Source organism: Coffea arabica, chromosome 1e (assembly GCF_036785885.1).
Source record: "Coffea arabica cultivar ET-39 chromosome 1e, Coffea Arabica ET-39 HiFi, whole genome shotgun sequence".
In the NCBI taxonomy this organism is placed as follows: Eukaryota; Viridiplantae; Streptophyta; class Magnoliopsida; order Gentianales; family Rubiaceae; genus Coffea; species Coffea arabica.
Window position 1 is genome coordinate 6070621 of NC_092311.1, and position 60590 is coordinate 6131210.

A 60590-nucleotide genomic window follows, 5' to 3' on the forward strand; every position below is an offset into this window, starting at 1 on the left:
GTGTATCGATTACCGAAAGCTGAATGCCGTCACGAAAAAAGACCATTTCCCCCTCCCTTTCATTGACCAGATGGTGGAGCGATTAGCATGTCGAGCTTACTATTGTTTCTTGGATGGATTTTTAGGTTATTTTCAAATTGCCATCGCACCCGAGGACCAAGAGAAGACTACTTTCACCTGCCCATTTGGAACATTTGCATACCGAAGGATGCCATTTGGATTGTGTAATGCACCTGCTACCTTTCAAAGATGCATGGTAAGTATCTTTTCAGAATATGTTGAGAAGATTATTGAGGTTTTCATGGACGATTTTAGTGTATATGGTGAAAGTTTTGAAAACTGTCTAGATAACCTGAAATTGATCTTAGTAAGGTGTATAGAAACTAATCTCGTGCTTAATTGGGAAAAATGTCATTTTATGGTTGAACACGGGATAGTTTTGGGTCATGTTGTATCATCTACAGGTATTGAGGTTGATAAGGCAAAAATAGATGTTATATCTACTTTACCTTACCCCGCGAGTGTGCGGGAAGTTCGTTCCTTCTTGGGTCACGCAGGTTTCTATAGAAGGTTCATCAAGGATTTCTCGAAAATTGGAGCACCCTTATTCCAACTTTTACAAAAAGATGTATCCTTCGAATTCGATGAAACATGTAAGGGGGCATTTGATAAGTTAAAGGAGTTATTGACCTCCTTACCTATTATCCAACCCCCTGACTGGAACCTCCCATTTGAGATCATGTGCGACGCCAGTGACTATGCAGTTGGTGCGGTATTGGGTCAAAGAGTGGGAAAGGCAGCCCATGCTATCTACTACGCATCTCGAGCCTTGAATGGAGCTCAATTGAACTATTCAACCACCGAAAAGGAGCTTTTAGCGGTTGTTTTTGCTTTAGAAAAATTTCGGTCTTATTTACTTGGTGCTAAAGTTATTATTTTTTCTGATCATGCAGCTTTACGGTATTTATTGACCAAGAAAGAGGCAAAACCGCGATTGATACGGTGGATATTGTTGTTACAAGAGTTCAACCTGGAGATCCGAGATAAGAAAGGGGCGGAGAATCTGGTAGCAGATCACTTGAGTCGAGTACAAGTCGTCGAAGATGACATCCCATTGAGAGAAGCATTCCCCGAGGAGCATTTATTTTCTATTAACTCATCTTTGCCTTGGTATGCAGATATTGTTAATTTTCTAGTCACTGACAAATTTCCTACAGGATGGCCTAAGGCAAAGAGAGACAAGTTGAGGAGCGATGCAAAGTTCTACATTTGGGATGATCCTTACCTCTGGAAGCGGGGTGCTGATCAAATCATCCGTAGATGTGTAAGTGAAGTTGAATTTCAATCTATTCTAGCCTATTGTCACTCTTTTGCATGTGGAGGTCACTTTGGACCGAAGAGAACGGCTCGTAAGGTGCTAGAGAGTGGATTCTATTGGCCAACTCTATTCAAGGATGCCTACTCATTTTGTAAGTCATGTGATAAGTGTCAAAGAGTGGGTAATATCTCTCGTAGGGATCAAATGACTCAAACACCAATGATTTTTGTTGAAATTTTTGACGTTTGGGGCATTGATTTTATGGGTCCTTTTCCTTCGTCCTTTGGTTTTTTGTATATATTGCTTGCTGTAGATTATGTTTCGAAGTGGGTAGAAGCAAAGGCTACCCGCACTAATGATTCCAAAGTGGTTACAGAATTCGTTAAGTCTAATATTTTTGTTCGCTTTGGGATGCCGCGAGCAATTGTAAGTGATCGGGGTACTCATTTCTGCAACAAAACGATCGCTGCAATTTTTAGGAGATACGGTGTCTTGCACAAAGTCTCTACATCCTACCATCCTCAAACAAATGGTCAGGCGGAAGCATCGAACCGAGAGATCAAATCAATTCTAGAAAAGATGGTCCGACCCGATAGGAAGGATTGGAGTGTGAGACTAGATGATGCACTATGGGCATATAGGACGGCATATAAAACACCCATTGGCATGTCCCCTTACCGATTGGTATTTGGAAAGCCATGTCATCTCCCGGTCGAGTTTGAGCATAGAGCATTTTGGGCGGTCAAACAATGCAACATGGATATCGAGGAAGGCGGAATTCAAAGAAAGTTACAATTACTAGAGTTGGAAGAAATCCGAAATGAAGCATACGAGAATGCAGTGATCTATAAGGAGAAGAATCGGATCTTTCATGACCAACAGATCTCTAGGAAGACATTCGTCTGCGGGCAAAAAGTTTTACTATACCACTCCAAATTGAAACTATTTCCAGGTAAATTATGTTCTCGTTGGATTGGCCCTTTTGTTGTGACTAATGTCTTTCATTATGGTGCAGTAGAGATTCAAAGTTTGAAAACGGAGAAGAAATTTGTGGTGAATGGTCATCGTCTCAAGCCGTATTATGAAGGATTTCCAATTGAACGGGTGGAGATGATGCAACTGGAAGACCCGATTTGCTTAGTTTAAGCAAATTCTGGACTCCGTCTAGCCAAAGACGTTAAAGAAAGGCGCTTTTGGGAGGCAACCCAATTTTTGATTTTGTTGGTTTTTGTTGTGCGATTCGTTAAATATGTCGTTTCTCATCTGGGTATTGCTTAAATTTGATATTTTTCTCTACTATGATCAGGACAGGTGATCATGGCGTGCCCATGCGAAAAGGGCACGCATTAAAGTTCCAACTTCAAGGTTTTGGAAAAGTGACCAAATGAGGCAAAAAAGGCGAAATTTGATCAAAGATTTCAATACCTCAAATTCAGTAATTGTGATTTTTGATGCATTAAAGAGGTTTAGAATGCATGTTTAGATCATTTTACATGTGCGTGAATGGTTTATTTTGACATAGAAATGATCTATGATGCATTTTGGGAAATTGGGGTATCATTTGTAATTATTCCAAAGTTGAATTTCTGCTAAATTTTGCAGCAGAAAACGCATTTTTTTAATGAAACGCGCCACTGAATCGCGTTTTCATAGAATCGCGTTTTCAAATCTGCGCCTATAATTAAGAAAACGCGCCTTAAAAACGCGACAGGAAGTCGCGTTTTCTACCAAGTCGCGTTTTCCAGCCTGTTCAGAAACCAAAAACGCGTCTTCAAATACGCGACTTAAAGTCGTGTTTTCTCACGTAGTCGCGTTTTCAATGCTGCAAATTTGGTGAAGAAACGCGACTTCACAAAACGCACCTTGAGGCGCGTTTTCTTGAGCCGCGTTTTCTGAGCACAATGATCTGACCTCGGATCCTTTCAAAAACGACCTCGGATCCTTTTAAAAAGGACGGCTTGGATCACTTTTCAACTCTACTTTTCTTCATGTTGGCTTGTTTTTAGTAACTTTTAGTTCTTCGATTAATGTTTTTGTGTGTTTTGTAGGTGGTAATGGCAAGAGTTCATGCAAATGATCTCAATTGCAAGGGTGTTTATATTAAAGCAAAAAGGGAGTTTTCATGTTCAATTGCTGCATTTCATGCATTTAAAGTGTTTCATGTTTAAGTTATATTCATGCATGATCATGTTAAATTTGAATTTTATTCAAAGAACATGAAGTAGGTTGAATGTGGAAGGTTGGCCAAGCAAATTTGGAGGTTAAACTGCAGAAAACAGCTTTTTCTGCAGCAAATCCGGCCATAAATCTGGCCGGATTGTAAAAAAAAAAAAAAAAAAAAAAAAAAGTGTTTTCTCTCTTTCTTTTTCTTTTCTTTCTTTCCTTTCTTTCTTTCTTATTCTTCCCCCGCTGCCTGCTTCTTCTTCTTCCTCGCGAGCTCCGCAAGCCGCTGTTCTTTTTTCTTTCTTCTTCGGCTGCGAACCTCACCCAACCGCCGTCCACCCCAGCTCTTCTCGCCGCTGCCTCGGCTCTCCTCCGAAGCCCCGAAAGCCGAGCACCACCAGATCCAGCTGCCGCAAACTCTTCTCTCTCACAGCCACCACCTTCATCGCACTATTGGCTTCGTATGCACGCGCCTGCCTCAATCTCTTTCTATTATTTTTTTTATTTTCTTATTTTATTATTGCAGTATGTTTTTATTATTTTTATTACAGTACGTTTTTGAAAATTTTGCGTGTTTGGACTACCTGACATTTCTATTCCTCCTTAGTTGGGTACTTCTGTGTTACTTTGCTTGTTTCTTTTTACTTTGCTTGATTTTTATTTATTTAGTAGATTGTCTTGTGAATTGAATGTCCAATCGTTAATCATTATATATATATATATATTTTAGGTCGAATTGTGTTTAATCTGCTGTACTTTGTGTCTAACTGTGGGTAATTTGCTACAGTTGTTTGTTCAATTGGGAGGTGCTTTTACATTTGGCTAAGTTTGGAACCACGAGTGTTTATTGATTGCATTTGTTATAAGTATTGAGATATCTGTATAACTTGCGAGTGAATGCAGTGTGCATTTTGTTCATTGAATTGATTTTTCATTTGTTAGTGCTTTGAATTTCTTGTTTCCATTATTCGTTAGCAACTGTTGTCTATTGTGGTTTGGAGTGCAATTTGGAAAGAATGGTGAAACCACGATCCCGATCCTTTGACCTCCGCTTCGCCTCCTCCAACTACAGGTGCTAATAGCTGGCACCAGCTTCAGGGGAGTTTCGTTGTCCTTCTTCTTATTTTTACTGTTTCATTATCACATTGAGGGCAATGTGTGATTTAAGTGTGGGGGGGATTTGGATTTGATTGGAGTTTCTTTAAATTGTTGTTTTTTTTTATTGTTGTTGTCTTGATGAATAAATGTGGCAACTCACTCTTCTATTGCTGGTTGTGATTTATCCTATGAATTTTGGTTAGATGGCAAGTAAAAGCATATTATCTTGGTGAATATTATGAGTTTAATGACTTGGTGCAAATTGTGGTTAAATTGTTTAGGCAATATAAATATTTTATTAGCAATTGTTGTGTGGATTGGGCAATTGTTGATCTTAGTTCTCCATATTAGGAGATGACGTGGGCCATGATCTTTAATTATCTGATATTTTGGTGCTTTAATTATGGTTAATAAATGGCTTTACTCCGCTAGTGTCATCACCCAGTAACCGGGAGTCTTCACCACAAGTGTCGATTCTCGCGTCAAAAAGTGGCGATATCTATGAGTAGGTAGTCCTGAAGCTGTGAAGAGTTGAGTAACTGGGCTCTTTCATCTAAAAATGTCAGAGTTCACGTCAAAAGACTTGAATAGCTTGGGACTGAGCATTTATAAAAAAAAAAAAAAAAAAAAAAAAAAAAAAAAAAAAAAAAAAAATTTGTGTGCAAACTTATGATCATGTTGGCCTGCCGATCCTTGTTCTTCAATGTTGAGATTTTGGTTTTCAGTTGACCCAATTGCTAACTTTTGCTAGTTTAATATTTTGATTTCTTAGACGAGTTAGCTATGAATTGGACGAGTCTATGATTTCAGGAGCTAACCGGGAGAAATATGTCTTGACACTTAGCCACTAAAACTTGATTTTGGGATAAGCGTAGCTTGGCAGTAAATGAAATGAGAGTTAGCCATTGTTGAGTTTAGTTGTTCCCATGCTTGAGGACAAGCATGATTTAAGTGTGGGGGGAATTGATAGGGTGTTAATTGTTAGTAATTTTATTGTTAATTTTCCTCTTTATCCTTGCCAAATATTGTTTTAATTGTCAATATATATTTATATTTGGTATTTGGATATAATTTCAGAAAGTGGAGCAGAAAAGTGCTAAAAGGGGACCTTCTTGAGAAGATTTCTCTACGCGTGAAAGCTTCTAAAAGCTTTCCACCATCAGCCCAAATTGTGCAAACCAACGGAATTGCTGATGAAGAATTGAATTGATATGATGAAATCCACTAGCAATAAGAAATCAAAGCGGGGACCACGTAGAAAGTTTGTTCTTATTGTGGGAGATATACTCATTAGCCATAGGTGGACTTTGATGATGAAAGTAGCTTTTCTATTTGCTTCCTACGTAACTAGTTCTCTTATAAAACTAGTGGAGAGGAGAATGAGAAGATAGCTGGAGAAGCTATTAGTTTTGTTTTGGAGTTTTCTCTCAAAATAAGCTCCGTAGGAGGATAGAGGAGTTTTTAGTTTTCTCTCCGAGGGATGTTCCAGAGGAGAGGATAGGGAGTTGTTTTGGTTTGTTGAATTTTAGTGTGTAATTTTCTTATTCTCTTCCGAGAGCTTTGTTATTCACTCTCTCAATTATCGAAGAAAGATGATGTCTTTAAATTCAATTGAATTGTGTGAAGATTTTCTTATGAGGCGTGGCTAATTTTCTCCTCTAGTCAAGGATCAACGCGAAGACGCAGTCCCAAATATCTGTGAGATCTAATTAATTTTACGTGTTCCTTAATTTGTTAATATTTGCATGTTTTCTATTTTAATTTCCATGGGATTATTTTGTTAATTGGATATCAAGGGCCCGATGTGCAATTTGACTTATTAATCTCCTGTCAAATTAATCAATTAAATCCGTAATTGTTTAGTTGGTTAATATTAGTGACAACTAGTATTTTCACATACTAGGAGAACATGCAATCTGATTTAAATAACCCTCGTAGCGTGTTATTAATTTGGGTTAGGCTTTTCTAGTTTTTAATGCAATTAGGAAATTAATTCCTACGGTCGTACCTAGGAGTATTTCCTGGTTAGAAGTAATCAACGGTCGTACCTTGGTTATCAATAAATTAAGGAAAAGCTGGTCGTTAGAGTTTATCGGCGACTATAACTAGCCTATTAATAAAATTAAGTGAACCTTCTTTGCATCAATGATCGGATGAATGGACTGTGTCTGCGTAGTTGTATCCTTGGCTAGAATTTATTTATCATTTATTTAATTGCTATTTACAATTGTATTAATTAATTATTTATTTTTGGTTAAATTATTTAATTATTTTTAGTTTATTTCTGATAAAAATCCCCCGTGTCCCGAACTTGAAAGGAATCAAATTTTTCCCAGTCCCTGTGGATTCGATCCTACTCACTACTATACACAGAAAATTTATTTTTCTCGAGTAGGTATTTATTATTGCACAGGCTCGACTCCTGTCAGTAAGGAATTTACCTAGGAATCTTAATAACAGAGCTGAATTTTTTTTTCCCTTTCTGTGACTTCAATACCACCAATGTTCTCTGCTATTAAGTGAATCAAGTCATCTGCCTTATAGTTCAGTCCCTTGGTTTTTTTCTGTACCTTGGTTTCGGGGAGGCAGTGACAAGAGTTTAGAAGATGTTAGAGGACTCTATACATCGACAACAGTAGAACTTTATGGTAGATTAAATTTTGCTCCTATGTTGTTGTCTTGGAAGATATGACTCAGCGAGGATACTACTCATAAATCCATTTGACGGTTTAAAATGGTTATTGTTAGCTTACTAATCCTTGAATGTTGGCGTTGATAGTTATCTCACAGGGAACAACTTCACAGGAACCATTCCTGGTTGGATGCTCGATACGGGAGAATATGTGTAAGTTCATCCTACATTGACAAATGCTTTAGCTAATTAATCCTTTGCTGGGATCAAAATTTCAGTTCAACGGCACCAAAAAATAAAAAAGATTGACGAAATAACTTAAATTTATATGATGCTGAACTGTTTGCATCTTCTTACTGGAAAAAAATAAAATTACTCTTTAGTGTACATTAGATGTTGTCATTGCTGAGTTTTTTTAGTTTTATCCAGAGACCTTTCCTACAACAATTTTTCTCTAGCAAATTCAGGATCCACGAGATGCCAAGCCGGAAACTTGTGAGATTACATTTGCTTTATCAATAATGTATTCAATGTCTTTTAAGCATTCTGCATTTAAGTGACAAGTGCAATAAATCTGTTTCAGGAACTTGTTTGCAAGCTTTTCAAAGAACAATAAATCGTAAGTTTTCACAATATGTATTTACTAAATACGCATCCTGATTAACTCAATTCTGAAGTTCCACAACCTCCATATGATGCTGATAGTTCCCAACACTCTATCGTTTTTCAGGAGCACCTTTTCATGCTTGCAGAGTTTCCGCTGCCAGCAAAGTAAGCTAATCTTCGTTTCAAATCGTTTGGATCATCTGGATAGGCACTTATGAACCATTTACTTTGTTTAGTATCATCTAGAAGTTCCCACTAGAGCATTAAGAGACATGGTCCTAATATAACATACTTTACCAAATTTAATTGAGAATCAATTGCTACCTTCCATGTCACTAGTTCTCGAAAAGTAAACATAGAAGTGAAACAGTGGATAGTCTCTTACATGATTGTTGAGTCATTGTGAGCTGGGAGTAAAAGTAAGCTACTATTATGGCTTAAATGGTTGTCCAAGAAACTACAAGTGTATTCAATGAACCAAGAAGTAGTTGCTTCTCTTAGGCTTCCGTCATGCTCTTTCATGCCTCTGCTATATTTCTATTTGATTTTCTTGTTATTTTGGTTGCTGTCTCCAGACTGGTCCTCTTTACATATAAATTGTGGTGGAAAGGGAGTAAAAATTGGTGACACAAACTACGATGATGATACACAACCTGGAGGGCCATCAAAGTTGTACCAGAGTGGAACAAATTGGGCATTCAGTACCACTGGTCACTTTGCCGATGATAATCACAATGTGGACTCGTATATTAATAGTAGTGATTCTGGAATTTTTGGGAATGAAATGCAATTATACTCGGATGCTCGACTATCTCCTCTTTCATTGACGTATTATGGGTTCTGTCTGGTAAATGGAAACTACACAGTGAAACTTCACTTTGCTGAAATTATGTTTACTGATGACAGAACATATAGCAGCCTTGGAAGGCGCGTATTTGATATATACATGCAGGTATTCATTGGCTTCATGGTACTGTCTGCAATGAAGTTTCAAATTTTCAAGAGAAAGTAACTGAAGCAGAGATGATGAAATCATCAGCAACATCTAGTTATTTCATGCAAATTTGAGTACGCACATTTATTGGGAATTGGTTGATATTTTTCTAGGGAAAATTGATCCAGAAAGATTTCAATATTGAGAATGCAGCAGGTGGAGTCAATAAGCCTGTAGTTCTAAATTTTACTGCTGTAGTAACTGACAGCACTTTAGAGATTCGCTTCTACTGGGCTGGAAAAGGAACCACGGATATTCCCCAAAAAGGAGTGTATGGTCCTCTGATTTCTGGAATTTCTGTGGATCCTGGTAAGCTTCAAAATTGCTAAAGCTTCTAGATTGAAAATTCAAAAATCGCAAATGAATCTTTATTTCTTTTCACTGAGTAACGAGTGTTTCGTAAATGTTGTTTCTGAACTTTCAACATGCATTAATATATCGTGGAGAAGAATAGAATAAGTTATCATTTCATCCAAACAAACTGATTTGAAAATGTCACCTCCCCTAATACTTGGCACAATGTTTAACCTCCTCATTTCAACTTCTTATTCTTCATTTCATTCTTCTTTTCCCCATTCAGATTTTCCGGTACCTTCAGAACATGGCTTATCAGTAGGCGCCATAGTTGGGATTGTACTCGCAGTTTTGGTTATCATATCTGTGGCTCTAGCCATTCTTTGGTGGAAATTTGGTCCGCAACTCCGTCAAACAATGCAGCTAGGTAACTTAATTTCTTGTTCAAGCAGAATATTGGACGTGCAATCTCAAAACTGGATAACATGTAACCCTTTGGTAAAAAATTCTGGCATTAGCATCTTGGTCCTTGTGTGAAGAATAGCTATTTTAGCAGATAAGTTACTTCACGAGTCCGTGAATTTTTTCCAGCAGTTCCACTTGAACTTTGAATTTCTTCATTTCGGTCCTTTGAAAAACTTCCATGCAGTCACTAGATATACCACGAGCTTTTGAATGCTAGAAGATTATAGTGACCGGCAGTTAAAATAAAATTTGTGTGCCAAATTTCAAATGTGCAGAGAATTTCCTCTAACTCGTGTTAGCTTTTTTGGCAGATTTTAGAAGTCTAGACCTGCAAACAGGATCTTTCGCCCTGAGACAAATCAAGTACGCAACAAACAATTTTGATTCTGCCAATATAATTGGAAGAGGTGGCTTTGGTTCTGTCTACAAGGTAACTCAAACCATGGCATACTTCCCAAATTCTTCATGTAGAGAAACTCGTGCTCAAGTGCATTACGGACATCTGACATTACATTTGTTATGACATCGCATCTTAATTGAAGGGAATTCTGCCTGACGGCACCGTCATTGCAGTAAAGCAGCTTTCTTCCAAATCAAACCAAGGAAACCGCGAATTTTTGAATGAAATAGGCATGATTTCTGCTCTACAACACCCTAATCTCATAAAGCTCTATGGATGCTGCATTGAGGGAAACCAACTATTGGTTGTATACGAGTACATGGAAAATAACAGCCTCGCTCGTGCATTGTTTGGTAAAGTAGCTTGTTTGTTTGTAGGTGCTTTTGTTATCATACCTTCAAAACCAAATATACGCATGTAAATGCAAGTAACATGATTTTTTAATAATCCTCACACGCCTGATAATTTTCAGGTCCTGAAGAGCAACAGTTGGAATTAAATTGGCCAACAAGGCGCAAGATCTGCCTTGGTATAGCAAGAGGTTTGGCTTTTCTGCATGAAGAATCGAGATTGAAGATTGTCCATAGAGACATCAAAGCCACCAATGTGCTAATTGATAAGGAGCTAAATCCCAAGATATCTGACTTTGGCCTGGCGAGACTTCATGAAGAAGATGACACCCATATAAGTACTCGTGTTGCTGGAACCTTGTGAGTGCAAGCATGACATTCTCTTGTTGGGAGGGGGGGAGAGGTTTAGAATGGTTGGAGTTCCATTGGAGGCCCAGATAGATATGAATCTGTTTACCATTTGATTTTTTTATTTTTTATTTGGGAGACCATGGTCTTGATTTGAGTTGCTGATGTTGAATTGGTTATTTTTCAGTGGATATATGGCACCTGAATATGCAATGAGAGGCTACTTAACTGACGAAGCGGATGTCTATAGCTTCGGAGTTGTTCTTCTGGAAATTGTCAGCGGAAAGAGCAACACTGGTTTCAAACCAAAGGAGGAATGCTTCAATCTTCTTGGCTTGGTAACTTCATTTCTTTCCCTCATGATTAACCTGTTGCTTAAAATTACTTGGTTTAAGAATTCTTCAGCTTTGTGCATTTAGCCAATAGTAGCTCAGAATTCCATTCTTGAAAAACTCTAGTGCCTTCTGTTGGTTTACTTGAGTATGTAGTGTACAGCAAAAGTTAGAACTGAAAACTCCTCCTCAAGAACATCTGAAACGAATATGCTTTGATGCCTTTGTGTGCTATTTTGACGCTTTGGAAAAATTAAGCTATCCAGACAGCTCTCTCATGTCTTATCATATAAACTTGCAAAGGCATGGCAATTTCCTCTTCAAATCAAAGGCAATACGTTTGTGCTCATTTTCTAGCATGTTCATTCTTTCGTGTAGGCTCATCTCTTGAAGGAGGAAATGAAGCTGATGGAACTAGTTGATTCCAGATTGGGAACAGACATCAACGAACGTGAGATTATGTTGACAATTGAAATAGCCCTGCTTTGCACCAGTATCTCTCCGGCCGCTAGGCCTAGTATGTCGACAGTGGTGAGCATGCTGGAGGGGAGGGTAAAGGATCAACAGTTGATTCCAGAATCGAGCGTTTTGGGTGCAAAGGTGAAGGAAATCAGTGATGAGCAATACCTACTAACAACCTTCAATGAGAGCCAGCTGCAGAGCACGTCAAGTGACCGGCCATTTACTGCATCTCCAGCATCCGCACCATTTACTGCATCTTCAGCATCTGCTTCTGATCAATCCAAAGAGTGATTTTCTGGACAACAGGTTATAAACTTATACGAGGAAACATCTTGTGCAAGTATTATCTGTAGAGTTTGCGGGAACAGTTAGTTGCAGATTTTGTAATATTGCATATAATTGTCTTTAATTCTAGATTTTACATTTACAGTTCATCAATTAGTAAAATTGTAGTTTGTATCCATTACTGAAAGCTAGAATTTTATACTATCAAGCATCAAAATTCTCCTTTATCCCACGAACCTGACAAAAGGTGGAGTTTTATGTTACACAAATCCCTTGTTGCGTATGTCACGCACGTCACGTTACAAACAATTAAATTGGACAAAATGACCCAAAAAAAAAAAATTAGGTTTAAAGAGTTGAGTGACTTTTTTGACCAAAAATAAATAAATAAAATTTAGTGACTAGATGATGCACCTTTAAATAGTTCAGTGACCTTTTGCGCGCCATTTACTCGATAAAAATAATAAATTTTAAGAAAAAAAAAACTAATAAAGTTTAGTGGCCTTTCGCGCCATTTACTCGATAAAACGAAAAACTTTTAAGAAAAAAAAAACTAATAAAGAAGTTTATGCTGAATGATTTGTTCTTGATGTTATAGCCACATTCAAAGGAAAATGGATTAGAATCTGATTCTGTTTTTAGGCAGGAAGAGGGGCCAAGCCTGGTGTTGACAAGATTTATTCCAAATCTGTTATGATTCTGGAAATAAATATCAAACTTTGGGATACCTAGCTCTTATGGCAATGATTTGAAGTTCTACCCCTTGACAACTGAAATTTTCTGCAAGAGCGTGGGCGCATGTATTTATTTACCACTTTACATATAAAAAAAGCACGGAATTATCTTCTTTAAGCCACTTCTATATATGATGTCTCTCAGTCTCTATCTTTCTGCTTTACATCTTTCCTTTTCTTTACGTTCAACTACTGAATGCATGTGTCAGCCAAAAAAAAAAATTGGAAACAGGAGCAAAAAAGGGAAGTGAACTTTTTATTTCCTTTCTTCTTAATTGAATACGTTATCTGGTGCTGACAAGGAAAACAAATAACAAGGTACTCGAAATAGGTCCACACTTCAAATGAATAAGGAAATATGTTTGTTTGGATTGAGGATTATTTGCCAAAATTTATTTGCTTACATCATTATTATAATTTCCAACACATATTTTTACATTCCCAATTACCTTTTTATCTCACATACATCACATCACAAAAAGTGCTACAGTAAAAATATCTCAAATAATTTACAATCCAAACAGAGCCGCGCAGTGTTCCATGTGAAAATAATCTCTTATTTTCTTTTATTAATTCTACTAGATTCTATGGAAATTCATTCCCAATTGAATTCTGCACAAAAATAAGTAAATGGTCAAATAGTAATAAACATGTTAACATTCATTTACACATTAACATAGAATGTTCACATTCAAAGTCGGGAATAGGAACAAAAATAAAATGTGCACTATTGATTCTTTTTATTTGCACACTTGATGTTTTATAAATCATTGATGTTACAAATATGAAATATCCAATCCTGAGTACCAACCATTAGACCAAATCCTTGGTCTTGCCTCCAATTCCTACTTTTATGGCATATTAAGTAGGACTATATCTATGAAAATAGGTTTTTCTGATTTTGGAAGATTAAAGTGCTTGACATATTCTTACTTTGTAAAGCTGATGTTTCGTTCCAGTTTTTTCCTAAATGTAATTTGTTCTCTTTTCTTTTATAAATGAAGTCCTTATAATATACTGGGTAGGTCTTATATAACTGTATCCAAATATGAGTGCTAGTTACACAAATTCTTTGTTCGATATTTCAGATACTGTTTTCCTTTCATAAGTATGTTTTATTCCCGTTTCTTTTTGACCCTTTTTGCTTCTTTGCTTTTTGTGGAACTATTAGTGGCCCTCAAGATCAACTTGAGTTAATAACAAAAGAATCTATAGAAAAGCATCAACTTTACTTAGAAAAATATCAAAATAGGAGCGAAATAGTAATAATAAATCTTAAGTTCATGTACAAAAAAGGATTTTAAAAACACGATATATCAAAACGATAGATATAAACATGAAAATTTCTAGAAATCAGAAAACGAGCCATCTTTTAGTTTGTATCTATCTTATTAACCGTACGTGGTTCAGAGTAAAATTTTCCATAAATCTAATTCATCGTGGGAATTTTGTTTTCAACATCTCCGAAGGCTTCCAAGACTTAACATTTAACATTCAATTGTTACATTTTGCTCAAGTTGAAAAAATAGCAGCTCCCAAGTTCTCTAGCCACGCTCGTTCGATTAGTTTGCCTTCTTCTTCTCATCCTCTTCTTGTGAATGATGAGGAACACCTGCAAAGGTTGAAGTCATCAGAAGCTGCATCCTCACCTTCACATTCATTGGTATGCCAATGATTGGATGCCCTCAAGAACTTGTACGACCGTCTGGATGATGTGCTTCGGCTGCCTTTGAGTCAACAAGCTCTCAACAATGAAGAGGTGTTGGATGGATCTCTCAGGCTGTAAGACACTTCTGGGACACATGAGAAAGTGTCCAGGAACTTGAGTCGTCTCTACAGAGAACAAGAAATCGAGATCTGGCCGATGAAGTTAGCTCATTTATGATCTCCAAAAAGCACTTGAACAAAATGATCAGCAAATGCTGCAAAGAGTTAAGGAAAGCAGAAAAGAACTGCAACCAAGCAGTTGTAAAGAAAGAGTCCCTTTGGTTAACCTGATCGAAAAGTCCAAGAAGTTAGTCTTAACCGTGTTGGAGTCCACTTTATCTTTCGTTTCTCCATCAAAGGAAAGATGCCAGAGGTCTTTGGTCTCGAATTTATTACACAAGAAAGCATCATCTGAAGGACATTCCAATGTTGCTGCAGTGGAACAATTAGAAATCGAGCTGCATCTGTTAAAGAAGGACAAGTCAAACACAGATGTAGTAAAGGGGCTCGTGGCCTTGGAATCTAGCCTTCAAGAATTAGCAGAGATGCTTGAAATTGTCTTCAGTCTATTTCTAAAAGCTAGAGTTTCCCTTCTCAACATTCTCAACCACTAGATTAGGCCAAAAACAGCTTGCATGGTTCCAATAATCTGGTTCCTGTGCAGTTCAATTCTGTATACATACACGTACAATTTTATACATACATAGACACATCAGAAACGAATACAGTATGAAGAATTGTTTTTTATAGGCCAGTATAAAGAGTTTATATGCATTAATCTCCAATTTTCCATCCCATTCGTTTGTTGGTTGATGATGATATACATTTTGTTATTGAATCTTATAGATAATTTCACGGTCTATCCAAAAAGACTGGGCCAATCAACATTTCAACATTCCTCAAAGAACTTCATTCCTTCAAAATTTGTGCACTAGCCAACAAAAATTTTTGTCTTTGCAAATTCTAAAACTATAAAAAAAAAAAATTAAATTGAAAAAATTATCAAATCTATAAGATTTATATTCTATAAATGTTAATGCTCTACATTTCACTTATACAAAAGGGTTATGGTTAAACATATAACATTTTAATTATATTCTTTCATTTGCAAAATTTGCTCTGCGATACATTATTATATCACATAGGGAAAAATATTTCATTTAAGTACTATTAGTGAAAATTAACAATGTCAATTGCATGAGATTCACGCGAAGAATTTAGACAATCATGTATTAATGTTTAAAAGGGTAAATTTCATTTTTACACCACTAAACTTTAACCTAATTTCCATTTTGTACTCCAAATAATTAACTTTGCAGAATGAGCTTCAATTTGGGACACTTTACATGCTAAACGGCTCAAGCTCATCCCACCTTAGCCAAGTATTGTTGGTGATCCATTAGATTTTCAGACACTTTGTTTTGTCATACCAACCACCATTTATTTCACATACATCAAATCTCAAAAAGTGTTATAATAAATAATAAAAAATATTTCAACATAATTTTCTATCCAAATACATAAATTATATTTAAAAAAGTAAAAATGAAAACTTAAATATCTTATCGCTTTTCCAATCTTCTCTTTTGCGGAGAACTTATGAATAAGTTATATTACTTGGTCCTCTGTTTGTTCTAAATTCGAGAGAGATATTCCAGACTTGCGAAAAAAAGTTTTAGTATTCCAGATAAAGCAGTTCATTGACACAAAAAAAAAAAGGGAAACAATTCTATACATTCTAGTATTACAAAATTAGGTGTAGCCAAAACCACAAGCTATTTTTGACTGGGTATAGCTAATGGTCTGGGAAGTTGATAAAAGACTGAACCATTCTTTGTACTGATCAAGGAAGTTCAGTAAAGAACACACAGCTTGGACTTTGAGCTAAGATGTTCAACATTTCAATCCTTATCTCATAGGTAGAGGGGTGACCAAATATCTACCATAATCCCCATGTATTATTTGCCAATGCCAAAATAACCCGAAGGCAAAAGGAATCTTAACAGATCAAAAGGTCAACCATGATAGGGCTACCAATGAACATGATTGTTTAAGTTAATACTTGCAGGCTAAAACACTAGCTAGAAATGCCGTAGTAATGAGGCTCCAAGTCAGTTAATTGTTCTTCCTAGCTTCAACTTTTGACAGGTAAAATCAGGTCATTACTGTGATTTTAGATTATGATTGATTAATAATTAATCGCCAAGCATCATGATTTGATCAATGTCACAAACACGCACGAATGACAAATAGAAAAATCCCACTAGCAGATCAAGATTCCCCTTGTTTCCCTGCGATTTTACATAGCCAGCAAAATTCTGATTTATTGACAATTAGGCAGCATGTGATGCTTTAATGGCATTGGCATCAAAGTAGGTGATGCAAATCGTTGTTATATCAATACTTTGGCTGCAAATTGATATCTCAATACAGGATATGTATGTAGGGAAATGCTGCAACAATGAGACAGGAATTGGAAAAATGGAATGCTTAATCAGCAATTACAAGAAGACAACGTTTGGATGTGATTGCTATTGTTTTTCATCAAGACCTATACGTGCAAATCGAGAAGATTTTGGCTTTTCAACTACCTTCTAATGCTTCTTTGTGCAAGAAAAAGATGGCAATCTTGATAGCTTGTCCTTAAACGATAAGCACTATCTTTGAATTGAACTTTTTTAGCCTTTTAGTGGTTCTGAAGGTTTGTTTGCAAACATCAAAGTCATAAATGATTTTCAATTTTATCAATGGAATTCTCACAATACAATATTATATACGTGTTCTTATTATTTTGTTTTGCGAATACAGATCACCATTCATGATTAAATTATGTGCTTTTTTTTTTAATTGAATGCAATATAGTTCATTCCAATTAGGATCAATTCCATTTTGCACCCTTCAACTGTACCTGCATGCTCGATCCCTATGTTTCAAAATGAGACACCTTAAACCTTAAAATATAAAATTTGTTCCTCTTGAGTAAACTCATTTATGGAAGTGAGACAAATTTCATAATTTAGAAATATTGAGCATATTTTACACTTTAGGGATCAAAGTGAGGTAGAATTTGTATTTTATAGTTTTACTTTAAAGTTTATATACCACAACAAGAATTCAGATATAGTTGAAGAATGCAAAATGTAATTCATTCTTCCCTTCAAATATGGTTCACTCAATCAATTTAGAGACTCATTCCCTCAATAGTTGAATAATAACTTGATTGAAATTCAAAATTTTGTTTTTCTTTTTTGCACGATATGTGCAGAGTTAACAAAACATTTTTATGCCCTATAGGGTATGGTATGTGGGCATAACGAAGTTCTGGTGTTTTTGCGTCTTCCTTAAATGGAAAAGGGTGGCTTAGATAAGCGGGCTTCCCCCCCCCCCCCCCCCCCCCCCCAACAAAAAAAAACAAATCTTATGATTTTTTTTTAAATACTCATTATCTATTATTTATTTTCTGTAAACTGTTATGACTTCTTTTATTACACTCTCAAAAATACTAGATATCCAAGAATTGATTAGGTCAGAGTTCTTCTATTGGTTGAGAAATTTAAAAATCATTCTAGCTTTTTGAAAAACTGTCTGTCTTGACCTATTCTTGATAATCTTCATAATGATTTTTTTATTGAAGAATATCCGCTTAGCAAAGATGGAAGGATGACAAGAAGAAAGTTTGATACTACAAATAACGAACTTCAAAGGCATCAAGAAGCATGGAGAATGCCAATGAGGTTTTAATCCCACTTACAAGAGTTGTATGAAACTCGAAGTTGAATTGGAAGATTAAATATCTCTAAGGAATTATTTAAATTTAGAATGGACGAGGGATCATACGTTCCTAGAGCATGGATTTAAGATTATCAAATACATTGAACATTTGGATTCAACTTTCGACAAGACCTCTTACTTCCCAAAAAAAAGGACTTTGAATAAGAGTTCAGATACAATTCCAGAGTTCATCAAGCAGTTATAAATAATCTTCAAATGTTTAATTATTTTGGATTTTATGGGGAAAAAAATGGTATTCTAAATTAAAGACATAGGGAGCCAATGTAGAGGAAACTCTGTCTAAATAATTATCACAATGAGAAGCACATGACACATGAAATGGACTCACTCCCATACTAGTTTATATTAAAAGAGTGAGTTTGATTTGGTGATTTAGTATTCTAGTTTTTTTTCTTTTCAACATTGCTCTTACCATAAAATATATTAAACTATGTTGTGCCCCAGATTTAAATGTCTTCTTAAAAATTATTGAGGTATCTGTGTAATATTGATTTGAGTTTTATATTGGAAAAAGAATTTGAGTACATTAAATTTCCGAATGTAATAGAATTAGATTTGGGATAAAGTTACTTTAATGCAAATACCCGAAAACAGAAAAGAAACCATTCGAGAACGTTCAAAAAAAGAAAGAAAAATGAAAAAAATTGAAGGCATCATTTATTATGGGTTGTAAACTTTCTTATGCAGCAGTAGTTAAGTCATGTTGTAATTAGGGGAAGGATTGGGTTGAACGATATGGTGGAAGAGATTGTAAATAGGAGGTTTTTAAGTGTGTTTATTCAAGTACAACAATTATTTACCAATCACGTTTATTCATCATATTTTTGGAGAAAAATACCTTAGAGATATACATGAAAATACGCAATGGATCTTTTGTCTCGCTCTCTGTTCCACTCTCTGTCCCACTTATTATTATATTTCTATTTCTCTTTTATAAACATTATATTTTAATTTTTTTTATTTTCTTACTATCAAACAACTATTAACAAAGTTAAAAATAAATACAACAGTTTCACAAAAGTAATATATAATAAAATAAAAATATAGTAGAAAATCCATAAAAATATCATTTTTTGTGTATTTTGATTGTTTGAGTTTGTTAAATTTTGTGTATTACTCAACTAATAGTGCTTGGATTTTAAGGAAACAAAAAAAGAATTAAAATATGATATTTATGAAAGATGAATAACAATATAATAAAAAATGTGACAGAGAATTGAATGGAAAGAGAGGGACAAAAGATCTGTTGCGATGAAAATATCAGAATGTCATGTTTTTCAACTCCATCTACATCTTCCAACTCTTGGAATTTTGAAAGATGGACACAGATGTTTAAAAGGACTGAGGTTGGTATGGTAATTTAGTGATCTAAGCCTTTGTTTTCAATAATATCATTGCCATAAAATAGTCAATATTGTATTACAAGTCAGAAATCAATTGGCATTTTAACTGACGAGCATGGGGTATGCATATAACAATTAAGTTTATTCCACGGTCAAGTTTTGCACTTATAAATTTCTAAATACTCCATACACGATTTTTTGTGAGTATACAGGTCAACATTGAGTATAGAGTATTAACAGTCGAACCCACAGGGAAGAATGAACAATTACCGGTGCTACTAAACTCCGCTATTAATTAGACGATCAACAAATTAAAGGAAACAAAACTTTGCAAACTTATGCAAGAAAATAGCAAATGAAAATTCTTTAGGTTGTGATATCCCTAACAACTCATATAAATGCTATTCTTGGATCATTGAGTACTGCTATCTTGGTTAGTTATGACATAATTTCCTCATATATGTGAATCCAACTCTCGTAGTGAATCAACTATACTCATAACTAATCCACACCTACTCTCGTGGTTATGAAATTGCTTATAAGTTCATTACCTCTATGAAATTACATGAAACAAGTCACTTAAACCACAAAGGTGTACCTCTACTCTCGTGAGTGTACTCCCTAAGTTTAGCACTTCTTGAACCAGTGTTAAATCCCAATTTTCATTAAAAATTTAAAACCTTTAGACATTCACAAAAAATGGTACCAAGTAAATTATGGTTTAAAGAGCAAAAGTGCTAAATAAGTTGCTCAAAATAATATCATCAAACAACTAAGAAGTTAACACAATATAATCATAAAAAGTTCAACCAAAATTCAAGGCATAAACTTTGGAAACGCATAATAAACATAAAATCCAAAACTTGCATATTAACCAAATTAACTTAGAATCAATTACAAAAGATAAAGAGTTCACATGAGCTCTCTCCTTACCTTTTCATCCTCCAAATTCATCTTTATCTTGCTAATACGCAAAAATGGATAAACTAGCTAAAACTAAACTATCCTACACCAACTAAACTAAAGAGTTAAGAAACTACATTTTTGTGGTATTTCTTCACCCCTCTTTCTAAGCTCTCCAAAATAAAGACACAAGTTCCTATTTATAGATAAATCTTTAAGTTCTTCATTTGCATCTTCAATGTGAACACAACTCCAAATAAGTCAACAACTTTGGCTCCAAGTTATATCTCATCATTATAGAAGAAATAAAATCAAGAATTGTTACTAGAATCTTCATTTTATAGTTGCAAATCTTGTATAATTTGTCCCTCAAAAGTTGTGAAAGAATGGAGTTGTAAACAAGTTGCGTAAGTGGAAGCCGTCAAGTTTGAGCGGAATCCCTCCAAGTTTCAGTCGGATTGCTTGGAGGGATTCGTCCTCTGTTTGGCCAAAAATTCTTTGCCTCGAATCCCTCCAACCAATCCCTTCAAAAACTGGTCAGATTGTTCGAAGGGATTCAAGTCAACTTTCATTTTTGACAAGTTTCTTCATTTTCTTCTTCTAGCGATTTAAACCACTTTTGAAACTCATCATCCTTTCGAACTTTAGGATTTCAATCATCATAATGTAAGCCTATTTTTTGTCCAAAATGAAGTCCATTTTTAATTCCTACAAAAATAACCAAAAATATGCAAATAAAAGGGACAAATATCTCATTTAAGCACTAAGCAACATTTAGAACTAATTCTAGCCAAAATGGACCAATTTCTTCTTATAATATTGTGAATATGACTAAAAAGTAATATAAAATATCATCCAAATATAGCACCAAATAGTCACTTATCATTAACCTTTTTGGGGGTCAATGTTTATTATGTGAGCAAAATTTAAAATATGGTTAGATATGGAATGAAATTATGATAGTGTTAATTTCTAAACGGAAAATTGTGAAAAAATCCTGAAAATATTATTAGAATTGGAATTAGAATAAAGATAGCTACTCTCATTTGGATTTGGAATTGAAGTAAAAGGATCCATCGCATGTATAGGCAGCCATAACCATATCATAGCATGAAACAGGTAATTACGTTATTCCATTTTTTGTTTTGTCTTCTTATTTCATAAAAGCAGTATAAAATTACTAGAGTTTGGACCTTTTGTTGCTTTAATCAATATTTAGCGCAAATTTTGGTGAAGCAGCAACGACACGCTATATCCTCGCAATTCTGCCTAATACATGTAGATGGTTTAGACAAGCAACTCTTAACAAACTTTAATTGTAAGAATTAGCAAAACTTAATCCACAACTCAAAAAAAGAGGGTAATAGGAAATCTTTAGTCTAACTAAAAACCATAATCATAAGTCGTAAAATCCAACTTGCCTCGTAAGAAAAAGCAGCCATTTGATCATGAGTTTCATAATTCGACTCTCAAATTCTCTTCTTTTCTTCTTTGCTACATTAGGTTTGGAATCCTCTCTTGTACCAAAAATTAAAAAAAAAACATTGCAATAAAAAAAGATTGATTAACATTGATACACGTGTCTAGAAACAAAATTAAATAACCAAATTTACAAGGAACCATAAGAAGTTACGTTAATTCATTTAGCCATGGTTTACATTCTAAGACACATTGAAGAAGAAGAGGCTACAAGCAGGTTTAGCCTATTCTTGAAAGACTAATGTTTCGATGACATATTTGTTGCAAGTACGAAACTGTGTGGAAGAATGTGTACAAAAAGAGGTGGAGGGAATTCTCAAACATAATGTTAAACTAGTATATGTCAAGTGCTTTAACATTACTACGAAGCTAAAGAGGTGCATGCATGGGAGCTCATGCTAATTCCTGTGTCCTCCTTTTGTGGGCTAACAAGGCTGCACAAAAGGTTGAGGTGGTGGCCAAGAAGAAGTAGGATTCACATCTTGGAACTTTGGAAATTTTTTGCTCCTTCAAAATTCACAATTATTGTATTTACGGGAGAGCAACAGAAATAGTTGCCAATGAAATCATCTTTGAATAGTATAAGAGTTGTTCAATAGATCGTAACTCGTTACCAACTACTTGAACATCTTGTAATAGTGATATTATATATTCAACTACCATTCATGTGGATCGGTACATGTTAGTTGATTTAGAGTTAAGTAGGATTATATGACCATTACATTTTGAATTTTCACATTATTGACAAAATTTGATCCGTGAACATATTTGGGCAATTGTCGGTGGCAATTGTCCTTACCCCTTGTCCTATATGATAAGAGTTTATTTTAGGTATTTTTAAGTACATTTTAGTAGTTAATTTTGGTTTGATTATTTAGTTTTATAACTAAAATAACTAGGTTTTGGTAAAAATATATATTTTTGGTAAAAGTGGCTAATATTGCATTTCTATTGATTTTAGTGATAAAAACTTCATTTTTATGCAGGATTAATGATTCAATCACCAAAGGATGTCAAGTGAGGTGAAAAATAGATAATTGGTGATGAATTCAAGTGGTTAAAAGAGAAATGAAGTGAAAAACGTTTAAGTGAAGAAGTGCGGTTCAAGACAGTTTAGACACTCTTCGGTATTTTGACTATATCTGGAGCTACGCTTATCAGATTGAGGTGATTTTTATACCATTTTAAAGCTAAGAAATAGACCTACACTTTTCATGAAGACACCAAAATCTAATTCTGCTGTTTTCATGGACAAAAAATCGGAATACAGAAGCTTCATTCTGTGGTCAAAAATCAAAACAGTGGTTTGACCAGGTGATGGTATTTCAATCATATCTCAGGCTACAAAGCTCCAATTTCGATAATTCTTGAAGCATTGGAAAGCTAACTGAAAGGGTTACAACTTTTGTGTTTTGTACAAAAGCTAGTTCGGCCTTCATCATAGAGAAAATTGCAGTTGAAACAAGGCCAAGTTGAAAAAGCGAGTTGATGCCGTGTTTTGTGTAGTCGCGTTTTTTTAGCCGAAAGTCTGCAATTTGCTCAGCCATTTCTCTTGTGTTCAGACTACTTTCCAGCTATCAGTTGCAAGGGAATTCGGTGCACATGCTTCAGAAGACAAAAGGGCAGACAATATGGCTTATTTTCAAGTCAAAAACATTGGTTATTGACTATCCTAACAAAGTTGAGATTTGGGAATCAAAAGGTGGAATTTGACTTGGAAAAATGAAGCTCTTGAGCAGTTTTTATGCAGAGACATTGGGAGAGGTCTACGTAGGAGAGTTTTTCATCTTGTAACATTTTATCTCTAGCTAGAAGTTCTTGGAGAAACATTTTTGGAGTTTTCACTTGTAATCATATTGTGCAAGAGCATAGCAGAAATTGGAGAGCTTCACCTTCAATTGGCTAAGCTTTCTTTTATCTTTCTTGTACTTGTACCTTATGATGTTTTGCATTAATAAACTTGTGAGTTTGATTGTTATTTCATTCATGAGTAGCTAATTTTCTTTATCTAGGGAGTAGATGAAGCTTATGGCCAAGTGATATGAATTGAATATGATTTATACTTGTTATATCTTGTATTAACTTGTCTACTTCTGTATGTTGGATTACTTGTTGTTGTTTGATCACCAATAGCAGGTTTATAGTTGTTCTTACTCATTGAAAAATGGTAAAAACAATGGATTAACATGAGTAGAGCTTGAGTTGTATGTTCATGAGAATAGAAATACATTCAAGTGGATGAAATCTGCATTTCATGCATGTATAAGAACAGATTTAGTATTTACCGAGAGATTAGGAAAAACTAAGCTGTTCTAGACCATTATTATCATGAGAATGTGAATTTGGTATTGTGGAAATGAATCCCGGGTTAAACAAGAGTAGTAACAAGTATTAAGATCTTTCATTTGGATTTTTTGTGCCATAAGTGAAATCTACATCTCTAGATTTAATCTTTAGTGAAATTTCTCCATTTGCATCTAGTTTTTATTAAATCAGATTTATAGATAGTAATAATATAATTTCTCTGCTCAAATTCATCATTAGTCTAAATAATAGAGAAAATAAGGATCTAGTAATTGTTTTAAGTTGCTCATCGTGGGATCGACCCAATACATACCCTACATTACAATTTTGGCCTGTATACTTGCAATCAAACGGGTATAAATTCGGATTAAACTTGCATTGATATAAAAATCCCGTCACTATATTTATGCATCTTAAGGGTTTTCTAGTTAATCTGATGAGGAGACGGATTTTAAGCAACTAGGGATATTATGTAGGTTGAGGCAAAATGTTGCTTTTGTCTCTGCCAAAGGTATCTGCCTCTCACGTGACCATTATCATGTCTGAGCTAACTGAAGAAACCGATGAAATTGACTAATTGTGTCACTTGATACAGTATCATAGTGAGCTAAATGACACAAAAAAAACAATAACGTTTAACGGTCTAGATGAGAATTCAAAATAGTAGAGTGGGTTATAGTCCGATTTAGCCTATATAATTCTTCAACCATATTATATAATGTATATATATATTATTATGCAAGTGAGGTACTATTTGCAATATTTGGTCAGCATATATCATGCAAGTGAGGTACTATTTGATACATTTGGTAAGCATATGGTTGAAGAATTATATATATAATTTATACAATATATTATATATGTTGTATATATTTAATGTGATATGCACTCAAATGCATCAGATATACACTGCAAAAGAAAACTGCACGAGCACAAGAGTGCAAAAGCAAATCGCCGTTGCCGGGGATCGAACCCGGGTCACCCGCGTGACAGGCGGGAATACTCACCACTATACTACAACGACCCATCTTGCAAAAAGTTGAAAATTTAACACACACAAACTTGTGTGACTTAGGTTTTGGACTCTCCAGAGTAAATGGACGAAGGGCAAACAACCGTACTTCCCAAGGCATAACCTGGAAATGCACACCAGGGGTTTAGGCCCAATACTAGAATGCAGATAACCAGCAGAAAAGATAGTTTTTGTTTGGGGTTGTGTAGGAAAAAAAGTAGTATATATAGTCACCAACTTCCAATGCCCCCGACTCAGGTCTTGTTTGATAATTCAATTCAATATTTAAATTTAATGGATTCAGATCTTAATATGTTTAAACGTATTTGATAACGAAAAATTGAACATCTGAATTAATTAAGTGGCACTGAATTTTGTAAACAAAACTTGCTCCCAAAAATAAGTGATAAACTATTTACTTATCACTTAATGTGATATACACTCAAATGTATCGGATTTACGATTTAATAATAATAGTCACAAATATGTTATAGTTTGATTTATCCTATATAATTCTTCAACCATATTATAATATATATATATATATATATATATATATATATATATATATATTATCATGCAAGTGAGGTACGACTGGGGATATTATGTAGGTTGAGGCAAAATGTTGCTTTTGTCTCTGCCAAAGGTATCTGCCTCTCACGTGACCATTATCTTGTCTGAGCTAACTGAAGAAACCGATGAAATTGACTGATTGTGTCACTTGATACAGTATCATAGTGAGCTAAATGACACAAAAAAAAATAATGTTTAACTATCGAGATGAGAATATAAAATAGTTGAGTGGGTTATAGTCTGATTTAGCCTATATAATTCTTCAACCATATTATAAAATATATATATATATTATTATGCAAGTGAGGTACTACTTGATATATTTGATCGGCATATATCATGCAAGCGAGGTACTCTTTGATACATTTGGTAAGCATACGGTTGAAGAATTATATATATAATTTATACAATATGTTGTATATGTTGTATATATTTAATGTGATATGCACTCAAATGTATCAGATATACTCTACCAAAGAAAACTGCACGGTGCATGATAATATATATATTATATAATATGGTTGAAGAATTATTATATAATTTATACAATTTATTATATACATTTAATGTGATATGCACTCAAATGTATCAGATATACACTGCAAAAGAAAACTGCACGAGCACAAGAGTGCAAAAGCAAATCGCCGTAGCCGGGGATCGAACCCGGGTCACCCGCGTGACAGGCGGGAATACTCACCACTATACTACAACGACCCATCTTGCAAAAAGTTGAAACTTTAACATACACAAACCTGTGTGACTTAGGTTTTGGACTCTCCAGAGTAAATGGCCGAAGGGCAAACAACCGTATTTCCCAAGGCATAACCTGGAAATGCACACCAGGGGTTTAGGCCCAATACCAGAATGCAGATAACCAGCAGAAAAGACAGTTTTCGTTTGGGGTTGTATTGGAAAAAAATTATTATATATAGTCACCAACTTCCAATGCCCCCGACTCAGGTCTTGTTTGATAATTCAATTCAATATTTGAATTTAATGGATTCAGATCTTAATATGTTTAGACGTTTTTTATAACGAAAAATTGAACATCTGAATTAATTAAGTGGCACTGAATTTTGTAAGCGAAACTTGCTCCCAAAAATAAGTGATAAACTATTTACTTATCACTTAATGTGATATACACTCAAATGTATCAGATTTACGATTTAATAATAATAGTCGTAATTATGTTATAGTTTGATTTATCCTATATAATTCTTCAACCATATTATATAATACATATATATATATATATATATATATTATCATGCAAGTGAGGTACGACTGGGGATATTATATAGGTTGAGGCAAAATGTTGCTTTTGTCTCTGCCAAAGGTATCTGCCTCTCACGTGACCATTATCTTGTCCGAGCTAACTGAAAAAACCGATGAAATTGACTGATTGTGTCACTTGATGCAGTATCATAGTGAGCTAAATGACACAAAAAAAACAATAATGTATAACTGTCTAGATGAGAATATAAAATAGTTGAGTGGGTTATAGTCTGATTTAGCCTATATAATTCTTCAACCATATTATATAATATATATATATTATTATGCAAGTGAGGTACTATTTGATATATTTGGTCAGCATATATCATGCAAGTAGGGGTGGGCACGGGTCGGGTACCTGCCCCGAACAGCAAATGGCTGACCCAACCCTAAGATGTCGGGTCACTATTTTTTTGACCCTAATCCACTCCGATTGTCCTCGGGTACCCGATCCTCGGATATCCGAAAAATAGGGGCGGGTCATCGGGTACCCGCCCCTATTTAAAGAATGCAAATTCTGCATTCATAAGATGAACTTGCTGTAGCCTATACGTCCAGATGCTGGGAAGAATTATTGTGAAAATCAAAAGCAACCTTTCTATTGTTGTTGCTTGAGTAACATCACTGGGCAAAAATTCCAAAACAACAACTTAGTTAAATCCCCCATAAATGAATACTATGCACAAAACCTATGAGCCAAAGCCTGAAAGTTCAACTGAATAGATGTTGAACAACAAGATATAAAATCAAAAGTCCTCAGATTTGATAGCTATTTTAGGACTATATTTAATCAAAAACCATCATTTGCAGTTTAAGGTTACTAGCAGTGACATTTATCAAGCACTTTTGGTACCATCTGTATGGCAACTCTGATATGATTTATCATCACAGCTAGATAGATAGATAGATAGAAGATCATCTGGATCAATGGATGGATGAATGGATAAATGAATGAATAAATAAAAAGGGTTAATTACGCTTTGCTCCCCTGAGGAAATCAGGCAATGGCACCACAAAAGGCTAACAATAAATAGCAACCAAAAGAACTGCTCTTTTGCCACAAAATTTTTGTCACTGGGCAAAAATCAAGAATTATTTAATAGATATACATGAAAAGAATAAATAATCTCAATTATACGAAAAACCAAAAAGAATCAAATGGTTGAAAGCCACCACAACTAAATAAGATACTAAAGCAATAAATATCCCAAAAACGCAAAAAATTTCAAACATATTTCATAAGAAGCCCTCAGATCTCATAGCTTCAATGAATCATAGACGGAATTTGACGGGTAATTCAACAGATGCCTTTTACAGATCACCGACAAAAAACCCAGCCAAGCCACGCACCGGTGTGTGTGTGTGTGTATAAAATCAAGCAATTTTCCCGGAGTAAAGAACACAAACAAAAGGGCGGAGCCGCCGAGGGAGGATTTTCAGCAGGGGAAAATGAGGGAAGGCTTTAGCAGCGAGTCTAACCATGGAGGCAAGGCTTCAAGATCAGATCAGGAGCGGCGTAAAGGGATTGCCTGGACAGAGGTGGGTGGCGGCTAATTTTTCCGGTGAAGTGCAAAGGCAACCGTTGAATTTTAAACCCTGTCAATCCCCTCAATATTAACAATTTTTTCCATCATTGGGCAACAGAAAATTTGAGAAAAAAACAATACTAATCAACAAAAAATCAAATGATAATACATTATATATAAAATCAAGCAATTTTCCCGGAGTAAAGAACATAAACAAAAGGGCGGAGCCACGGAGGGAGGATTTTCAGTAGGGAAAAATGAGGGAAGGCTTTAGCAGCGAGTCTAACCATGGAGTGATGGAGGCAAGGCTTCAAGATCAGATCAGGAGCGGCGCAAAGGGATTGCCTAGACAGAGGATGAACACAGGCAAATTATGTTGCACTCGATCAGAATGTCGGCTGAACTCTTTAGGTGGGTTAATAACTTATAAAATTATAAAATTGCCCCTATATTTTTTAATAGTTACATAATATACCCCAGGTCGGGTACCCGCAGGTTTTTGATTTTACGATCCGTATCCGTATCCGAATATTCCGGGTACCCGACCCTATCTGATCCGCTGAGAGAAATTGGATTGGGTATCCTATTTTTCGGATCGGATCTCTCGGGTTTTCGGGTGGGCGGGTATTTTTGCCCACCCCTACATGCAAGTGAGGTACTCTTTGATACATTTGGTAAGCATATGGTTGAAGAATTATATATACAATTTATACAATATTATATATGTTATATATATTTAATGTGATATGCACTCAAATGTTTCAGATATACACTGCAAAAGAAAACTGCATGGTGCATGATAATATATATATTATATAATATGGTTGAAGAATTATTATATAATTTATACAATATATTATATACATTTAATGTGATATGCACTCAAATGTATCAGATATACACTGCAAAAGAAAACTGCACGAGCACAAGAGTGCAAAAGCAAATCGCCGTTGCCGGGGATCGAACCCGGGTCACCCGCGTGACAGGCGGGAATAATCACCACTATACTACAACGACCCATCTTGCAAAAAGTTGAAAATTTAACACACACAAACTTGTGTGACTTAGGTTTTGGACTCTCCAGAGTAAATGGACGAAGGGCAAACAACCGTACTCCCCAAGGCATAACCTGGAAATGCACACCAGGGGTTTAGGCCCAATACTAGAATGCAGATAACCAGCAGAAAAGATAGTTTCTGTTTGGGGTTGTGTAGGAAAAAAAGTAGTATATATAGTCACCAACTTCCAATGCCCCCCGACTCAGGTCTTGTTTGATAATTCAATTCAATATTTGAATTTAATGGATTCAGATCTTAATATATTTAGACGTATTTGATAACGAAAAATTGAATATCTGAATTAATTAAGTGACACTGAATTTTGTAAGCGAAACTTGCTCCAAAAAATAAGTGATAATCTATTTACTTATCACTTAATGTGATATACACTCAAATGTATCAGATTTACGATTTAATAATAATAGTCGTAAATATGTTATAGTCTGATTTATCCTATATAATTCTTCAACCATATAATATAATATATATATATATATATATATTATCTTGCAAGTGAGGTACGACTGGGGATATTATGTAGGTTGAGGCAAAATGTTGCTTTTGTCTTTGCCAAAGGTATCTGCCTCTCACGTGACCATTATCTTGTCCGAGCTAACTGAAAAAACCGATGAAATTGACTGATTGTGTCACTTGATGCAGTATCATAGTGAGCTAAATGACACAAAAAAAAACAATAATGTTTAACTGTCTAGATGAGAATATAAAATAGTTGAGTGGGTTATAGTCTGATTTAGCCTATATAATTCTTCAACCATATTATATAATATATATATATTATTATGCAAGTGAGGTACTACTTGATATATTTGATCGGCATATATCATGCAAGTGAGGTACTCTTTGATACATTTGGTAAGCATACGGTTGAAGAATTATATATATAATTTATACAATATGTTGTATATGTTGTATATATTTAATGTGATATGCACTCAAATGTATCAGATATACTCTACCAAAGAAAACTGCACGGTGCATGATAATATATATATTATATAATATGGTTGAAGAATTATTGTATAATTTATACAATACATTATATATATTATATACATTTAATGTGATATGTACTCAAATGTATCAGATATACACTGCAAAAGAAAATTGCACGAGCACAAGAGTGCAAAAGCAAATCGCCGTTGCCGGGGATCGAACCCGGGTCACCCGCGTGACAGGCGGGAATAATCACCACTATACTACAACGACCCATCTTGCAAAAAGTTGAAAATTTAACACACACAAACTTGTGTGACTTAGGTTTTGGACTCTCCAGAGTAAATGGACGAAGGGCAAACAACCGTACTCCCCAAGGCATAACCTGGAAATGCACACCAGGGGTTTAGGCCCAATACTAGAATGCAGATAACCAGCAGAAAAGATAGTTTCTGTTTGGGGTTGTGTAGGAAAAAAAGTAGTATATATAGTCACCAACTTCCAATGCCCCCCGACTCAGGTCTTGTTTGATAATTCAATTCAATATTTAAATTTAATGGATTCAGATCTTAATATGTTTAAACGTATTTGATAACGAAAAATTGAACATCTGAATTAATTAAGTGGCACTGAATTTTGTAAACAAAACTTGCTCCCAAAAATAAGTGATAAACTATTTACTTATCACTTAATGTGATATACACTCAAATGTATCGGATTTACGATTTAATAATAATAGTCATAAATATGTTATAGTTTGATTTATCCTATATAATTCTTCAACCATATTATATAATATATATATATATATTATCATGCAAGTGAGGTACGATTGGGGATATTATGTAGGTTGAGACAAAATGTTGCTTTTGTCTCTGCCAAAGGTATCTGCCTCTCACGTGACCATTATCTTGTCTGAGCTAACTGAAGAAACCGATGAAATTGACTGATTGTGTCACTTGATACAGTATCATAGTGAGCTAAATGACTGTCTAATTAAAAACAATATAGATGAGAGCTAAATGACTGACACAAAAAAAACAATAATGTTTAACTGTCTAGATGAGAATATAAAATAGTTGAGTGGGCTATAGTTTGATTTAGCCTATATAATTCTTCAACCATATTATATAATATATATATATTATTATGCAAGTGAGGTACTATTTGATATATTTGGTCAACATATATCATGCAAGTGATGTACTCTTTGATACATTTGCTAAGCATATGGTTGAAGAATTATATATATAATTTATGCAATATATTATATATGTTGTATATATTTAATGTGATATGCACTCAAATGTATCAGATATACACTGCAAAAGAAAACTGCATGGTGCATGATAATATATATATTATATAATATGGTTGAAGAATTATTATATAATTTATACAATATATTATATATATATTATATACATTTAATGTGATATGTACTCAAATGTATCAGATATACACTGCAAAAGAAAATTGCATGAGCACAAGAGTGCAAAAGCAAATCGCCATTGCCGGGGATCGAACCCGGGTCACCCGCGTGACAGGCGGGAATACTCACCACTATACTACAACGACCCATCTTGCAAAAAGTTGAAAATTTAACACACACAAACCTATGTGACTTAGGTTTTGGACTCTCCAGAGTAAATGGCCGAAGGGCAAACAACCGTACTTCCCAATGCATAACCTGGAAATGCACACCAGGAGTTTAGGCCCAATATCAGAATGCAGATAACCAGCAGAAAAGACAGTTTTCGTTTGGGGTTGTGTAGGAAAAAAAATAGGATATATAGTCACCAACTTCCAATGCCCCCGACTCAGGTCTTGTTTGATAATTCAATTCAATATTTAAATTTAATGGATTCAGATATTAATATGTTTAGACATATTTGATAACAAAAAATTGAACATCTGAATTAATTAAGTGGCACTGAATTTTGTAAGCAAAACTTGCTCCCAAAAATAAGTGATAAACTGTTTACTTATCATTTAGGTTCCGTTTGATAAAATTGAATCTGAATTATGAAGTCCGAATTCTGAAATTTGAATATTGAAACAATTAATTTGCTGAATTTTAAGCACTGAAAAAAATATATGAATGTCTGAATATTAATGCTAAATCTATTTATACTGTTTGATAAATATTTATAACTGAATGCTTAATAAGTTTAATTTGACAATTTTGCCCTTATATCCTTTCATTCAAAATAGAAATAGAATCTATGATTTGATTAGTTTAAAATTGTTAGGTATGAAAATAACAATATTTATTTTTAAATCAAATTAATATATAAGATGAAATATATAATATGAAGAGTATGGAGAAGATGTGAAAGTCATTAGAAAGAGAGAAAAGAGAAACTAAAAAACCGTTTGATAGAGAATATTAGATTGTTTAATCATATATATATATATAATAAAGTCATATACTCATTCTTATCCTTTTATGTTTTCTCTTTCCTATGTGGCTTAAACGAGACGGCAAGTAATTTCTTACATGGCTTGCTCCGTTTTTGTTTAGATATATATCAATTCTTATTTTCTATAAGAATTCTTAATATTATATGATTCTTATTTCTTACCCAAAAAGGAACTGGGAAATAATGTGATATAAATAAAAGAGATATAAATATCTCTATTAGATATATCTCCAAATTCATGCCAATAATTTGTGTATTGCATAGGGAATCGAAGTAAATAAGAATTGTTATCACTACAAGAAGTAGAAAAGTAACTAATTTCAAAAGCAACCATTAATAACAGAAGTCAATATCTGATGTTGGAAATAGGATTCTTAATAAATTTTATTATTAAGTGTGTTATCAAGACATAGTGCATAACACGAAATTTATGGAAAAGAAAAATTTAATTGAATCCAATTAACTATATGTATTTGACCCGTACGGTCAAATATAATTCCTATTTGAGTACAGGTTTGTAAATTCCTATAAACCTATTCGTTGTTAATCAAAACATGCAGGTTATACTCATTGTTAGGTTATAAGATTCACAATACATCTCTCCTCAGATGGTGGAGAGTATTTAGTGTGTGGACCCACACCATAGGAGTCCATGCACTTAAAGGATTCAATATAGTTGAGGTGATCTTTCTAGGTAGGTAAAATCTGTCTTGAGAATTCACTTTTATTTCCTATAAGAATTCTTAATATTATGGGATTTTAATTTCCTACCCAAAGTTATGTACTTTAAACAACTTAAATCAAGATAAACCTACTTTTAATGTTCTTATCAATATCTCTTTATATTCTTATCAATTCTTATTTCTTATGCCTACACTACATATAGCCTATAATATATTGATTTCAAGCATCAAATTCATGGTTAGGTATTTTCAGTGCAAGCGGTTAGCACATTAAAGCATCGATTTTGGGTTTCCACTCCTCTCGATTATCAGGTACATCTTATTTCAATACATATTTTTTTTAAAAAATGCATGTTGATCTTCAATTGTAAAAGTTTAGTAACATATCTTGAGTTTTTTTTTTATTTTCTGTTTGTTTTTTTGTGAACACATAGGATTAGCAATATATCTTGAATTAGTAATAAATTTCTCTTATATTTTGTAGACACCAAATTTTGAATAATTTTATGTAGCATCTGTTTCATGATTTTCATTTTAGATTGCTTGCATTTTAGTTCGTTATTGTGTGTTTTGCACTATTAGTTGTTATGATATTTTAGTTTTATTCATTTTCGCCCTTTTAGTTGACATATTTCATTTGCTATTCATTCTTATTTACTTTTAGTTTTAGTTTTTAGTTTTAGCTTTTAAGTTTAAGATTAGCATAGAGTTTTTTTAGAAAAAAAGAAAAGGAAAACATCAAAAATATGTTTTAGTGATTTTGTTTTTATTCAATGCTTTCTTGAAGGAAAAGTGAAAATGAAAAATCATAAAAAAAAAAGAAAAGAGAAAATTAAAGAAAAAGAGAAAAATGGAAAAATGAAAAAGAAATTGGAAAGTTGCATTGTGTTGTTTCTGGTTTATTTATTTTATTTAATGTTAATTAAGTTGTTGTTATTATTATTATTATTATTATTATTAATAATTTTGTTTAATTAATTAGTTGTAAAAAAAAAAAAAAAAAATGTCGCCGCTTGCACGCTGCATTTTTATTGCAGCGTGCAAAGGACGAAGGGATGCTGATCAAATGGCCAAGAAAAAGGGGGCTGGACGGGGATGATTTCTGACCATTAAACACAGGGTTTTGGGGGTGGTTAGCTCATATAAATAGGACAGAAAACAGTAGCCGCAAGGAGAGCTAAGGGTGACGCGGGGAAATCTGGAAAAGAAGAAAAAACAGGAGGTTTTGAGAGAGCATCGACAGGCTAAAAGAAAAGCCGAGAGCCACAAAGAGGATCGGGGAGATAAAAACCCAGCAAAAGAAAGAAAAGAGCAAGGGGAGTAGATAGCCATTTTGAGAAATAGAACCAGAGAAAAACAGAAAAGTAAGATCCGGAGGGCTTGGTGAAATCTGGGAAAAGAACTGCAAGAAACCTACGGAAAAGGAAGGGCTTCGGGTAGAGGAACTAAGGGAAGTACGGGCTTCGGAGAAACGAAGCAAGAAACTGAGCTGACTCCACCACCATCACCCGTGGCTGTCCTCCGAGTGAAGCCACTGCTCGACGGAACCCGCAAGCTCACTGTAAGATTTCTTCTAGCCCTTTTCTTGTAGATAATTTCTGTGAGAATGGTGGGTTCGTTTTGGTGCTTATGTGCTGCTGTTGGTTTGAGTTTACGAATATGGCCGTGAGTTGAAGAGTTGCTCTTGCGTTGATTCATGGTATACTGGCTAAAGATACCGCCTTTCTACTTTTGATTTTCCTTAGGCATGTGTTTGGGCAGTGGTTCATGAGGGTTGTGTGGAATCCAATGGGTAGCGAGTCATTGTTTACTGCTTGCAGTTCTTGCCTATTTCGACATGGGGGGTAGGTTACGCTAGAATATTTTGGCTGTCACAATTTCCATTCCAGAATTGCATGCTCGATGGTTGTTGTTGGGATTGTGTCCAGTGAAGCTCTGTGTATGGAGTTAGGACTAGTTTTATTTGTTCGTTTGGAGTCCTTTTACTCGCAGTTCATTGCCAAAGCTCTGTTATAACCTTTTTGATGGAAATCATGGACCCAAGACATTGGTTTCCTTTCATGCACATTTTCTGATTTACACTGCGGTTCCTCTGAAATTTTGATTGATGTTAGCAACATGGTTTTGAAGTCATTTGCTGGTGTTTAATTTGGTTTGAGTGGTTCGACGTAAATGTGTTTGGTTGGTATGGAAAGCTGCAACAAACATGCTGGATTTGCAAAGAAGAGGCTGCGTGAAGTCTGTTGTATGTTCTTTTAGTTTCTTTATCTTTGTTGCATTTTTACACTTCCCTGCGTATCTTGCGCTGTTTTGTGTTTGAATCCATCCAATGAAGGGCTTTAACAATGCATTGCTGTTAAGATGATGGTTGGGATCCTTGTTTCAACGATGAAAGTAGTATTCGTTCTCATGTTTTGCTGCTTCTCTTTCTCCGTGAAACACTCCCACAAAGCTGTCTTTCACGTCTTGATAAATTGCAGCAAAAAATTGTAGAAGCAAAAATGCAGCAAGCTAGCACTTTCCGTTTGCAGAAATCTTCTTGAGTTTGCATGAAAGATTGCTGGAATTTACATTATCTCATCATAATTTGTTGGCTTGTTGAATTCTGTGTTAGTTTTTAGTTTAATGCCGATGGCTTTGATTGATTGGTGAGATGTTAGTTGCATATTAGGATTGTATTTGAGAAGTTTAGCATGTTGCGGATGAAAGGAACCAGCAAAACAAAGAGATTTACGTAGCATGCATGAAATATATTCTAAAATTTGCACTTTAACCCCCCAAGTTCCCTTTAGTTTCACTATGACCCAACCAATTGAATAATTTCCTCAATTTGGTCCTTGACAATTTTAATTCTACAACTTCATTGCTTGTTTGTTTTAAGTAATTACTATGTGTTGTTTCAATTGTACTTAATTCATAACTTTAGGGGCTTTATGACCAAGTGAGCTTGTGTTTGCCTATTTTCTTTAATTTTTCCAAATAAAGTGGTACCTTGACCGTTTTATTGTTTTGAAGCCATTTTTCTTTCATTTGGGACCCAATTACAAGGGAGGTAACCTCTATCCCTTATTTGCATTTCATTTGACCTTATGTGCTCCTATGTGTTATGTGAATATGCATGTCTACTTCGCTTTCCTTGCCCTTCTTTAATTCCTTGCATTTATTTCATTTACTTTACTTTTATTTAAGTTATTCATTATGGGGTATGTGTACACCTCTTGGCTTGGCGAGCTTTCTTGTCCATTTTCCCTTTCCCCCTTTGTTTAAGGTATTCATTATGGGGTATGTGTACACCTCTTGGCTTGTAATAGATAGGGCTTGGAGGAGCATTCAATGGAGACCTATCGAAGACGTGTGCCTAGCTAGCAAATGTAATAGTTAGGGCTTTAATTGTCTTATGTGTCTTGCATGCTTAGTTGCTACGTGTTAATTCGCTTTGTTAGGGCCTTGCATCTAGTCGAGCATGCTAAATGTTATGTGCTATGTGTTTACGAGTGTTTGGCATGTCTACTCGCTTTCCATAACCATGAATGAATGTGATGGATGAATGTACGTTTCCGCTAGTCCAACGCTAGTCGGAATTCATAGATGGGCTAGTCCAACGCTAGACCCTTAGGATTTCCCTTTCGATAGTGCATATTTGCATGTTCACTACATATCATGCATTTTTCTTTAGTTTTATCATTTGGCATGCTCCTCGAGCCCCTTTTCCCTCATTTTAGGATTCTTTGCATCTCATGCTAGTTAGGGTACATTTGCCTGAAGAGTCCCCTTAAATATGGGATATAGACGAGTGTGGCTTTTTCTAAGCCTTAGCACGCTTGTATTCCCTCTATCAAAGGGCAAATTGAGTCACGATTTAGGTCTCCCCGTACCCAATATGCATGAATTCCCTAGGCTCATGCATTCTCAATCCACTCTATCGTTACACTTTCACTTTTGTCTCATTTGCACACATGCACCTTTTTATCACCTTCACTTGCACACGAACACATTTTTGTCTCCACTTGCACACGAACCCTTTTATCTTCACTTGCACACGAGCATTTTATCTTCACTCGCACACGAGTACTTTCATCTACATTTGCACACCTTCACTCTTATCTTATTACTGTTATCATTTTTCTCATTTCACACAAACTCACACTTTCACATGGCATGCATTCCACTCATTTTTCACGTCATTTAGGTTTAGGTGTGACCTCTCCAAAAGGATCATTATTGGGCTTCACAATTAATGTGATTGGCACCACTCAACCTTTGAAGAGAAATTTCCCCCGATCCCCCTAGGTCTAGGTTTTTGCATTCATATAGTCATGTCCAACGTGCGAACATATATTGGGTAGAAAATTAGGAAAGGTAAGGTTAAGTCGCGCAACTAGCCTTGGCTAGGTCAAAGGGGTGCCTTGGATTCTATCCTTGCCTTCCCCTTTGTCAAACGTGACCCCCGAACCTTTTTCTTTGGCTTACGTGGACTAGGAGTCGTTTTAAAAAAGGGTTTTTACTACTTTGTCTTTAAAAACACTTTTTGGGTGACTTGTTACACCCCAAATCTATACCAAGTGGCGACTCCGTCTTCATATTTAAAAAACCCTTTTTAAAATTTCATTTGGCCAAATCGTCGCTTTCCAAAGTCCCATGGCCTTTTTACTTTCCATTTTGCACACGTTCACACCACACTTCACACACACATCACACATCATTTCACATTCATTCGAAAAGTGGGGCGCGACAGTTGGCGACTCCACTGGGGAGTTACTAAGTGGGTCCAAGCATTTGATTTGGCTATTCTTTTCCCTTTTTCTACCCTTTGTATGCATAACATTTGGATATTAGGGTTGCATTTTTCCATTTTTAGGATTTTTTTTGCCTCGCGCGCGTATCCAACTATTCCCTCACTCACGTACGTGTGATTGGCTGATTGGATGTATGTTTCTTTGTTTATCTCGCGCTTGCATTGCATTTGGGAGGGGGTGTGTCACCTTTAGAGCCTCGCGTGGTTCTCACCCCTTTCCCTCAAAATAGGGAACACTTCATACGTGCACGTTTACTTGCTTTTATCCCATTTTATTTTGTTTTTCGTGGGCGTTTCCCACACCGCCTTGTAGGATTAGGATCGATCGCCTTGGGTAGGCGGCTGGTGTGCTCTGCGCCCATAGCGCTACCTAAGGGATCACTCGAGCCACCGATCAAAGGCCCTGGGAGTGATGACCCTTCGCCTTTAGGTCTGAAGGCTTGGGAGCCGAAGCTTTATCGAGTCTAGGCATTAGTGAGCCCCAGCCTCATGCATCCATGTTAGAGTTTGCCTAAGTTAGAGTCAGCCTCACCCTTTTAAGCACATTAGGCACGAGGGAAGGGGTTCCGCCCCTTTTACTTGCTTTATTGTATTTCTTTTCTTAATTGCTCCCAATGTGTTATGTGTATTATCAATTGCACTAACCATTCTTGTGTTTTCTTGGCTTGCATTCATATGCCTTAGCAATAAGAGGCCTCTTTGGCACTCTTTTAGTGACTTACCCACTAGATAGCTCACATGTTTAAATTTCAGTCATTACATTGAATTTTCGATAAGTACATGTCATTTTAGACCTTTTCCCCCGATGCATTATTCATGTCCTTTAGGTCATGTTTGTCACATGTTTATATCGCTTTAATAAAATGGCATCATGCATAAACCCTAGAAAGGGAATGCCATTTAGGGGATCCCGTGTTAGGAATGAACCCCCCCATGTCTCGGATATATAATCCAAATGAGACTTGCACGTTTACCTTTCTCGTACCATCCGAAGGGGTAGTGCACAAGGTAAGGTAAAGATCCGATCATTTTCATAGAGTGATCCTTGGAATATGAGCATCTAATAATCACTTTTTGGCCGTTTTATCAAAAATTGGTAAAAATCCCTTGCGTAAAGGACATTAATTTGAAGAAAATTCACAAGCGATTCCTCATGGTTGAGATGATAAATATGGAGGCCAAATCTTGATTTTAGAAGGCTCATAGACTAATTTCCTGAAATCACTAATAGCCGGACAATTCAACCAATCCATTTTGCCAATTCATTCAATAAATCATCATTTCATTTGACCAATTCACCCTTTTTAGGGTTACCTGGTCGATTTTGAATAAATCATCAATTCATTTGACCAATTTACCCTTTTTAGGGTCATTTGACCAATTTACCCTTTTTAGGGTCGCCTGGTCGATTTTGAATAAATCGTCAATTCATTTGACCAATTTACCCTTTTTAAGGTCATTTGACCAATTTCCCCTTTTTAGGGTCATCCGATCGATTTTAAATCGTCGATTCATTTGACCGATTTACCCTTTTTAGGGTCGTTCGGCCGATTTTTGAACAAGTCACTAATTCAATTTCATTCATTTGGCTAATTTACCTTTTTTTTTAGGGCAACCGAGCCGTTTTTGAATAAATCAAGGTCCGTTTAATCTACTTGATCAATTCACCCTTTTTTAGGGTGCTCTGATTAATTTTGAAATTTCTTTGAATTCATTTGACCTGTTTCCCCTTTTAGGGTAATCCGGCCGATTTTTAATAAATTGTCAATTTCATTTGACCAATTAGGATTTCAATGACGAATTTCAAAATGGAAAACCTAGTCGATTTTGAGAAAAGCATCCATTGCATCCAGCCATTTGATCAGTTAGAGTTTCGACCCATGCTTCACTGAGAAAATTTGTCAACGAATTCCAATCTCTTCGATAGGAGGTTCGTCAAGGTCAAACCCATGCGTTTTACAAATCAAAAGTGATCAATCCCTTCGGACGAGGTCCTCATTTTGACAAACGTCTCTTCTCATTCTAACGGGCCAAATTTTTCAAAATTATTTTTCACTCCATAAGCTGATCGGATCCATCAGGTATTGTATAGTGCCTGCTCTGGAGGATTGCATTTTCATGCTAGGCCTACCCTTGGCACAAAAAGGGTTCCCCCATAGGACATGCATACCGATTTTATGGTTTTGATTACTAACTCTGGGTATTTTTCTTTTATTTTTTCCCCTTCCCCTGTATTCATAAAAATGTTTCAATAAGGTAGAAATATTTCTTCTATACCTGATAACAATTTTGATCAAGATTACAAGTATTATTTGATTCTTGGGCAGATCCTACAATGAAAACATAAATGATCTATTTGGAAGCTCTACGCTAAAGTCTCTGAGAGATTTTGTAATTGTTTTTCAAAGGAAAATTCTGTTTATTTGATTTGTTAATACATTTTTGTTTCAAAAGAAAAGGAGACGAAAAGTGTATATGAGAGCTCTTTAGGAGTTTCCCTCCTCATTTGTATCGTAATTGAACGAACAATTTTTGTTTCAAACTTTTTCAGCAATAAAGTTTTGGACAATTATTGTTTTGTGTAAATTTATGTACATTTCATTCTTTATTCTTATTCATTGGAGATTTTATGATGAATTTTGAGAAATAAGACCAAATCGAGATTTCCTCAATCTCCAGCCTGGAAATTAATAAGTGTATGCTTTCTAAAATCCATACGTACACTAGATTGGTGATCCGAGCTATACAATAAGAGTGCTCAGAAAGAAAAAGGGTGAGCGATCACTCAAAAGGCCCAATGAGATACTTTTTCTCCCTCATTTAACCCCAAAATAAAATCAGTCACATTGATTGATAAATTGCAAATTGGGACAATCTTTGCTTGGAAAAATCCCCATCGATTTAACCAGATTCAATTCACATCTAAGTGAAAGCAAAAATGTGCGTTATCCTTGTTTGTTTTGAAAACTTGGAATGATACTTTGAGCATTCGTTTCTCTACCTATACACATTTTATCATTTGCTTCCCCTTTTGAGCCTTTGAAAGAATGATTTTGTTTCAAACAAGTGCCTTGGCAATCACTACCCTATATTGGAAAATTTTCAAATATCAAAAAAGGGAATGGATTTTCAATAACCATTTCGTTACTTTGGTTGTCATGAGGTGTAAGAATGATGTTTTGGCCGTCGTTTCTGCAACCTAAACACCATTTATCCCTTGCGTCCTCATTTGAGCCAAAATAGGTGGTTCTTTTCGAATGCACTTATGATCGCACCCCACATTGGGGAAGGAGATTGGGGAATTTGAAAAAAGGAAAAGGGGAAAGGGAACTGCAATTGGGGAAATTTGATTCCACTTGGGTTCCAATTTTGAAAAAAGAAAAGGAAGAGTTTTGTCCGCGTGGATCGCCTATGTTTCACAAATATGGATGAACAAGGGTCTTCCTCAGTCAGTTAATTCAGATACATGCCAGAAATTTCGCATTAATGAAAGTTTCTTTTCAGGGTTATTGTAAGGGACGGAGCAAAAGTCAGGCCCTCTTCTTTTCCGATCAAGCATCTATCCCTAGTTATCCCTTTTGAGCCTTCAGAATGAAATATTTCGTTTGGCAACCTTTGAGAATCGCAAACCCCACACTGGGGCAAGTTGCGTTGAAAAAGGACAATTTCGAGATGTGGAAAAAGTGAAAAGCCACAAAATCAAAAGACAAAAGAGAAAAGAGAACCTCAGTTCAAAAATAAACTGGGGCAAATTTTGTGAAAGTTCAAAAGAATGGCAAAAGGCCGAAAAATCAAAAGAAGAAAGAAAATGAAAGGAAAAGCCTCAGTTGAGCATAAACTGGGGCAAATTCTGATTTTATCCTAAAATAGGATTTGGCGCAACAATGCGATCTTAGATTCTTCAAACCACTTTTGAAATTCGTTTTCAAGCCTTAACTTTTCTAAGCACCCCACCTGACCCCATTACAAAGCCGAAAGTCCTGACTTCTGTCCTTTGCACTGGCCTTGTCAAGGAAATCTCTGATGCCGAAAATTTTAGCTATATTTCTGAATTAATGAGGGGTGAGGTTGACACTGCTCTTCATGTGAAACCCCGCGAGGGCATTTTTGAAAAAGAAGAAAAGAAAAGGAAAAGCGAGCGAAATGAATGCAAAAGAGAGATGCAAAAAGATTTGATGCTGAAAGACCCTGTTGGGTGATGATAAAAAGTCAAACAAAGTCCAAGAATTTGGAGCCCAGATGAGGGCAATGTTGAAAATGCGATCTTCGGTGCAATGTCCTTTGAAAATTATTTCTTTAGCTATCGTTTTCAAGCCAAATTACAAACTAATAAAGTCCATCGTTGACTTATTCCTTCATGACAACCCAAAGTGAGGATATGCTCATAAGAAGTCCATCAATCATTCGTGATCATAAGGGTATAACCAGTTTTACATGTTTAGCTATCATTTCTACCCGAAATTTTGCAAACCCATGAAGCTTATACGTTGACTAAGTTTTCTTAAGACATGAGGGTGACAAACTCTTTGCTTTCACTAAGATGTGGTATTGAAGGGATTACATACCATCTGAGCACATGAATAAGACAAATCTTGACTTCCCATTTCCAAATCAGAAATAACACCCATTACCCAAAGCTTCGATGCTAAGGTAAGGAAGAAATCTCTTGTAATTTGGCATTATTTTTGAGAAATTCATCATGAAATTTTCTGTGAGGTTTTTAAGCAAAACGTTCAGATTTCTTCACATCATATAGGAAACACAGTTTCTTACTTTGTTCAAATAAATGGAGAGACATCCAAACCAATTTTTTGCATCAAATGGGCCCATACTGGGGCAAAATTTCTATTTGCAAGATTTCGCAAAACAAGCCCACACAGGGGCAAATATTTTTGTAGTCCAATTGAGGTTTTCGTCTAAGAATCAAATAATGCATTTTTCAAATCAATCACGCTGCCCTTTTCATGCAAATTTGAGTGCATGTAAGCCCCCCCTGTGCAGGTATTCAAAGTTGAAATCGACGAAAGAGCATCTGGGGATGTGGAAGGACGATGCCGAAGAAAGAAAGGGCCCTACACTGGGGCAAATTATCTTTGAAAAAAGATTCTCTCGAAAAATCGGAAAAATTCAAAAATCAAAAATCAAGTTCAAATTCTTGTTTTTTGGAAAATCAAATTTAATTTCTTGTTTCTCGACAAGTCAAATTCAATTTCTTGACCAATTGGATGGCAGGATTGGGTCTTATCCCACTGGCCATTCACTTTATCACGTTGGGCCTGGACTTGGTGCCGCCAACATCACTTTATCACGTTGGGCCTCACTTGGTGCCGCCAACATCACTTTATCACGTTGGGCCTGGATTTTGTGCCGCCAACTTCACAAAAATCACGTTGGGCTTGGTTTCCGTGCCACCAACTTCACAAAAATCGCATTGGGACCGGGTTTTATCCCGCCAATCTCGGCAGGATCGGGTTTAATCCCGCTGACCGCTTATCTCACATTGGGACCAGGTTTCATCCCGCCAATTCTCTCGGCAGGACCGGGTTTTATCCCGCTAACCGCTTATTTCGGCAGGACCGGGTTTTATCCCGCTGACCGCCAATCTCGGCAGGACCGGGTTTAATCCCGCTGACCGCTTATCTCACATTGGGACCGGGTTTTATCCCGCCAATTTCGGCAGGACCGGGTTTAATCCCGCTGACCGCTTATCTCACATTGGGACCGGGTTTCATCCCGCCAATTCTCTCGGCAGGACCGGGTTTTATCCCGCTGACCGCCAACCTCGGCAGGACCGGGTTTTATCCCGCTGACCGCTTATCTCGGCAGGACCGGGTATAATCCCGCTGACCGCTTTTTATCAAATTGGGACCGGGTTTCATACCGCCAATCTCGACAGGACCGGGTATAATCCCGCTGACCGCTTTTTATCAAATTGGGACCGGGTTTCATCCCGCCAATCTCGACAGGATCGAGTATAATCCCGCTGACCGCTTTTTTCGTTGGGACCGGGTTTCATCCCGCCAACCTCGGCAGGATCGGGTATTATCCCACTGGTCGATCATCATGGCAGGTTCGGGTTTAATCCCACTGACCAATTCATTACTGGGGCAAATCTGTGGATACATTTTCAAATAAAGTCTTATACAGTTTTCTTCATACAATCCCGTTTAAATTCCTGTTCGGGTCTACCCCGTTTTAAATTTCTGTTCGGGTCTATCCCTTGGGTCTACCCCAATTTTACATTTCTGTTCGGGTCTATCCCGTGGGTCTATCTCAATTTTAAATTTCTGTCCGGGTCTATCCCGTGGGTCTATCCCAAATTTTAAATTTCTGTTCGGGTCTATCCCCAAATTTAAATTCCTGTTCGGGTCTATCCCGTGGGGCTATCCCAATTTTACATTTCTGTCCGGGTCTGTCCCGTTTTAAACTTCCAGTTCGGGTCTATCCCGTTTTAAATTTCTCGTCCGAGTCAGTCTCATTAAAAGGAGTCAGTCCTCATGTCAATAACAGCAGTCGTTCGAGTAGCTGAAGCCGAATGACCCAGGTAAGTATTTGGTGTCTACTTCTTTGTCTCAAGTTTTTTCAAAACTCAGACAAAGAGGGGCAAACTGTAGACACCAAATTTTGAATAATTTTATGTAGCATCTGTTTCATGATTTTCATTTTAGATTGCTTGCATTTTAGTTCGTTATTGTGTGTTTTGCACTATTAGTTGTTATGATATTTTAGTTTTATTCATTTTCGCCCTTTTAGTTGACATATTTCATTTGCTATTCATTCTTATTTACTTTTAGTTTTAGTTTTTAGTTTTAGCTTTTAAGTTTAAGATTAGCATAGAGTTTTTTTAGAAAAAAAGAAAAGGAAAACATCAAAAATATGTTTTAGTGATTTTGTTTTTATTCAATGCTTTCTTGAAGGAAAAGTGAAAATGAAAAATCATAAAAAAAAAAGAAAAGAGAAAATTAAAGAAAAAGAGAAAAATGGAAAAATGAAAAAGAAATTGGAAAGTTGCATTGTGTTGTTTCTGGTTTATTTATTTTATTTAATGTTAATTAAGTTGTTGTTATTATTATTATTATTATTATTATTATTAATTTTGTTTAATTAATTAGTTGTAAAAAAAAAAAAAAAAATGTCGCCGCTTGCACGCTGCATTTTTATTGCAGCGTGCAAAGGACGAAGGGATGCTGATCAAATGGCCAAGAAAAAGGGGGCTGGACGGGGATGATTTCTGACCATTAAACACAGGGTTTTGGGGGTGGTTAGCTCATATAAATAGGACAGAAAACAGTAGCCGCAAGGAGAGCTAAGGGTGACGCGGGGAAATCTGGAAAAGAAGAAAAAACAGGAGGTTTTGAGAGAGCATCGACAGGCTAAAAGAAAAGCCGAGAGCCGCAAAGAGGATCGGGGAGATAAAAACCCAGCAAAAGAAAGAAAAGAGCAAGGGGAATAGATAGCCATTTTGAGAAATAGAACCAGAGAAAAACAGAAAAGTAAGATCCGGAGGGCTTGGTGAAATCTGGGAAAAGAACTGCAAGAAACCTACGGAAAAGGAAGGGCTTCGGGTAGAGGAACTAAGGGAAGTACGGGCTTCGGAGAAACGAAGCAAGAAACTGAGCTGACTCCACCACCATCACCCGTGGCTGTCCTCCGAGTGAAGCCACTGCTCGACGGAACCCGCAAGCTCACTGTAAGATTTCTTCTAGCCCTTTTCTTGTAGATAATTTCTGTGAGAATGGTGGGTTCGTTTTGGTGCTTATGTGCTGCTGTTGGTTTGAGTTTACGAATATGGCCGTGAGTTGAAAAGTTGCTCTTGCGTTGATTCATGGTATACTGGCTAAAGATACCGCCTTTCTACTTTTGATTTTCCTTAGGCATGTGTTTGGGCAGTGGTTCATGAGGGTTGTGTGGAATCCAATGGGTAGCGAGTCATTGTTTACTGCTTGCAGTTCTTGCCTATTTCGACATGGGGGGTAGGTTACGCTAGAATATTTTGGCTGTCACAATTTCCATTCCAGAATTGCATGCTCGATGGTTGTTGTTGGGATTGTGTCCAGTGAAGCTCTGTGTATGGAGTTAGGACTAGTTTTATTTGTTCGTTTGGAGTCCTTTTACTCGCAGTTCATTGCCAAAGCTCTGTTATAACCTTTTTGATGGAAATCATGGACCCAAGACATTGGTTTCCTTTCATGCACATTTTCTGATTTACACTGCGGTTCCTCTGAAATTTTGATTGATGTTAGCAACATGGTTTTGAAGTCATTTGCTGGTGTTTAATTTGGTTTGAGTGGTTCGACGTAAATGTGTTTGGTTGGTATGGAAAGCTGCAACAAACATGCTGGATTTGCAAAGAAGAGGCTGCGTGAAGTCTGTTGTATGTTCTTTTAGTTTCTTTATCTTTGTTGCATTTTTACACTTCCCTGCGTATCTTGCGCTGTTTTGTGTTTGAATCCATCCAATGAAGGGCTTTAACAATGCATTGCTGTTAAGATGATGGTTGGGATCCTTGTTTCAACGATGAAAGTAGTATTCGTTCTCATGTTTTGCTGCTTCTCTTTCTCCGTGAAACACTCCCACAAAGCTGTCTTTCACGTCTTGATAAATTGCAGCAAAAAATTGTAGAAGCAAAAATGCAGCAAGCTAGCACTTTCCGTTTGCAGAAATCTTCTTGAGTTTGCATGAAAGATTGCTGGAATTTACATTATCTCATCATAATTTGTTGGCTTGTTGAATTCTGTGTTAGTTTTTAGTTTAATGCCGATGGCTTTGATTGATTGGTGAGATGTTAGTTGCATATTAGGATTGTATTTGAGAACTTTAGCATGTTGCGGATGAAAGGAACCAGCAAAACAAAGAGATTTACGTAGCATGCATGAAATATATTCTAAAATTTGCACTTTAACCCCCCAAGTTCCCTTTAGTTTCACTATGACCCAACCAATTGAATAATTTCCTCAATTTGATCCTTGACAATTTTAATTCTACAACTTCATTGCTTGTTTGTTTTAAGTAATTACTATGTGTTGTTTCAATTGTACTTAATTCATAACTTTAGGGGCTTTATGACCAAGTGAGCTTGTGTTTGCCTATTTTCTTTAATTTTTCCAAATAAAGTGGTACCTTGACCGTTTTATTGTTTTGAAGCCATTTTTCTTTCATTTGGGACCCAATTACAAGGGAGGTAACCTCTATCCCTTATTTGCATTTCATTTGACCTTATGTGCTCCTATGTGTTATGTGAATATGCATGTCTACTTCGCTTTCCTTGCCCTTCTTTAATTCCTTGCATTTATTTCATTTACTTTACTTTTATTTAAGTTATTCATTATGGGGTATGTGTACACCTCTTGGCTTGTAATAGATAGGGCTTGGCGAGCTTTCTTGTCCATTTTCCCTTTCCCCCTTTGTTTAAGGTATTCATTATGGGGTATGTGTACACCTCTTGACTTGTAATAGATAGGGCTTGGAGGAGCATTCAATGGAGACCTATCGAAGACGTGTGCCTAGCTAGCAAATGTAATAGTTAGGGCTTTAATTGTCTTATGTGTCTTGCATGCTTAGTTGCTACGTGTTAATTCGCTTTGTTAGGGCCTTGCATCTAGTCGAGCATGCTAAATGTTATGTGCTATGTGTTTACGAGTGTTTGGCATGTCTACTCGCTTTCCATAACCATGAATGAATGTGATGGATGAATGTACGTTTCCGCTAGTCCAACGCTAGTCGGAATTCATAGATGGGCTAGTCCAACGCTAGACCCTTAGGATTTCCCTTTCGATAGTGCATATTTGCATGTTCACTACATATCATGAATTTTTCTTTAGTTTTATCATTTGGCATGCTCCTCGAGCCCCTTTTCCCTCATTTTAGGATTCTTTGCATCTCATGCTAGTTAGGGTACATTTGCCTGAAGAGTCCCCTTAAATATGGGATATAGACGAGTGTGGCTTTTTCTAAGCCTTAGCACGCTTGTATTCCCTCTATCAAAGGGCAAATTGAGTCACGATTTAGGTCTCCCCGTACCCAATATGCATGAATTCCCTAGGCTCATGCATTCTCAATCCACTCTATCGTTACACTTTCACTTTTGTCTCATTTGCACACATGCACCTTTTTATCACCTTCACTTGCACACGAACACATTTTTGTCTCCACTTGCACACGAACCCTTTTATCTTCACTTGCACACGAGCATTTTATCTTCACTCGCACACGAGTACTTTCATCTACATTTGCACACCTTCACTCTTATCTTATTACTGTTATCATTTTTCTCATTTCACACAAACTCACACTTTCACATGGCATGCATTCCACTCATTTTTCACGTCATTTAGGTTTAGGTGTGACCTCTCCAAAAGGATCATTATTGGGCTTCACAATTAATGTGATTGGCACCACTCAACCTTTGAAGAGAAATTTCCCCCGATCCCCCTAGGTCTAGGTTTTTGCATTCATATAGTCATGTCCAACGTGCGAACATATATTGGGTAGAAAATTAGGAAAGGTAAGGTTAAGTCGCGCAACTAGCCTTGGCTAGGTCAAAGGGGTGCATTGGATTCTATCCTTGCCTTCCCCTTTGTCAAACGTGACCCCCGAACCTTTTTCTTTGGCTTACGTGGACTAGGAGTCGTTTTAAAAAAGGGTTTTTACTACTTTGTCTTTAAAAACACTTTTTGGGTGACTTGGTACACCCCAAATCTATACCAAGTGGCGACTCCGTCTTCATATTTAAAAAACCCTTTTTAAAATTTCATTTGGCCAAATCGTCGCTTTCCAAAGTCCCATGGCCTTTTTACTTTCCATTTTGCACACGTTCACACCACACTTCACACACACATCACACATCATTTCACATTCATTCGAAAAGTGGGGCGCGACATATTTCACATATTATATCTCACATAATATTTTTGCCTTTAATTTTGATAAATCATTATCAGATTAGTGGAACCGACAACCAATACCAACCTAAAGTATCTTCTTCCCAGATCCCAATTAGTATAACAGATGATTCTAATCAACAACATTTCAATACACTTCATATGAATCATTCATCAGAGGGTTCAACAAAAATCACAGAGGAATGGAATCCTCATAAAAAGATTTGCATGAGAAGGTAGATTTAATATACTGTTTTACTTTCTTAAATTATAATTTTTACGTATTGTTATACACAACCTTGAATGTGATAAATCATTTATTTTTTTATACTTAGTTATCCTGTTTTGCTATCATGCAGTGATAATGGAAAATCAATAAATGCTGATTTGCATGGACAAATCGAGGAGAATGTTCAAACAGAAGAAAAACAAAAACAAGTTTCTGAAGAGTAGAATATTATTTGATACTATTTACTGCACTTTTTATTTATTTTCAAGTTTTTGAATGTTATGGTATTGTCGAATGTTATTTTTTTCATTTTTGAATTATTATTTATTGAATTAGATGTTCAAATTTATATTATAAGAATACTTTATATTACAATGCGCATATAGTAATATACTTAAGAAAGGTTATAATAAAATATACATTAAGTTTGTATTTCATATCGACATTTTTATAAAATTGACTAAATAGTTTATTATTTTTCGAAGATTCCCGTTCAACGAACGGGTACAAAACTAGTTAGATAAGAATTTTGAACATAATTAACAAACAAGGGTAGATTTGGTAGATAAGATAAGGTAGTTGAAATAATTCTATTGATTCTTATCAGAATTAAGCATTCAGTTAGGATTCTTGTGTTGAAAAAAATACACACAAATTCAGCACCGCTTAACAAGTTCAGCAGATAGATTTTCATTTATCAAACACTCAAAATATCTGAATGTCTGAAAAGGTTCAGTTTTAGCACTTTTTTATGTTATCAAACAGACTCTTAATGTGATATATACTCAAATGTATTAGATTTACGATTCAATAATAATATTATTAGATTTATGATTTATCCTATATAATTCTTCAACCATATTATATAATATATATATATATATATATATATATATATTATCATGCAAGTGAGGTACTATTTGGTAAGATACCCAAAACACCAGTTCACATAGATGTGGCACATCAAGAAGTTGAAGAACTGAAACAACTGCACACAAACTTCAACTCCTTAAAAGTTAATAGTTCTCGATCACTTCCCAAAAAAAAATAAAAAAACTCTTTGATCTTAAGAAGGTTAAATGATTCACCAAATGCTGAGGGTTTTAAAAAGTTCAATGAGACTAATGAAATTACACTAAAAGACATCAGACATAATGAGTGTAAATCAATAGATTCTAGCTTTCATTTTTCTTGCTTCTTCAATCTAGTAAGGAAGTACATTCAAAGCCAAAAGAAAAATAATAATAAGAGCAAAGCTAAACCAAACAACATGCAATGCACGTGTTCCTACACTTGTATTAGTAATGTAAAATCATAAATGTTGATAATTCAAAACTATTTGAAAAGAAAAATACAAATAAAATGGAAGTATCAAGCAGTGGTTTATACAAATTAATGCATATTTAGGCATTTATTTGAAAAATAACATTAGAATTTATTACTATAATTATAACCTATAAAGTGTTTATGGGTGTATTAATAGCTATCTTACACTCTAGGAGTCAAAACATAACACTGAAATGGCTTTGTACCCAAAACTAATTTTTCAGCTCCTATTTCTTCATCTTTTCCTCTAATCCATTGAGCCGCAACTTCTGTTTTTCTCCCATTTGTATTTATTTATTTGAAAAAATTAAATAATTTTTCTTCTTCTCCTGTTCTATGGTGCTCTTTCTTCATTTCTTTTTCTTTTATTTTGTTTTCCTTTCTAGTTTTATTTTTTTGTTATCTTTCCCCTTAAACTTAGATAATAAATATCGAATTTTCATGCTTTATTTTTGTAAACTTTATCTTTTTTCCGTCTACTTTTCTTGCTATTTTCTTTGTCTTTCCTCCTTTTTGACCCGAGGCCTATGATTGATTGGTTGGTTTTGATGGTGAGTGGAGATCGAATAAGAGGGATAATTAGTCCATTCAAAGTCTCTCGAACTCTTGACTTAGGCTCATGGATACTCCTTGGAACGCTTGTCCACAACGGAAAAATTTTTTCCTTTTGTCTGTTTTACAAAACCATGAAGCGCATTTATGCTATATAAACCAGAGATCTACCCAAAACAAATGCATCAAAACATGAGCAAAATTGGAGGCATAAACAGTAAAACACCTGCACGGATCACCAAGTTGATTGCATGGTATGGAGCATACACTTTTGGTATTCGGAGATCTTGCTGCCCAACATGTATTTATGTCTCAATTGCGATATCAGGTGACATGAGCCGTGCAAGATACTGCTGGTATCAATGATGGAACCAGAACATTCTTCGTGTCTCTATAAACCTTCGAACAAACATGGTAGCTTTTCTTTTTAATTGAAAAACAATGCAAAAATATTCAATTGACGTGCAACTCATGTGTTCTTATCCTAGTATGACAAAAGGTATATTCATAAATGTTTGACGCTTCAAAGTTATTTATTTAGAAAATACGAATACAATATAATCTAATAGAATGATCAAGTAGGAATTTATAAGATTCAATGTACATTCTACAAATGGGCAGCAACATATGGCTAAGAGAACTTTGGCAGCAAAATCTGTGAAACCAAAAGCAACATAACAGACGTATGGCTAAGAAAACTTTGGCAGCAAAAATTGGATACATCTCAAGGTGATCACTCGAAGCACATAGGTAGAAAATGTTTCCAACATTATAATTAGTTTATGTAATTATTTTGCTTAGTAATCAACAAAAATTATATAATAATCCCTTTCTTATGTTTAGGCTTAAGGGCGTAAGGGATGACTTATGATAAGTCATCAAAATTGCATAAAGTTCTAAAAATATATATAGGAACTTGGGGGAATTATATTCTTCAGTATTTTCATTATTAAAAAAGTTAGTCCATTTCTTCCATCTTTAGCTTGACTTTTTAGTAGTTAATGTTTAACTCAATCGGCGGCATTACACTAACAACTTGGTAGTTAACAATCTGTGAAAAGTATGTGTCCCTATATAAGCATCAAGAAAGGTATATTCACAAATGCTTGATGCTTCAAAGCTATTTAATAAGACAATAAACAATAGAATGCAATAGAATAATCAAGTAGCAATTTATATAATTTAATGCACATTCTACAAATTTAAAAATAAATTTGTGGATTTATTTGTAAAGTAGCAGTAGAATTTAAGATTATAGTCATAAACTATAAAATGTTTCTAGGTGCGTTAATGATTTTCTAACTCTGGGAGGAGTCGAAAATCTAAAATCTAAAAATTTCTCACTTATACTCTCTCCCTCTACCATCCAATCCATCCCTGCCCGAGTTGAACACAACCTTGAAAAAGCTTTGAACCGCAAAATAATTCTCCTCCTATTTTTTGTTCTTTTCCTCTAATTCATGTAGCCGCCACTTCTATTTTTCTCATTGCCCCTATCTTGTCTTCTTCTTCTTCTCCTGCTCTGTGCCGCTCTTCCCAGTTGGACTAGTTGTGACCTGCCAGTTCTATCTGAGTTTAATCTCAGATATTAAGTAGTTTAAGCTCAAAAGTGTAGGTATACAAAGGTATGACAAAACCTATAGTTCATATAGATGAAAGCAAACAAACCTCCAAGTTTAGCATGTTTGGTACGAACTGAAACAGTTTTGCCAACCCTTGCAAACATATTAAAGTTCTATAGATATTGATAATAAAACTAAATATTGATATTGTTGCCCAAAAGGCAGTATAAATAGTCATCATCATAGCTTCGGTTTTAGGTTGTAGCGATCCAAAACATAGCCAACTATGACCATTTTCAATACCTTCCTGTCCCCGGCAGAATAAGAAACAACCTATATATGGTTCGACGGATAATTAGTCAGTTCAAAGTCTCTCAAACTCTTGAGTTAGGCTCGCAGATTTTCCTTGGAACGCTCGTTCACAATAGGGTTTTGACTGTTGTACAAACTTGCAAGGTGTTATGAAACCTTTTTGCATCCTCCACTTCACTGATGAAGTGCATCTATGCTTTAAAAACCGAATAAAAATGCATCAAAACACAAGCAGAATTGGTGGCCAAAATAGCCAAACAATTCCATCGATCACCAAGTTAATTATATAGTTAATTAATATATACTTTGACGGAATCAGTGATCTTACTGTCGCACAAGTACTTACAACACAATTGTGATATCAGGTGGAATAAACCATGGAAGACATCGCTGGTATAAATGAAGGAACCAGATTATCAATTTTGAGCAGGCGAACGGCATTACTTTGTAAGCCTCGGAATCATACATTATAGCTTTTTTATTTAGAAAAATACCAATTGCTTCATCTACTATGAAAGAAAATTCATCTCATTAAAAAAAAAAAAAAAAAACTATAACGGAGGTCATCTCTGTCTATAAAGGGTACTTCTAGTTAATATGATAGATGAGTTTTACTACTTGTTTTTATGCTTATGTTGAAAATCTCTTTCTCATAAAATTCCTTCCAATCCAACATTTTATTCCTCCAAGGAAATTAAGGAAATGTACTTTAATAAAACTATATTCCATAAATAAAACATGAATATTGGTGTTACACAATGTTACAAATAAACTATATTCCTAAAGGAAAAGGCACATGTTTGTTTCTCAAGAAAATCATCTTTCATTTATGAACCAAAAAAAAAATTACTTTTCCAATTCTTCTTTATTCCCAACTTCACACAAAAAATTCCCTTAGATCCTAATTAAATAAGAAATTTCATTTTATAATCTTCTCTAGCTTCGTAAAACATTGCCATAAGAATTTCTACATTCCCTGTCCAAAACATTTTCCTTCCAACTCAAGATTTTATTCGTCAAAAAAATTAAGGAAATTCGGTACCATGAAAAGCATATTTCTAACTGAAAAGTTCTATGTGAGTAATACGTAAAAAAGATATTCACGTTTAATAGCACAACAAAGTCATCAAATATTTTGATAAGGGCATTATGGGAGAGAAAATTTAATGCACAAATATATATATATATATATATATATATATATATATATATATATATGTATGTATATATATATGGCAACAGACTTTCCAAAGACTGGACAAGATCAACGCTATAAAGCGATGCTTTTTAATTTAACTTGGCAATAATTTTTTATCACAAAAAATGAAAAATAATATTCATAAAAAATATTTCACTATAATTTTTCCTTATTTGTCGTTATTGATAATTCCTTTTGATGTTTAAATATATTGGCTTTTTCTTAGAAAAATATTTACATGCCATGAATTATCATAACACCCTATAAAATTTATCTAGTAAAAATTAGGGACAATTTCAAAATCCTACCCTAAGGTTTTTGATAGTTTCACTTGGCACCCTCAAATTTTAAAAATTCTCACTGGCTTCCCCTATTTAATCTTTTTGTAACATTTGAAGCCCATTTCAAAATATAATATTAAAAAACTCATTTTGGGAGAGTGAATTCAATTTCATTCTTGGCTCATGTATGTTCAGAGTTACTAAGAAGATCAGAAACTGCAGAATTGAATTACTGAAGTGGGGAAATACTTTCCAAGCCAATTCTAAAAGAAGGATTGAGGAGATTAAAAAGGAGTTGGAAAGAGTGAAAGACTCAGACTCTGGTAACAGAAAAGAGAAAATAACTGAGCTCAAAGCATAGTTAAAAGTAGCTTACACAGAGGAAGAGAATTTCTGGAGCCAAAAAGCTAGAATCAACTGGCTGAGAGCAGGAGATAAGAATACAAAGTACTTCCATGCGTATGTTAAGGGGAGAAGAACAAACAATAGGATCGGGAATTTGCAGAAGGAAAATGGCTCATGGACAAAAAATGAAGAGGATTTAGTCTCAGAAATTTCAGACTTCTTTAGAAAGTTGTTTACTAGTGGAGGAAGGAGTGATATGTCAGAGATTCTAGAGGGTATTCCCCACTCCATAACTCAAGAAATGAATGCTAAGCTAACTAAACCTATAGAAGAAGATGAAATCAAAGCAGCACTTTTCTCCATGCAGCCTGATAAAGCTCCAGGACAGGATGGCATGTCACCCCTATTCTTTCAAAGGTTATGGAGCATTATAAAGGGAGATGTCATCCCTGCTATCCAATCCTTTTTTATCTCTGATCTTTTGCTTAAATCTATCAATCACACGGTCATTTCCCTCATCCCTAAAATTCTGAATCCAACTTGCTTGAAAAACTTTAGACCTATTAGCCTGTGTAGTGTGATTTACAAAATGATTTCCAAAATACTGGTTAATAGACTAAAGCCTGAGACAGCCCCACCTCACCCTAAGGCGAACCAAAGGGTTTGGCGAACCGCCTGCCCAACTCTCATCGGGACTACGGATCCAGAATAGACATAAACCCTTCCAAACGCTTAAAAGAACTTCCAAAAAGGTAACATTCAGAACCAAATGAGCCAAAGTAAAAGATACAATCAATCTTTGGTACAGCGTTCCCACGAAAATCAAAACGAAATGGAAGAGCCGCTGCTACGTCACAAGCCATCCCAGTACCAGTACACTTTGTTTAACATGAGAGAATGTATATGCCAAATATATGTCACATAAACATGAGGAAACACTTCAAAATATACATAGTAGTAAGTTTACAAACCAAAAGAAAATATGTATTAAGATACATTTAGGGTTTCCAACTTCCACGGAGCTATACAAAAGGGTGTTTATACAAGCTCAATTCATTCTTCAAAATGATCATTGGTCCAAAAGATGGTTCCCTGTAAGGAAAATAAGGATAACGGAACGGGGTGAGTTAAAAGCTCAATGAGGTACCAAAAGTATAAACGGTAGGAACAGGAGAACTCATGAAAATCACTTTTAAGGCACATATTCACATCAAATACAAGAGATGAAAGAACACCACAATGTATAGGATACAGGTGGCTCTCAGGAGCCAAATCCCCATTGCAATACTTGATCCAGCCTCGTTGACCATCCGTCAACGTTCAAATGAAGGAACCAGTCCCGTAGAACACCACTTTAACGCCAAAATCCCGTTTACCAAACATATCCCTTACCGGGCCCGAACGCCAAACAGGAACAGGAATGGTAATACTCGAGTATACCGGAATCAAGAGTCTCAATACTCAAAGATTCCATAAGAACAGGCACCCATGGATTGTCAATTTCCTCGACCAAGCCCTTGCATGGCTCGATTTAATTAACTCCCCATGAGGTTGAGCTCAGGTTTAACCAGAAAGTCGCTGGACTCACTTTCAAACGACATCATAACAAGTGCAAGTAACAGATTCAAGTTCATAACAGGTACAAGTCATAGCTTTCAGTTTATACAGTACAGGCAAGGGAACAAGTGTGGTAAAGTACACTTTCGTCTCATTCAAAATAACAGAGTTCACAGTTATCCATGTCACAAATTTCAAGTATAGAGAAACCAATTAAACAACAATCCAGGGTAGTGGTACACTCACCTATTAAGGCGAAATAATGTCCAGAATATCTTTCTGGGTAACACTTTCAATCACCGATGAACCCTAAGGTTAATCAAGAGAAAATATTACAGTTCCTCCAGCAAAAGTTAGGTGAATCGAAAACAATTCAAATACTACTAGTATTTTGGGCATATGATTTTGGAAGTGAAAAGAGTACATTTAAACCAAAGGACATGAGTAAAATATTTGGAAAACTCATGCTCGCTCGTAAAACTTTGAAATATCCATTTGGATCGAAGAAATGAAGAAAACGTATTTCTATTAGTCGTAAATTTCAGTTTTCCAAGTGTACAAGTTTTGGCCAGATTCGACCTTATATACCTCGATAAAAGAGGACGCAAATATCCTAGATGGTTGATATGGTATTTTCTCTCAAATCGTTACCTAATTCTCGAGTATAAATTTGGGCAGCACGCCCTTTGTATTTACCTATTTTCTAGCTACTTATGGCTTCATTATTTTCCTCAATCAATCCCAAAGTCATACACAATATAAATTCATCACCACAGCCATTCAATAGGCTCAAAGTCATCCAAGTACAAGATTTAGCTAGGAAAATGACCGGAAATAAGTTTTAAATTAAGGAACCAAAAAGGCAGATTCACCGCTACTTAGCGTATCAGACATAACCGAAACTACGCATATTGGATTAAAGTGCAAGTTAAACCATTTCAAAGCTAAGACAGAGGGCTATAACTTTGATGAAGACTACTCAGTCCAGTTCTCATCCCAACTAGGTCAAAGTTACCAAAACAACCTTAGATTTTTCAGTTCGACGCTCACTGTGAAATTCAACTAGCAGTCCTGATTCATTCAATCATATCTCAGCACACACAACTCCAATTCAGGTAATTCCAAAACCATTTGAAAGGTAAGATACAAGGCTATAATTCTTAAGAAGACATCGATAACCAAATCAGTAGTATTCCCGGTCAAACTAACCAATTACAGAAGCTGATTATCAGTTTCGGACAGAAACAGGGCAGCAGGGGTATTTCGATCTTTTCACAGGTTACGTTGCTCCGATTGGGCTCAAATTTTGTAGAAAACTATAAAATATCATTCTCTACAACTTTCATGTTTTACACTAAGGCCAATTCGACCTCTAACTAGGAGAAACAGTACCAGACAGAATGGGAAAAAATGGGAACCCTAATCTGAAATTTTCCGCACAAAGTGGAAATTTTCCGCAATTCGCTACAATTTACGCACTATGGCTTCATTCTAGACCATTTCCAACCATCATCCATAGCCACACCATACTAAACATATAAAAATAGAAAAAATCAAGAATAAATATAAAATTCACCAATCTCTACCAAAAGTCAAGAATTCTTCCACAAAATCACTTATTCAACTACTATCAATCACTAATTGAACATTATCAAGATCAAAGGAAAGATTCCTTAACCACTCATCTTGTAAACTCAAGAAAGGAAGCAACTTAGCACCTTTGCTCCTCAAACCACTTCACCACTCACCTTAATCCTACCAAGGAAAAGGTTTTTATGGAGCAAATCAAAGTTTTAACGGTTGGTTTGTGAGATCAATGCAAGAAATTGAAGAAAGAAGTTGGAAGTTTTCTCTTCTTTTTCCTCCAAGAAAGTCGGCCAAGAGAGGGAGAAATAAGATGATTTTTTGGTCAATTTTTGGGTAATTAGTAAAGGTAAGTAAGATGTCAAAGTCAAGAATTAATCACAATGTGACACTTGTCACCCTTATTTAATGCAACTCTATCCTTTTGTCTCTCCAATGATAATCCATCTAGGTAACTTCTAATTATCTCTTAACACCTAATAAATTAAACTCGGTATACACAACTTAACCTAATTGATCGAATTTTATCGAACTTACCGCACTAGTGGGTCCCACATCCGGTATACGCTCTTAATTTCTCAAAAACTAACTAATACTAGGAAAATAATTTTAGAACTATATTTACTCATAAAAATTATCTAGAAAATTTTCCGAATAAAGAAAATATAGAAAAGGCATGCAATTAAATAAAATAAAATCTAGAAAATAAGAAAATCCACGGTTTCTCACAAAGCCTGTGTTGGGAAAATGCATTAGCAACACCCAATCTGCTTTCGTTCCCGATAGGCAAATTCTAGATAATGTGATTCTAGCCCATGAATACATGCACTACCTCAAAAAAAAAAAGGCAAGGAAAAGAAGGATACATGGCAATCAAGCTGGACATGGCTAAAGCTTATGATAGGGTGGAGTGGCATTTTTTACAAGCAATGATGCAGAAGATGGGATTCTGTTCAAAATGGATCAATTGGATTACTAGTTGCATGAAGACTGTCACTTACTCTTTCAACTGCAATGGGGAAACTAAAGGTTTTGTTACACCAGGGAGGGGATTAAGGCAGAGAGACCCCTTGTCTCCCTACTTTTTCTTAATCTGATCAGAAGGTTTCTCTAACCTATTGAGAAAAGCAGAAGCAAGGGACGAGATAAAGGGGCTGAGGATTAGCAGGCAAGGAACTATCATCACTCATCTCTTCTTTGCAGATGATTCTCTCATTTTTTGCAAAGCCAGCATGCAACAAGCCAAGGAAATTATGAAGATCCTCAAAACGTGTGAAGAGGCTTCAGGACAGCTGATCAATCTTGATAAATCAATTGTATTTTTTAGTAAAATATGCCCCTGGAACAAAGGAAAGAAGTGTGCAGTGCTTTGGGTGGAATGGCAGAAATGACACAAGGAAAATATTTAGGCCCACCAATGGTGATAACTAGAACAAAGGATCAAATATTTGGATTCATTAGAGAAAACACAAGAAGAAAGCTTAAGGACTGGAAAAACAACCTACTCAGTACAGTAGGTAAGGAAGTAATGTTGAAGGCAGTCTTTATGGCAATGCCTACTTATGCCATGTCCTGCTTTAAATTGCCTAGGAAGCTGTGCAAAGATATTACTGCATCTATGGCAAATTACTAATGGGGAGAAACAGATGGCAAATGCATTGGCTGTCCTGGAAAAAAGTGGCACTGAAAAGAACTGAAAGTGGGTTGGGATTCGAGGATATAGAAGCTTTTAACAAGGCTTTGTTGGGAAAGCAGATTTGGAGGATACTAACCAAGCCAAACTTACTTATCAGCAAAGTGTTGAGAGCTAAGTATTTCCTAAAGGATTCCATATTCAAGTGTATGCCTCAAAAGAATGCCTCTTGGATTTGGCAAGGTCTACTAGGAGCCAGAAGCTTAATTGAAAAAGGCGTGATCAGAAGGATTGGTAATGGGAGAAGTACAAACATTTGGGAGCATAAATGGATCCCAGGATCAACCTTTGGTAAGCCTACTTCCACAAGACCCCTCAACAGTACCTTGAAGATGGTGCACGAGCTTATCAGTCATAAAAGATGGGATAGAAACACCATATTTTGAACCTTCAATCAGAGTGATGTAGAGAGGATATTGAACATCCTCTTAAGTTTGACAGGTAGGGAGGACAGTTACTTCTGGCAACACAATATGGGAGAATCCTATTCTACCAGTTCAGGATACAAACTTCTGATGGAAGATAGTGCTAGTACAAAGAAGGAAAAAACAGGTGAAGCTAGTACAAGTATAATGGAAGGAAGCCAACAGATCAAGCAGATGTGGAACACTCTCTGGAAGCTCAACATAAAACACAAAATCAAACTTTTCATATGAAAGTGCATTAAAGGTGCATTGCCAGTTAGAGAAGCAATTTTCAGGAGAACAGGAATGGGAGATCCAGTATGCAGAACTTGTGGGGAAAACCTGGAAACAGTGGAACA

At 35.6% G+C, this 60590-nt stretch overlaps 1 protein-coding gene and 5 non-coding genes across 6 annotated transcripts; 1 reads left to right on the forward strand and 5 right to left on the reverse strand.

Annotated features, from left to right (window-relative positions):
• Positions 1-7335: 7335 nt before the first annotated feature.
• Positions 7336-11753, forward strand: LOC113690405 (probable leucine-rich repeat receptor-like serine/threonine-protein kinase At3g14840; the record flags this gene model as incomplete). The annotated part of the gene is made up of 12 exons (XM_072068613.1): positions 7336-7424; positions 7641-7706; positions 7795-7830; positions 7942-7982; positions 8393-8769; positions 8925-9120; positions 9392-9532; positions 9882-10000; positions 10113-10323; positions 10443-10680; positions 10856-11006; positions 11379-11753. Coding segments are annotated over 12 exons (2040 nt in total), but the record flags the coding sequence as incomplete, so codon positions are not given.
• A 13208-nt stretch (positions 11754-24961) lies between these two features.
• On the reverse strand, positions 24962-25033 carry TRNAD-GUC (transfer RNA aspartic acid (anticodon GUC)). The gene has a single exon. It is a non-coding gene; the product is annotated as a tRNA-Asp (tRNA).
• Positions 25034-26236: 1203 nt separating this feature from the next.
• On the reverse strand, positions 26237-26308 carry TRNAD-GUC (transfer RNA aspartic acid (anticodon GUC)). Its single transcript has one exon. It is a non-coding gene; the product is annotated as a tRNA-Asp (tRNA).
• Positions 26309-29340: 3032 nt separating this feature from the next.
• On the reverse strand, positions 29341-29412 carry TRNAD-GUC (transfer RNA aspartic acid (anticodon GUC)). The gene has a single exon. It is a non-coding gene; the product is annotated as a tRNA-Asp (tRNA).
• Positions 29413-30608: 1196 nt separating this feature from the next.
• On the reverse strand, positions 30609-30680 carry TRNAD-GUC (transfer RNA aspartic acid (anticodon GUC)). The gene has a single exon. It is a non-coding gene; the product is annotated as a tRNA-Asp (tRNA).
• A 1233-nt stretch (positions 30681-31913) lies between these two features.
• TRNAD-GUC (transfer RNA aspartic acid (anticodon GUC)) lies at positions 31914-31985 on the reverse strand. The gene has a single exon. It is a non-coding gene; the product is annotated as a tRNA-Asp (tRNA).
• Between the last annotated feature and the right edge of the window lie 28605 nt (positions 31986-60590).